At 32.2% G+C, this 72,089-nt stretch overlaps 6 protein-coding genes across 6 annotated transcripts; 3 read left to right on the top strand and 3 right to left on the bottom strand.

Moving 5' to 3' along the window:
* Window positions 1-594: 594 nt before the first annotated feature.
* Window positions 595-3,520, bottom strand: LOC105791735 (uncharacterized). Its single transcript, XM_012619942.2, has 8 exons — window positions 3,220-3,520; window positions 2,771-2,884; window positions 2,570-2,638; window positions 2,426-2,445; window positions 2,289-2,341; window positions 2,089-2,119; window positions 1,898-1,979; window positions 595-1,036 (listed from the first exon to the last, which is right to left on the bottom strand). Exons 1-8 carry the CDS (start codon window positions 3,404-3,406, stop codon window positions 834-836), a joined length of 759 nt encoding a protein of 252 aa, XP_012475396.1. The 5' UTR covers window positions 3,407-3,520; the 3' UTR covers window positions 595-833.
* Window positions 3,521-32,375: 28,855 nt separating this feature from the next.
* On the top strand, window positions 32,376-34,799 carry LOC105791734 (probable prolyl 4-hydroxylase 7). Its single transcript, XM_052635395.1, is given in 13 exon segments — window positions 32,376-32,586; window positions 32,687-32,745; window positions 32,838-32,937; window positions 33,571-33,630; window positions 33,726-33,815; window positions 33,818-33,899; window positions 34,021-34,065; window positions 34,387-34,475; window positions 34,478-34,519; window positions 34,522-34,539; window positions 34,542-34,623; window positions 34,625-34,663; window positions 34,665-34,799. Coding segments are annotated over 13 exon segments (912 nt in total). The 5' UTR covers window positions 32,376-32,429; the 3' UTR covers window positions 34,714-34,799.
* A 4,321-nt stretch (window positions 34,800-39,120) lies between these two features.
* On the top strand, window positions 39,121-48,514 carry LOC105791733 (protein transport protein SEC31 homolog B). Its single transcript, XM_012619938.2, has 22 exons — window positions 39,121-39,689; window positions 40,712-40,766; window positions 40,878-41,000; window positions 41,171-41,267; window positions 41,352-41,388; window positions 41,504-41,609; window positions 41,694-41,751; window positions 42,205-42,302; window positions 42,430-42,549; window positions 42,869-42,911; window positions 43,321-43,439; window positions 43,532-43,659; window positions 43,772-44,327; window positions 44,502-44,594; window positions 44,697-44,882; window positions 44,962-45,175; window positions 45,545-45,627; window positions 45,747-45,914; window positions 46,586-46,714; window positions 46,802-47,081; window positions 47,547-47,785; window positions 47,882-48,514. The coding sequence occupies exons 1-22, from the start codon at window positions 39,373-39,375 to the stop codon at window positions 47,969-47,971; spliced, it is 3,339 nt and encodes a 1,112-aa protein (XP_012475392.2). The 5' UTR covers window positions 39,121-39,372; the 3' UTR covers window positions 47,972-48,514.
* Window positions 48,515-52,324: 3,810 nt separating this feature from the next.
* Window positions 52,325-54,307, bottom strand: LOC105791732 (serine/threonine-protein kinase-like protein At3g51990). The gene has a single exon (XM_012619937.2). It carries the CDS (start codon window positions 53,980-53,982, stop codon window positions 52,603-52,605), a length of 1,380 nt encoding a protein of 459 aa, XP_012475391.2. The 5' UTR covers window positions 53,983-54,307; the 3' UTR covers window positions 52,325-52,602.
* A 554-nt stretch (window positions 54,308-54,861) lies between these two features.
* On the bottom strand, window positions 54,862-57,864 carry LOC105791731 (pheophytinase, chloroplastic). The gene is made up of 6 exons (XM_012619936.2): window positions 57,696-57,864; window positions 56,528-57,293; window positions 55,995-56,221; window positions 55,619-55,810; window positions 55,349-55,505; window positions 54,862-55,199 (listed from the first exon to the last, which is right to left on the bottom strand). The coding sequence occupies exons 2-6, from the start codon at window positions 57,275-57,277 to the stop codon at window positions 54,951-54,953; spliced, it is 1,575 nt and encodes a 524-aa protein (XP_012475390.2). The 5' UTR covers window positions 57,278-57,293; window positions 57,696-57,864; the 3' UTR covers window positions 54,862-54,950.
* A 2,824-nt stretch (window positions 57,865-60,688) lies between these two features.
* Window positions 60,689-63,858, top strand: LOC105791727 (uncharacterized). The gene is made up of 2 exons (XM_012619934.2): window positions 60,689-61,905; window positions 63,406-63,858. The coding sequence occupies exon 1, from the start codon at window positions 60,992-60,994 to the stop codon at window positions 61,898-61,900; it is 909 nt and encodes a 302-aa protein (XP_012475388.1). The 5' UTR covers window positions 60,689-60,991; the 3' UTR covers window positions 61,901-61,905; window positions 63,406-63,858.
* Window positions 63,859-72,089: the final 8,231 nt, after the last annotated feature.

Below are 72,089 nucleotides of genomic sequence, written 5' to 3'. Positions count from 1 at the left end.
AAATGTTTTATATTGTTGGTTACTATCCAAGTCTAATTAAATATTTAGATATTTTAAAATTTCCAATCATTTTTTCAGGCATCCAACCCCAGAAAAGTCCAAATTCAAAGGCAATAAAATTCTTTTTATATGTATAATCAAAATTATAAGCATCAAATCAAAATCTACACCTATTACCTCAATAAACAATGTAAATCCTGATAATTGATATCCGAGTAACTATGGCATTTGAATATGTATACTATCCAAATTTGCAGCATATGAATCTACAAAAATAAATAATAATTTTCATAAATATCATCCCTATTAAAATTCATAAATAAATTGATTTATCCAACTGGATTCAATTAAAACCAATCTTATTCGATTATAATTAAAAATTGATGAATTACTAAATAAAACTAATTAAACCCACCGATTTAACCAATAAATCACTGACCTCATTCTCCACATAAATGAAAATTTATCCCACAGTCGAATTTAAGTGTTTTAACAGCTAATAGGGAAAAAATCTCCCTGGTGGAGAAAAGCAAGTAATAAACCTTCATTTGGACCTTTTGACAAAATGCGAGTATTAATCCACTAAAAACATAATTATAAGCTGAATGTTTTGCATTTTATTTGTGTCCAACAGCAGACTTAATATTTCAAACCACAAAAAAAATAATACAGAATTCCTTTTTCTGGGTTACAAACAATATTTTTTTCCCTACTAAAATGTCCTAAGTGGTAACAATAATTATACAAATGCTTATGAATCCAGATGTGATGTTGAAGCTTGTGAAAACAGTATAAAATGCTACCTCTGCACTTCATTCATTTTACTCTTTTCACTATAAAATCTCAGATGTTAATGGATAGGTGGGTATGTTCCTTAGCTCTGTGTCATCCATCTTTTTGCAAACATATATGAAGTGAGAATCCGGGTCTTCCAAAACAAAGTCCGCAGGAAGTAATCCCTTTTCCGTGATTGGAATTGGCTCCAAGTACGACTTTGTCGATGAACAACCTCCAGGCCTCTTAAAATCCGGTCTGGCTGCAGATGAAACAAAAAGTGCGTTAAGAAAACAGTTTGAAACACGCTAAAACTAAGGTTCCTTCTTCCTTGTGACCAATGGACTTGCTGGTAATGATGCAGAAATTACATATCCTTTTGAATTTTTTATATGCAAACAATTAAATGAATGGAGCCAGTACACCTTTTTTTCTTACACATACAACATAGGATGTTAAGGATGATTCTATGAGACAAAGACTATCTCGGTTCTTTGGGGGGAAATGAACAAAGTTCGGTAATGTCCTAACTGACTTACCCTATCTGAATCTCCCTGATAGACATCGCCATTGTGTTTGACACCCCATTGCATGCAAGGGTAGGACAGCATTGGTTTCTAGAAAGAACATCAGCATGTTTGGATTACAATAAAAAGACCTTTTATTTGGTCATCTTATTTAGATAGCTTCTTGGAAAGATCTCTGGCTTTAGAGTGTCTAGAAGTAATTGTGGGAAGAGTAGCAAAGGAGAAATGCTAGCACCATTTAAGTTCCTAAAGAAGTAACGCCCTCTGATCCGTGTTTCCTCAGATCAAGAAAGCCAGGCAAAGTGGGGATTCAAATTCCAACAAAAGAACAAGGCGGAGGGATAAAGCAAAGAGAGTACAAAATGGGCTTTAGGTGGTTCTCTTAATGATTAGAGAAACATAATCCAATCGGGCAAAGTCGTGCAAGATTAACATAGTCACAAAAGAAGGAAATCCTAACTAGCATTTGAAATTCCCAGTCCCACGACTAAAATATTTGCATAATTCCAGAATTTTTTCAGAAGAAACAACAGTAATCTGAAACCATATGATATGAAAGATAGTCAAACGCATAAATGAAAAGAAATAGAACTTACGTAGGTTGTACAAAAATATATTCCAACCATACACTGGCCGGTTCAAATGAGGCATCCTTGCTGAAGGATCACCGTAAGTTATCTGGTAAAGGCACATTTAATTACAAACATGTCATCCATTTTGAAGTTTCAGAGTAAAAAAAAAAGGGAACAGTGCTAGAATCGAGTTTTCGGATTTGGGAAATGGTTACCAGCATATAGGTCCCTCCGGGTTTGAGAAGTCTACCAAGAAGAAAACAAAAGGGCATTTAGCTAGCAATTCCAAAAATGAGAGCATTAACAATTGAGGCAACTCCTATTTGACAATACTATATGTCTCTAGGGAAATCAAACAACAGGTTCACGTTACAAAATAAGGGATCTATGTAACAAAGACCATTAAGTTTAGAACCTGCTCACTTCGCCTAACATCCGAGAAGCACTTATTGGAGCATCAGTGCCACACTGAAACACATAAAAAGAACAAACCTTTAGAGTTTATAAAGCAAACAAAAGAAACAGTTCAAGCATTTGAAAAACGTATCATACCATCAAAGAATCAAGAGTTCCTAAATCAAATTTCGAGCAGCTCATGAGTAGCGATTCAGAAACAACAAAAAAATTAAGTTTCATTAGCATTTGAAGCAGAAAGTCAGCAACTTTTGACAAACTAATGGAAACATGATGCCATACCTTTATCCATAACACTGTCAAAAGATTCATCTGGGAAAAAACTCATATCCCTGACATCCATTTGCATGTCTATTTAGGGTCCATCAAGGAAACCACAGAAACAGGTATAGCAAATGGAACACAATGCAAGAATCACCAAAAACAAAAGTAAAGTGTTGAGAGGCTTTCCCCGCATTCTCTCATAGTTAAAAAGAAGGATACATTTCAGCTGAGGAACAAACTCATATTTCCTTCTCATCATGTCAATAGCCACTGAGGAAATATCAATGTTCATAATGTCTTCATATCCATCCTTGGCCATATCCTCAGACATAACTACCAAAAAAAAAAAATAGAAGCATTTTTTCTCACAAAAGTAATCCCCTTAACATATATGAAAAATGCTTTCTTTGATTTTCTTTTACGACATTTCCCACACTTAGCATGCAAGCAAAACCCTAGATTTGAAGTTGCAAACCCATAGGCCTAAACAACCAAATCCGTCAAAATTCAATATTTCATCCATTACCCTTTTTCCCACACTTGCTCAGCAAACACAATATCATGCAGTTAGTTAAGTGAATCAGAAAACACCAACCAAGAATGCCATTTAAAAGTAGTTATTTAGAAATAGTAATTAAAAAAAAGAGAGGCGGTGAGGAGAAAATTACGGGCATTTCCACAGCCGACCATGAGAACACGAGAGGAAGTAGGGACATAGCGACGAACAAAAGGGCGAAGAGAAGAGTAACGTTGGTACCAGTCAAAGGCACCACCAGCTTCTTGAATATAACGGGAGTCCCAATACAAGGCATCGCCATAGTTGTAGGTGTTGCAGCTTGAAACATCACGGAACATCTTCTTCTTCTTCCCTCCTTCGTTTTATTTATTTATTTATTTATTTTCCTGAGTTGTTTCCAGAACAGTGTTTTTTTAGAGGGGGAAGTGGGGGGTTTGGTGAGGGAAACGGGATGGAAAGCAAGAAGAGGTAAAGAGTGTGGGAGCGTGTGGGTGGACGTGATTTGGGGGTTTGGCGGTGGGGTCAATGGGGGCACAAGGTGTGGTTTAGTTTTTGCTTTAATGGAGGCTTATGCCTCTAATCCCAAACATCATCTTACTCTCACAAGGAACCTTCTTTTTTTCTTTCTTTCTCCCGTCTTTTTCAAGGTCTTTAGATACGGAGGAATTGGTCAAATCATTAATTCCCGGTATAAAAATAAAAATTGTTTTAATCAATTTTTTTCTATTTGTATAAATTTTCGAGTCAACTATCTTGGTTCAAACAACCATGGTCCTTTTTCTCTGTTCACCAAATTTATTTTTGGATAAAAAAGTTGAAATAGGTGTATTTTTCATAATTTTGGAATTTAATTATTATATTTTTATTTTTAAAATTTAATTTCTCTATTTTTAGATTTTAAATTCAATTTTAACTGTTAATTTTTCTTAAATTTGTTAATGTGACATTTTAAAAAACTCATTTTATATTAATATAAATAGGGTGGCAGAGATCCCAGCACCATAAAATGAAAAATTTACCTTTAATCTTTTTATAATTTTAAAATTTTAAATTAGTATATAATAAAATTACACTTTAACCCTTAAGAATAAGAAAAAATGATTTAATCTTTTAAAATTATAAAGATATAGGCTATTAAAATGGTAAAATTTTACTTTTACTATCATAAAATATACAACTTTATTCCCGCCCCTCACAAAAATTTCGGCTTTGCCCTAAATGTAACTAAAAAATGACGTTGTATTGAACTTGAAGTTAAAAAATAATTTTAACAATGTTAATAGTTGGATTTGAATTTTAAAATTAAAAATAAAAGACTAAATTCCTATAAATAAAAGTACAAAAATTAATTTTCAAATTAACATAAATATAAAGATGTACGACATATTTTAATCTACATCATCAATGCTTGTTTAAAAAATCATAATTTTATTACATATTAAAAGTATTGTACTGAGGTAACCGTTGATAATGACTGATTTAGCCACGCTTAGATGACAATTTCATAAAAATTAAAAATATAATTTCTAAAATAAGAAATATTTAAAATGTTAAATTATTAAAATTTTGTTAAAATTTAGAAGAAATTATAAAAAATTCTAATAATTATTGAAATTAATAAAAATAAAATTTATAAACAACCCGGTTATTTTTCTCTTAGTCATCAAATTGAATTAAGAATTCTATTATCGTGTATTCGCATAGAAATTACAAATTTAGAATACATATTTGTCTTTTAAAAGAACAGACAATAAATAATGAAACTTAAGGTTCAAAACTAATTAATCATAAAAACACATAAAATATGTATAATATTAAAATAAAAATAGATTAAACTGTGAGTAAAACAAAATTTAAACACATAAATACATCATATTAATAATACTAAATGCAGTATAATTATTGATCATAGTGTTGTCATCAATTTTTGAGTTAGTGTCGAATTGACTTGTGACACCAACCCAATTAACAACTTATTAATGTATACAATAGGTGGAGAAAATAAATTAAACATATTAAAATAAAAATGCATAAAACACAATCGAATAGAAGCTTTCATAGTGTGGGTTTAAATTTCATCATATTTATATTTAATTGACTTTTGTTAAGATAAAACACTAAAACACTTTCAATTAATATAACTTAATTTAATTATGAAATAATATTTTCGTAATTTTTCCAAGTGAATGAATAACCCACTTGAGGATAATGCCAACATAAACTAAAATTTGTCTATATCAATATCACAATGCAGTTAAAGAAAAAAATAGAGAGAACGAGAGATGGTTTAGTTAATCTTTAGCCATCATATCCGACTTCCCTTTTTATGCTAGGATAATATCATACATGATCCCTGAAAATGCATCACCTTTTCAATTTAGTCCATTCACTTCGGAATTATATTTAAAATTTTAGTTTCATCTTAATTTTTCAATGTAGTCCTCAAATTTAGAGTTATATTTAAAATTTGTTGTTTTTAATTAAAATTGTTAAACTATACTTTTTAAAAGTTAAAATTGAAGTATTGAAATACAATTACTTATAAAATCTGAAAGTTTAAGAATTACAGATTAAAGAGGTACTATTTTTAAGAAGAATGTAATGATTTACTTTTGAATCTACAAAATGGATGGACTATATTGAAATTTTAATGAGCTTGCAAGGACTATTCATGATATTATTCCATCTTAAAAGTCACGCGAGAGGTGAAGTTGGCCTGTGGTGGTGCGGACTTCCCTATACGGATGCACTTTAAAGTCCAATTTCAACTATAATTAATTCAAACTAATTATATTAAAGAAATAAGCCTAATAGATTTTCTAATAAAAGCAATATTCATTGTTATTATTCTTATTCTTTAATGTGGTTTTCAATTTTTTATTTTCTTATTTTATCCTTTAAATTAAAAGTTTTTTTTTACATCAAACTCGATTAATGCTTATAAATTTAATGAAAAAACAATCTAAACCAATAAAAAATAAACAAGTTAACAATTAATTCATATTTTTAATTATTTTAAACAATGAGATCGGAAATAGATAGTCCAATTCAAGGGGCAAGAAATGAGATGATAATGTTGGGGATAGACTCGTATAAGCAACGAACAAGTAAAATAGAGAAGATTAAACACATAAATATTTACGTGGAAAAATCCTCTGAAGATGATAAAAACTTAAGCAAAGAAGACTTCGACTTTTCACTAAATGAATAAACAAACGATAATACAATATGGAGAAAATAAACCTAAATGTACTAAACATACAAAAACAAACCCCGAAACTAACTCGCTAACGAAATTCTCTCCATAATTAACACGAAAACTCTCATCAAAACTAATCTTCAACTTCAGTTGTAACCTTCAAAGAAAAGCTCTTACTAATTGGCATGTCTAAATCAGGGTTGTAAAGGCTCTTTAAATAGGCTCAATACTAAGGATTAAAATGACTAAAATAACCCTGAAGTAATCAGAGTCCAACTGGAAGAAGAAGTCATGTTAGCCCTTCTTTGGTTGCTCATTAATTCTCGTCTAAGGTGTCTGTAACGTGTCCGATAAATGCGAGGCACACCCCACAAATCTCCACATTGACTTGTATTTTGTAGGATGTCAACCAAATCTAAACCATGCTCGAATTTGGAAACTGAATGACTCTTAGACTTCAAATCAAAGTTGTATATTGCCATAAAAGACAGTAATACCCGAACAGGAGAGAAAACATCAACTCTTTCCACCTGATTGTAACCCTCTAAGACCAACCTTGCCTCAAACACTCTGTGAACCATTTGAGCCTTAAAGACCAAAAGGGGATGAGATTCTTCCCTAAATTAGGCACATGCTTGACATCTAACATGACTCCACCTTCAACTAGATTATATGTGGAGAACAACGAATCATCACCCTTGTACTTGACCACATCAACTACCTCTATACTTATCAGAAATTGCTAGAAACTAAAATTTGTGATCCTGTTAAACTTCTCGATATCCAAATTCGTTGTTGTGTCACTGAATGAGTTAATCTACGAAAGCCGAACCTGGCTCTAATACCAATTTATTGGGGATCGACCCGTATGAACAATGAACACGTAACACCCTATACCCGGTCCAATCGCTTGGCCTGAGCTATAAGGTATTACAACTATAAAACATTAACACTGTTCACTAACCAATCATAAATAACTAAATAAATCATTTCATAAATAAATTACAATAATTTCCATGCTAATCGATCATACCCAGACCTAAATCGAGCATACAAAGCATTTAAAATAAACCGGGAACAATTATGGGTTAAAATGAAACTTTTACAAAAAAAATTGAGTAAAAGTGCAAACAGGGGTCACACGGCCCTGTGACAGAGCTCTGCCCATGTGGCTCAAGAACATGTTTGTTTGGCCAAACCGTGTAACAACTTATACCCGTGTAACTCAGGGCCACACGACCTTGTCGCCAGGCCGTGCAACCCTTTGAGGCCGTGTGAATAAACCTGCACCAAAAATCAAAGAGGCCACATGGCCGTGTCATGCGACCATTTTTTTTGAACATTTTCCTCTATTAACTTTTCCCCCAAAATTTTACTCCCCTAACCCTCAAAACTTTTTATTTTCCCCCTAAACTTTTACTTTTCACCATTTACCCCCAAATAAAAAAATTATCAAAAAAAAACCTAAATAGTAATAATTTTATTTATATATACTATTTATATTATTAAATTAAATTTCACATTTTTTACTATTTATATTATTGATTTGTTTAATCATATTAAATCTAAAATTGAATTATTGATGATGCCATAAAATATTCGTGTTAAAATTTTATGTTGGTATCAATTTCACATTTTATCTTTAAGATAACTTTTATTAAAAAATCACATTTTTATATTTAATATATATTTTAATTTCAGAATACACAATGACAGAAATCAGAAGATAATTGAAGCAACTAAGCAAGCAAAGAAGCTAACCCGTATATAAAATATTAATAAATAAATTATGAGATGAAAGTTAATAACAAATTTGATTACGATGGGCAAATTTAATTACGGTAGGCGATAGTGGTTACAAGGACTCAAAGTTATTTTTTTAAAATTTAACTCAAACAAATATATTCGGTTTGATTCGATTCAAATTCTATCTTACTCAACTCGATTCGAGAAAATTTCAAATCGAGTTAGGATGATAAAATAAGATTTGTCAACTCGATTAACTCAAAATCTTTTCATTCGATTCGATTCGATCGAATGCTCACCCATAATTCAAACAATTCAACTGTGCCCTAACCATATACCATCATAAACACTTAAATACATAACATATAACCATTCAAAACTCAAACCACAATCAAGAACCAAAGTACCAATATTCAAGATTGACCAAAAATGAATCACCTATGGACATGCTACAAAACCAAGTTTTAAGTGATAGAAAGACTATTGAGTCAATACTAGGATAGCGTGAGCTTCTCGACGATCCACCTGACATTACAAGGAAAAAGGAAATAAGGTAACAGGTATTAAAACCAAGTAACTTACCTCAGGTTATAATTATGCACTACATGTTACCTAGCTTGGTAAAGTTTGCCTATCATGACAATTCAAATATAAAAAAGGCAAGTTCAACATTTATCAAACCATATAGTAACTCAGTCATATAATATTTCAATTCACTTATTCAACATTTCATTACCATTCACAAAACAAATAATCATTTAAATCAATTCACTATCTTAACTTATCATACAATCTACTTATTTACAATACATCCCATTTCAAATTAATGTCAAACATTAATTTTCATTTCATAATTTGAATTCTCAATCCAAATCATATTAATTCATCTTTATACCAAATAGATATTGAATGTCAATTAAATATTAATCACTACTTTATTCCATAATACTAATTATGAATCACATTCATCAATTTATCATGTTTTCAAGTTAGGCGTTTGGCCTTGTATAACTAATTCTCAATATGTATATACATCATCCGATCATCATATCATCTCATTTCACAAATAGACATTTCATTTCACATTTTTCTTCCATTTCTTATTCATTTGCCATCTCAATATCAGATACCACATCTCATATTCAATTTTCCAATTTCATGGATTTCAAATGCTTATTCATTATCATACTTTTTTATTTTTATCTCCCTATTAACACGGCTCGGACGGATACACGGATTCAACCAACACACCAGTTTGGCATTCAGTGCCTTATCGGATAAATCCGAAGCAAATAGTTACGCCCAACGCTTGTGAACTAGTTTGACACCCAATGTCTAATCAGTATAACCGAAGCAATTTGGCACCGAGTGCCTCATTAACTCGTAGCCAAAGTAACCCTGAACTCTTTCTAGCCTATGACATGCCAACTATATCCGACTCTACCCGAACAGTTAATAGGGTATTCATTACTCAATTTATTATTAATCAATATCTCAATTCACATATATTTTCATTATTAAATCATTCATCCATACTCATGACAACATCAATAATCTTTATATGCATTCAATTACACATTTATATCTATACACATTTTTCACATATATTCAATTCGGTCATTATCACTATCAATACGTCTAAATTGAATCAATTTAGCTCATTACATCAAATCATCACTTTATCATATAAAAATCCTGTTCCAGTCCAATTTAGGGTCAATTATTTAATTATGTCAATTTGTAATTCATTGTATTCAATTTAATCATTTAACTAACTTTTTTATATCGAATTGTAAACAATCAAAATTTTAATTAAACATAATTACAATTATAATTCTAAGTGCATAAAATTTAACTTAAACATACCACATGAACTTACTTGGTCAAGACAACAAACAAACGACTCTCTAAGGACTAATCTGTAATTTTGTTATTTCCGATTATCTTTAATTTGGTCCAATTTTTGAACTATTTAATAATTCAATTCAATTTATTAATTCAAACCCTCTTATTTCATCCAATTATAAACATGTATAAACTCAATTTAATTATTTGGTTGTCCTTAAAGTTTTACATTTTATTCAATTTAGTCCCTAAAACCGAACTTACTATATCTTCCAAATTTGAACTCCAAATTTTAAATCCGCTTCAATTATGTCCATAGACTTCCTCTTATTATCACAATTTACAAATATTTCATACCAATTTTAATATATTCACAATTTAGTCTATAACTCAAAACTAACAAAATTTACTTAACAAATTAATCTTATTTCATTTTAAGCTTCAAAATTTACCATAAACATTCAAAAACTTCAAATAATATCAATTGAAACTTTTAAAATTTTGTGCTTTTGAAAATGGAGATACGAATTAGCTAGACCTAGTTGCAACGATCTTAAAAACATAAAAATTATGGAAAATCGGCTTTGAAAAGCTCACCATGTAAGAAGAATTGCTTGGCCGAAATGGAAAAGCTCCAAAAATTGCCATTCGGTTGGAAAAAAAATAATGAAGAAGATGACTTCATTTGTTTATGTTTTTAATCTTTTAATTTATTTATTTTAACTTAATTTAACAAATATTTAATTATAAATATTCAACTATCTCATACTTTAACCGGTCACTAAGACAAAAATGGTTTAATTGACATATAAGGTTTTAAATAAATGTTAATTATGCCTTTTAACAAATAATACCTAATATTGATTAACTTTTATGGTTTTTATGATTTAATCCTTTTTCCTTAATTACTTAATTAATCATCAAAATTACCGGGCCAAACCTCAATTCACCTATATAAAAGCTCATGAATATTTAATAAAAATATTCACGGGCTTGATTTAAAGAAATGATGCCCCGATATCTCATTTTTCAAAACCACTTGACTTTCGATACGCACAACTTGTACCTTGACTAACTAGCCAATTAATAAAATCCATTAAATCACTATTCGCTATTATACTATATTTAACTCATAAATATTAATTATATATATATGGACTCTCTCGTCGGAATTGTGATCTCGAAACCATTGTTTCCGACACCACTGAAAAATAAATTGTTACAAAACAAGTAAAATAGAGAAGATCAAATAATATTTACGTGAAAATCTCCTTTGAAGAGGATTAAAAACACGAGTAAATGAGGCTTCGACTTTTCAATAAATGAGTAAACAAACAAGAGTACATTATGGAGAAAATAACTTAAATATACTAAACGTACAAAACTAAACCCCGAAAAACAAAGTCCTAACTCGAGAACAAAATTCTTTCCATAGTTACCACGAAACTCTCACCGAAACTCATATGTGACTACATCTTATTATCCTCAAGAAAAACCCTTGTTGATTGACATGCCTAAAACAGGGTTACAAAGGCCTTCTAAATAGACTTAATACTAAGGGCTAAAATGACTAAATAACCCTGTAGTAATCAGAGTTCAATTGGGATAAGAAGTCTTGTTGAGTTGTAAAAAACGTGGTTGTATAACATCAAGAATCTTCATGACGTCGTGATGTACTGGCTCTCCTCCTCACAACGTCATCGCCACGTCCGTTGCCAAAAAACAGTTGTCGCCCCGACGTCAGGCCTGTTTTGGCCCTTCTTCGATTGCTCGTTGATTCTCATCTAAAGTGCCTGCAACGTATCCGTTAAATGCAATGCGCACCCCACATATAACAATATAGTTAGTTCCACGTTAGTTCTGGTTATACTAGTCACTGTGCATCATTCCAATAGAAATTTAGAACAATGAATTCTCTTTTTTACACCGATGAAAATTTTGATCTATACCAATTGCATTGACTTATTCTGCCCAATTTAGTTGCACCAATAAAAATATTATGCATCAACGAGTACATCAATAATATTGAATATATATAGATTTTTTTACCATTTGTAGCAATAAGTATTAACTGTATTTGTTAAATTTTATTAACCACAAACAATATAAAGTTGCCAAGTTAAAAACTTTGAAGTATAAAAATAGTAAATAATAAAAGAGGTGAATGACTTATAACATACAAATGAAATAAAGGTAAAAAACAAAATCTCTAAAAACTTCACGATCATAGCTTTATGTGTATAAAACTTCCATCTTATAGATTAATATGAGATGATTTTATTGTGGATACACATTGTTCAATATATGGATTTTTATTGTTTATTTTGAATTTGTTTAATGTAAGGAATTTTATTTATGAAATATATTGATGGGTATTTTATATAATTGATAAATATTTATATTTAAATTATTTATTAAATTTCATTCATTTAATATTTATAAACATATTTTTAAAATATCAATAAATCTATAGCTATACATCCAAAAAATCAATACGATTTCAATAAGAAAACACTATGCACTTTGATAAGATAGTGATACACTGGAGAGCAAGCAAGTAAGAGTAGGGATTCAAACCCTTATATGTGTAGGTACTCAATTTTAGCTACTAACATTTTATCTCATCCTTAAAATAAAGAATATTATGCTTCTAGAAATTATACTACCAAGCGTATCTCTTTTAGAGCAACAACTCTTGTTTAAAATAGTTGTTGTTCGGAGCAACTGTTGTTCGAGAATAACTATATTCAGAACAAGACTTTAATTAAAACAATTGTCATCCAGTGTAGTTGATATTTGAGAACAACTAAAGTTCGAAACAACTTTTATTTAGAATAATAGCACTTTAGGAATAGTTACGTTTAGAACAACCATTGTTTGGAACAACTTGGATTTAGAAGAATCGTGTTTTTTCTGGAAGAGTCATTATTCAATACAAACTTTATCAAGAAAATCATTACCATAGAACAACTCTTATTCGGAACAACCTCTACATTGAGAACAACTATGTCGAGAACAACTCACGTTTGGAATACGTCAAAATAATCATTACTCAAGAACATCTCATCTAAGAACAACTATCGTCTTGCGTTTCAAGAGATGTTCCGCGAAAAATGTTTCACGTAGCACCAGTTCACCATAGTAGAAGAAGTGAAAGTAACCCCATAATATGGCAGGGTTCTTGGGTTATCTTCACTTTTGAGATGTTCTAGAGAGCTTAACTTCGTGGATCATATATGGAGGCAGTTAAGAGTTCTCCTCTTAACCTTTTTTTGTAACATTGAGTGTTTTTCTCTCCTTTCAAAAACACAATGAATTCTTTTTCACTATTTATCATCACCAACAAAACCTTTCACTATCCCTTCTTAATCATTAATGTAATGGTAACTGAAAATTAATTATATTATTCATATTAGTTACCATCATTGTTGTAATACCCCCTACCCGTATTCGTCGCTGAAATAGGGTATGAGGCATTACCAGATTTTACCGAACAAATTTTTCATTATTACGAGTTAAATACTATTCATTTATTGAAACATGTCATGACATCTCTTGGATGGGCCTCCGAAGCCCAACACATGCACCGGGACCAAACCGGGATTAAATCGGAACCATAAGAAATTTTTCGTAAAATCCCAAAGTTTTTTTTTTGAACTCAATATAACCCCTTTATAAATATCTAATCTTCCCAGCAATTTTAAACCGAGACCAATCCAACACAACCAATCCATTTCAACATATTTTCAAGATAGATTTAACATATTCATAAGATAACCTCATCACATACCAAAACCAAAATTTGTTAGCCATACCAATGGCTAACCATACATTCATTTCACATTAACATTTACTTTACTAGCTTATACATGCCATTGATTTCCAAAATAAAGTTTCTTTATATACCAAGATCTTGAGGTTGATAGTGTGATGAGTCTCCGACCAAATCCAACCTCCGAGCTCTTAACACTACAACACAGGGGAAAAGGAAACAGGTTAAGCACTTTGTGCTTAGTAAGCTCATGTAACAAGAATTATACTTACCTAATATTTTCAATACAATGCAATAAACATTTATACATCCATTCAATTCATTATTCCCTTAACATGCACAAACTCAACATTCAAGTTAGTTCAATAATTTCCATGTGTCAATAATATATATACCATGATTGATGAGCTCATCAATACCATGATTTCCATTTCCTTGATATTTTCCATATTTATCTCGTTGAATTTCTCGAAATTTCAATGGATTTTCAGAGGTACACTTTAGTGTACAAATCCGGGTCTGTCAATTCATATTCATGTGCGCACATTTCCATTTCAGAGAGCACACTCCTGCGAACCTCATCCTTGCAGCAGGATTACCAGTCCAGGCTAAATCCCCTGCAATGACAATTACTCTAATGAGCTTGGATCAGAATTACCAGTCCAGGCTAAATTCAGACCCTAATTCGGATTACCCGTCCGGGCTAAATCTGTTTTCTACATATTCTTCGGGAGGGCTATATCAGAATAGGATCACCCATCCGGCCTAGATCCTTTTTACCGTCAATTTATTTTCAAAGATCCATCGAATTTTCCTATCACTCAACCGGGATTTATTTTCCCTTTTTATCAAATATATCAATGTTTCATCAATTTTCATACAATGAACATTCAATTCATATTCACATCAATAACAAACATTTCAAGCATTTAAGAATATAATTCAAGTTACACGAACTTACCTCGATACTTGTTCGTAAACAAAAATCTACTAATCCCAAACTTTTATTTTCCTTGATCTAGCTTTCGTATTTGAATTTTCTGGATCTAAATAAATAAATTTAATCATTAATCTAATACATTTCATGTTCATATGTAACATTCTCTATAATTCCATTATTATTTATCGTTCATTTAGAGCTGTCTCCTTGAGTCATAGTCACTAAATTATTTATATCTTGAGCTAAGGAACTCCAAATTAAGATCCGCTAATTTTACCCAAAACTAAACTCACATATCTTCTTACCATAAAATTTTCAGAATTTTTGGTTTAGCCAATAAGTACAGTTTATTCTTTAAAGTTATCCCTATTTTGCTGTCTGACAGTTTTGACCCTTCTTCACTAAAAATTAATTATCTCATTGTAAAAAATTCGGATGATGTTCTCGTTTGTTTCTTTTGAAAATAGACTCATTAAGGATTTTAAAATTTAAATTTAAGCCCCTAATTATTTTTATCCAATTTTTATTATTTTCCAAATTCAGAACAGAGGAACCCGAATTCGTTCTGACATTATCTCATAAAATCTATTATATCTCATGATTTACAACTCCATTGTTTACATTGTTTCTTTTATAAGAAACTAGACTCAATAAGATTTAATTCCATATTTTATTCATCCTCTAATTATATCTCTACAATTTTTGGTGATTTTTCAAAGTTAGACTACTGCTGCTGTCCAAAACTGTTTTAGTGCATGATATTAATTACCATTTTTCCCCTAAGCTTTCAATAAATGATAATTTCATCCCTGCTCAATTAACCTCTCAATTGAGCTTATTTTTCTCAATTAACACTTCATTCTATCACTTTAAAATACTTTATAACCTTTGGAAATCATAATTTTAGAACTAGACTTTGATTCCAAACTGTTTCACAATTAGGTCCTACAAATCAATTTCTATTGAAATTACCTAATAAAATCATCTCATAAACAAATTAAAGCTTCAATTTCATGCTATTTCATCATAAAATTACAGTACTCAACCATAGTTACTTTCAATTTCATCCATTGAATCAAAAACTAATGAATTTAGTAATAGAAACCTAGTTGTAAAAGTCTTAGAAGCACAAAAATTACAAGAAAAAGGCAATGATTAACTCACTTGGTGCAAAAATTATGAAGTACCAGCTTGAATAAACCCTTAGGACGTTTTTTTCTGATGATAATGAAGAGAATATGGAGAGAATTCTAGATATTCCAATTTGGTCTCATTTTTATGTTAGTAAAATTTGTTATTTTCCCATTTTACCCTCATTTCACTAATTCTCCTGATTTTTCTCATCTTATGCCGCCCAAAATATCTCCTTTTGGGCTTATTTACAATTTATGTCCCTCTTCATTTAACAATTGAGATATTTAATCCTTCTAGTAACTTTTACATCTTTTTCAATTTAGTCCTTTTACTTAATTGACTACCCAAACATTAAAATTTTCTAACGAAATTTTAATACTATATTACTAACATTTCATAAATATTTATAAAATATTTTTGACTCGATTTTACGAGATCGAGGTCTTGATAAATTGTTTTTACCCAATTTCTTCAATAATTTTTTTCTAACTAACCACTAAATCGATAAAATTCTTCTATTTATATTTTTATACGATTTCCTATCATATCAATATTCATGCAAAAATATTAAAATAAATTTATCTTTAAATAAGATTTGTGGGTATGAAACCACTGTTCCGATAACCTTGAATTTAGGCCATTACAATTGTAACTCTTATTCTTGAAACACTGTAAATAGAAGTCTTTCACAACGGTGAAAAACTCGACACTGGAAAATGCAAGCACCTTTTATACCTTTGTCAATCTTATAATCATATTCAATAACCTGTGTTTGTGTTATTTTCTTTTTCTCCTTTTTGTTTATAATATAAATTATAATTTAATTTACTTACAACTTAAGCATGAGGTTATAAAGTAGGTAAAAATCTGAGTCATGCCGTACTATTTCTTAGAAACGTTTCACAATTTCATATCATATATAAATATAGTCAGCCATTTAATTTCTATAACTTAAAAAATATTTTATAACTTTCTAATTAAACTATACTTTCAAAATATTTAATTTTAAAAGATTTTTATTTTGTAATTTGATATATATAGATTCCAATTAAAATTAAAATTAAAATTTTTAAAATTACTCCCTACATTCTTGTTTTAGACAAATATTACTTAAAATATTAGTATATTTTAATAGGAACTTTTTATTAAAATATTATTATCTTTTACATGAAATTTATTATTATAATAATTATTTTAAAAATTAAAAGATAATAATAATTTTAAAATTTTAAAACCCTCTTTCCCTACATTGACGTTGACCATGGATTTCAAATCCTTTCAACAAATTCTAATGATAAGACATCAGCAATTTGAAATTAGAAGATTTCATTTAAATGCTGACTTTAAAACATAATTGCGAGTAAAATCCTTAAATCTATTATACTTTGTTTAGTTTCAATAAACTTTTATTATTTATCCAATTTAATTTTTTTTGTAAATTTAATTTTTACACAAGGAATTCACTATGTTAAATAACCCTATTATAATCAATGTCTAATAAAAGAAGTATAGCTCTATACGGATTCAACTTGTGCGGCATCGTCCTTACCACCTATTTTGTCTCCCTATTTTATTTTTTAACAAGTCACAGGGTCATACAACCCTAACAATTTAGTTTTAAAATTGTAAAGCATAGTAATTCTAGAAAATTAAAATTTGGAAAAAATAAAATATTTTTTTGTCTTTATATTTAGATGCAAATGATTAATTTAATTCAAAAGAATATTTGAAAAATAATAATACTCTTTAAATATTTTATGTTATTTATTAACTAATTAAAAGCTGTCAATAGCATTATTTTTCTAATATTAAAAAATAAAACAATTGTATCAAAAAAAAGTTTTGAAACAAATTTTTGAAACAAATTTTTAAAAATAGTTTTTTAACAATTGTTATAACACCCCTAACCCGTATCCGTTGTCGGAATAGAGTTTCGGGACATTACCGAGTAATCTTAATCTAATCATTCATTTAAAACATTTCAAAAATAATAAATTGATTCATCATTAACATGCATAGAGTCTCATATTAAGCCTTTGAGAGTTTGAAAACACTTTAGAAATGCTTTGAGACTAAATCGGGAACATTTGAAAATTTTTGGAAAAAGTTAGAAAATTTTTAACTGCAGGGTTCACACGACTAAGTCACACGCCCGTGTATCTAGCCGCGTGGGCATTCAGAGTAGGGACACACGGTCGTGTTTCAGCCCGTGTCTGTGCCTGTGTAACTCTCTGACTTGGGTCACATGGCCAAATCACACGCCCGTGTGCCAGGTTGTGTACCCTTTAAAATGGCCTCGCACGCTTGTGTGCTAACCGTGTATCTCACACGACCAAGTCGCACGTCCGTGTGTCTGGCCGTGTGGACCTAAAATGTACCTTTACCAGCAAATTTACCAATTCCTACATGTTTGGGCATTAAACAACTCAAAAACCATTCGTTTAACTTGTTCAAAACACTATCAAACACATTCAAAACATGTCAAAACAATCATCCTAGGTGCTTAACCAATGTATCCTCATTGGTACCGCATTTATATCAACATATCATCATTGCATCATTCAAATTAAGATTATAAACATGCCAAAATCCATCAATTTGGCCTAGCTCATATCTACTTAAAACATTAACATGGATTTACATGCACATACCAAGCTTTGGTTCAATTTACCATACCATATTATGGCTTCAAACACAAACACATGTTTATATATATATCAAACCAACATTACACTTATAACCTCATATACATTCCATCCACAAAATAAGTATCATTTAGACATCCTAGGTACATGCCAACACAAAAGATAAATATCACCACATTTGAGTTCGGGATCGTTGTTGGATGCTGAATCGGTGATCAAAAGAGAAGTACCTAATCTACGCATAGAAAAATAAAACCATATGCTGAGTAAAACTCAGTGGTATTTTAATAATCTGAACATTTAAAGACAAGATAATATAATATGCATAATTGAATTATAAGCACATGTTAGTGTCTAGTATCATGACTATCATATGCTATCATATTTCATTTGTTAAACAATGTCCCAATTCACACAATTGCTATATAAATAGTTATTCACATATCAAACCGCATTTATTTGTACAATAGCATTAGTTATTCAATACTCAATTCATGAATACATCATTTCATACCATACTTTATTCTCATAACTTGCTATGTAATAGATTTTCACAATTTGATCCACATATCATTTAAACAATAACATTATCCATTCCATATTCAATTCATGAGTGCATAACTCATGTATCTCATTTTCATGTTTCAAATCACTATCCCATTTTCAATTCACATAAATATAATCCAATATCAATCATAGTACTGTTTTATTTAATTACCCCTATTAACATGACTCGGACTCGGACAGATACATGGATCCAACCAACACACCAGTTTAGCATCCAGTGCCTCATCAGATAAATCCGAAGTAGTAACTGCGTCCAATGCTATATAAATTTGACACCTAGTGTCTCATCGGTTAAACCGAAGTAAATTGGCACCTAGTGCCTCATCGACTCGAAGTTAAAGAAATCCCTGAACTCTTTCTATACTATGGCATGCCATCTATATTCGACTCAGCCCGATACAGTTAATAGGGTTCCAATTCACTTTCCAAATACAACCAATATCCAATTATCATATTTGCACATTGTAGAGCCCAATTCTTGCCCGGGCTTTAAATATACAAAGATATATAAAATACATACAAGCCCAAAACTCCATTGTCCAAATACATGGCCCAATACCCAAAAAATAATACAAAACTAAAACATAAAAATATTCTAGTATCCAAACTACAGAACCCAGATCAGACAAAACCCAAAGACCCAGGGCCCGACAGGCCCAAAACCTTAATTGGTTTCAGTAAGGTAGAAACCCTAGTGCCCTAATGTGCCGTTGTTGCCCATGTGCCTCCGTAGCGCACTCGTCGCCCAAGGTAGCCTCCATTTGCACCAAAACGGCAAGTTGACTTTGCCATAGACCTGCAAACAAAACCAAAAGGGAGACAAACAAAGGAACAACAATAGAAATAATAGCAGAACGAAAGCAAAAGCAAAAAGAACAGTGATATAGCAATGTAATCGTGGCTATAAAAGCCACGAAAATAACTATGTAATTTTTTACAGAGACAACAGAATGCTAAGAGAACAAAATCAATTAAAAAATCCAAAGATTGATATCTATTATCATCTTAGCTTCTGCTTCATTTTTTTAGTCTATTTTTTTATACATATTCTTACATGTCAAAATAAAATAAAAAAGGAAAAGGAAAGAACTTACCCATATTCGGGTTCGCAACGCTGTCGGGACGGCCGAGGGAGCCACCTCTGAGGATAGGTGACCGGAAGCTGAAAGGTTTCTTGAGTCTTTGGGGTATTCTTGTTAACATTTTGGGAACTTTGAACACATATTCGGGCTTAGGAGGCTTGAAAGGACCAGATCTGAAGTTCTCCCCTTCTCTGGCCACCGCGTACGGCAGCCGACGCGACGGTCGATGGCTATACTTGTAGCTGAGTTCTGGGGAGAGAATGGGGTTTGGGAGGTTTTTTTTTAGTTTTTTTTTAGTTTTAAAGAAAGGAGAAATGAAAATTTTGAAGAAACTTTGGCTTTTATAGCATAAATAAAATGACGTCGTTTCACCTAGGGATTTCAGCGCCAAAACGGCGCCGTTTTACCTTGACCCGCGCGCGCGCAACCTGACCCGCCAAGGATCTGCATGTTTTCACGGTGATTGGGCTATTTGCGCCCGGGGTCCTTCCCTTTTGCACCATGATGCAGTCTGGTCCCTTTTTTATTTTTATTTTGGCCCCATAAATTTTACATTTGTTTCATTTTGGCCCGTGTTGAAACGCTGCACTGCGGGACCAGGAAAATTGCCTAGTTGGTCCCTCATCCTTTGAGTGTGTCCCATTTTGGTCCCAAACCACGCCTTTTTCTATTTATTTACAATTTAAACCTTCAAATTTCATTCAGATTTCAGTTTAATCCTTAACCTGTTTAATTTCAATTGTTGTTTTTTATTTTTTAAATAAAAAAGGTTTTATTAAATATCTCATTTAACATTTTATTTATTTACTTGCCTTTAACTTTTAATCTAAGTTATATTAGTTTTTTTCTATTTTTATTTTATTATTATCTGATTGGCTTGTTTATATTATTTTTACCATCATTAGTGCCATGTTATTCCATTATTTATTTATTTATTTATTTGCTATTTTTATATACCTTCAAACTTTGGGCTCGTTATTTTTATGGTTGTCATTGTTATTATTGTTATTAATATATTGCCATTTGTTCATTACTTTTATTCATGTATGTTTGCATTAGGGTTTGTTAGTATTAAGGCTATATAATTATTCTATTATGTATATCATGTTATGGTTGTTTCAAATATATGGTGCATTATTACTATTAGTTATGTATGACCCTTTTCATTTCAAGTAATTTTTTTTAAATAATATAATCAAATTGCATATATATTGTTTTTAAATATTTCATAATTTTTATCCAAATTTCAAAAAGGAAAATTTTTCTAAATAAGACAACATGTTGCGTTAGGAAATTTGAGAAAACGTGCCCTAACATGCTGGGTTTCGATTTCTCGTTTGACCAAATAGCCAAATATCCTTTTAAAATTTCAAAGTATGGGTTTTGGAAACCATAAGGTGATCTTGGTTTCGAGGGTTTAAAGTATCGTATCCTAACGTGCTGGATGTGATATTCTTTCAGAACAAGAGAATCCTAAATTCCAACCCATGTTATTCGAGTTTTTTTAAAGGATCGTATTTTTAAAACTCTTCAAAATTTTCAATCTTCGACACTAAGACACTAATTAATCAACTAGGTACCAATTTTGGGAGTTACGAGGGTGCTAATCCTTCCTCGTATGTAACCAACTCCCGAACATATTTTTCTGAATTTCGTGGACCAAAATCATTGTTTTAATAAAATCAAATCGTTTATTAAAAACAATCAATTTTCGAGGTGATCCGATCACACCTCATTAAAAAGAATTGGTGGCGACTCCCATGTTCGTTTTTTTATTTTCAAAATCTCAGTCGACCCCGTTTTACAAAAAAATAGTTTCGACACACATTATCACATTTACACATATATATTCATTTCAATTCAAATAACCAATACATTCATAATATATATACCAATTCAATATCAAAGTGTCAAATACTCACCTCAACCACTTACCATTTGCATTAAATCAAAATACAACAATTAGTAATTAGGTTCAAATTATAGAAATACAAATAAGGAATTTCGAGCTATTCGACGTCGATTTTATCTTTCCCCTTTTTAGTCGAGGACTCTGGTACGACGTTAGCTACGGAATTAAAACAATTAAAATTCATCTATACAATAAAATTTCAATTTCATATTGAATATTTAAATTTTTACTCAATATTTATCTAAATTCCAATTTAGTCCCTAAACCGAGACTAATTTTTATTCTTCACATTTAATTTTATATTTTCATACAAATCCCACTTTAAACTAAATTTAACTCCTATTTTCACTTAAACCCTAAATTTCAAAATTTTCACAATTTAGTCTCTAATACTCAAATTTTACAATTTTTTCTACAATTTAATCCTTTTCCATTTCTAACTTAAAAATCTATCAATTTAATCCCTAATACTAAAATTATTCAACATTGACAACACTTAAAAACTTAATAATTGCTAAAATTTCAACATGGGTTGGGTTGCCTTAGGTATCGCGATTCCAAAAACAAAAAATTACAAGAAAATGAACTAAATTGACTAACCAATTAAACTTTAAACCCTAGAAGTCCCTAGGTTGCCGTCGGTCTCTTTCTCCCTTTCTTTCTTTTTCTTTCTAATTTGTATGGCTTTATCTTTCTTTATTTCTTTTTTTTTATACTAACTTTGTTTTATTATACTTCAATTTATTATTATATAATATATATACACATTTACTTAATTATTAAGATAACATATTTTAAGATATTTTTATAACATAGGTATAATTACTACATTGGCCCTTTAATTTATTTTTAATCTATAATTCAACTCTCACCCTATACACAATTTATTCCTTATACCTAATTACTTTTAATTCAAGTAAATTCACTTAACCGAAACCTAATTAACTACACAACTAGCTTTGCTTCGTAAATATTTATGAGTCCCGGGAAAGCAGTTTCCGACACTCCTGACTATCGGGTCGTTACAATTGTAATTTTAATTACATATTTTAAGAACATATATTTTATTTAAATTTATAAATTTGATTATCTAAAAAATTAAAAAAAAAACTAAATTTAAAATTTAAGAATATATTAATTTTAAATTTTTAATATTCATAAATTAATAATTAAATTTTTTCAAATATTGAAAAATAAATATTTAAACTTGTTATATTCTACTTTACAATCTTTCTTATTTAAATTTTAAAATCCGTTAATGTTTAATTTTAAAAAATAAAAAATCAAGTTTAAATTAATGTTAAAAGTAAAAATTACTTTAAAATATTTTTCTCAATAAAATTAATGTATAACTTAATATTTTATTTTATTTTAAAAAATGCATTTTAAACTTATATCATTTTATGTATCCTTTAATTTAAATAAAAAAACTTAAACACGGTTTTAATTATAATTATGTATTCAAATTTTCAAAATATATAATATATTTAAATTTAAATATTCAAATTTTATATGAAATTATTTTTCAACTTTTGTATTGAATTGTTAAAAGTTAAATATAATATAACTTATTTAAATTCAAATGTGCAAAGTATCATAAACAAATGCCAATAATCTTATTGTACAAATACAGACGACGTTTTTGGACATTCAAATAAATATCTAACTAGAATAAATAAGTTACCCTTTGGACAAATTTCAAAGAGCTCCACTATCCACTTCTCTATCATAAGCATTTAATTGATGATTTGCATGATTTAATTTACATGTATGAGAACTTTTAATTTTGCTACATTGGTGACTAACGAAGTATATATATCATACAGATATCAAACTTAAAATAAATATGTCGTATACATCATCATCGTGCGCCACTTCTGGTTAAGAAAAACATATTCTTTAGCAAAACAGAGAATATATAAATATCAAATATTCAATTCATGGCAACATAATAATTTTTATCAATTTCAAACAAATAATAATACAATATTAAGGCTAGCTACACACATCATTCAATTTAATCACCACAAAAACTTAAGAATCCTAATTTTTAATTATCATTAATAATAAAATAAAAATAATTAAGTAGTATTACAAATTCACTTGAAAAATCATATGCAACATTTATTATATCTAAATATTATGTAAAACAAATCTCTAACATTGTACACTCAATGATTTAGGGTTTTTAGAATAATATGACTTTCATAAGTTTAAGAAATCCTTGATGTGGAATTGGAGTTGGTCATTAGGCTTGACGAAGAACGCTTAATAAATTGTTTTCTCCATCTTGAACTATATTTAGATCTAAAATATTTTACATGGTTTTCACAAGTTTAAGAAATACCTAATGCAGAATTGGAGTTGGCCATTAGACATGACGAAAATACAAAGAATAACACTTGATAATTTTATTTCTCCCTCTTAATCTCTTCTATTAATTACACAAACCCTAAATAATGGAGGCTATAATCTTTATTTTCTTTTATGTGTGTAAGCTTAACAGGTGAAGGGAGGATCAAATTATAATGATTAACTTTTAATCCGATACGTTCATCAAGTAACCAAATACACGGATAAAATATAACTTTTATTAAAAGTAAAACTCTTATCCCTTTAAATTGGGCACATTATTTTAGATCTAATTGAGCCCACATAATTGGGCTAAAATCTTACGATAAGTACTAAAAGTTAAAAATTAAAAATAATTATAATTATACATATAATTAAATTAAATAAATTATAGGAAATACAAATTATAAAACAAATTAACACAAATATATATTAAATAAAATTTTTAATTTAAAAATATTTTTAAAATTAACTTTTAATGTTGAAAATATTCTTAAAACATTGATCAAAGTAAATTTATATGTTTTAAAATATAATTAATTTTTTCAAATAATTAATTAATTTTAAAAATCAAAATTAAAAATACTATAATATTAATACGCACACACTTAAATAAAATTTTTTAAAATATCATTAAAATTTTCAAATCATTAATTAATTTTAAAAAAACCCAAAATTATAAAAATATTATAAAATTTTTTTTTGGTGAAAAAGCACAAACAAACGATCTTAAACAGACATAATCAAATTTGTTGCTCTAGCTTAACTCAACAATGGCTACTAACTCTTTAAAAATCTTGTCGAATACTTGCAATGCTGAGTTTCTTTCTGAAGCCATCTTGGCTAGACAATCCATAACTTGAGTTTTTTTCTCTAGGAATATACTTAATTTCTCATTGCTCAATTGTTTGCAGAGTCATATGAATCCTTTTGACCAAGGTTGAGTTTGCTTCAGTCGAATGAATGTCTTGAAGGGCTTTGACACTTCTAAGTTATCGGTGTGGATGAGGACCCTCTTATGACCCTCTCTTTGAATGAAAACTAGACCATCTAAAATTCCCCATAATTCAACATCAAAAACTAAACAAAACCCCAAGTACCTATATTAAGCTTAACAGCTCCATCAGTAGATAAAGAAATCTAGTTATCCATTGAATCTGATTTATGAGCGAGTTTGAGTTGTCCAAAGGAATCATTCTTAAGTGTTGCAATATATTGTTTTGCCCAGCTTATTGAAGACTTAATGGTATTAGTAGAGCTCCACAATATCCCTTGGAAAATAAAGAGATTCTTATTTTTCCAAATGCGTCAAGCGATTAAACCAAAGAGATTGGGCCAAAGAACCCCCACATTTGGTAACCATAGTTGAGAACCCAAATTGATTTCCATCCACTTGAAAAGATTGCTAGAAAAGAACTTGTTTCGGATACTGATGGGTACGACATTTAGCCATACCTTCTTAGCAGTTGGGCAATCTCTAAGGACATGTAATAAGTCTCCAATCCCATGCCGACACGACAAAGAAGAACTATTTTGTCTGATCCCCCTCCATGATATTTCCACATTAGTTAGAAGACTTGCTTGTATACTAGCCATAAGAAAACCCTTACACGTTGAAGTCCCTGAAACTTCAAAATAATCTTCCACCATCTATCATACGAATTCCATGTATTTTGACGGAGAGACTTGTAAGCACTTTTATTACAAAAATATGCAGTTACCATGCTTAGGTATTGGGTTGATATGTTCCATGTTTAGAATATGCAGTTACCATGCTTAGGTATTGGGTTGATATGTTAAGTTCCATGTTTAGAATTTTGACTTGTATATAGATAATAGTTTCCTTGTAATATAGCTTGATCATAGGCTTAATTATCTATACTTGTATGTATATATTCATGCCTAATAATCAATGAGAAATCAATCTTTTCTCTCTATTCTTTACATGGTATCAAGAGCAGCTTTCTTGGGCTATTGATTATCATTCTTATTCATCACATTCAAAACAGCCATGCCTGACAAAGAACTCATCAACGCAGTCTTCATCCGATCCCTTTCATCCTTTTTTTGCTCATCACTCCGATCAGCCTGGTCATTTACGTGTTCCCATCAAACTAAATGGTGCTAACTATCAATCATGGAGTAAAGCCATGATCCATGCTCTTACTGCCAAAAACAAAATTGGCTTTATCGATGGATCCATTGAAGCTCCTTCACAAGACAAAAATCCTGCAGCATTCACACTATGGAATCAGTGCAACAGCATGATTTTATCATGGTTAACGCACTCGTTTGAACCAAATCTTGCCGAAGGCATAGTGCACGCAAAAATCGCACATCAAGTTTGGATTGATCTTCGAGATCAATTTTCTCAAAAGAATGCACCAGCAATTTTCCAAGTCCAAAAATCCATTGCTACGATCACGCAGGGGACCATGTCCGTAGCATCTTACTACATCAAACTGAAAACGCTATGGGATGAATTGGATACTTATCGCAATTCGCTCACCTGCAACCAGACCGCGTCACATCTGGAGCAACTTCAGGAAGACAGATTAATGCAATTTTTAATGGGACTTAATGAGTCATATAAAGCTGTTAGATCCAACATTCTCATGATGACGCCTCTTCCTAATGTACGGCAAGCATATTCTCTGATTATACAGGAAGAAACACAAAGACAACTTTCATCCGAACCAGTCGAGAACTTCACCATTGCTGCAGCTGTACAAAACAAGGTGCAATTTTCCAAATCATCCTCTAAATTTTGTGATCATTGTCATAGATCTGGACATACTATCAATGAATGTCGTACCTTGAAATTTCATTGCAAATTCTGTGATAAACGTGGACATACTGAGGATCGTTGTAGCTGAAGAATGAAAGAGTAGATGGCAATTCTTCAAGCCAAATCCGCGGAGGAAATCGAAACAATGGGAAAGCTATCCCTCGAGCTAATCTTTCTGAAACTTCTAATGAAAAGGAGGAAAAGAACTCGAATAATCTTCAGGGATTTTCGGTTGAATATCTTCAACAAATAGCAAAGGCATTAGCCTCGGTGGATCAAGGAACTTCCATTGGTAATGTTGATGTTTATGCAAACGCGACAGGTTTGTTTTCGATATCCAAAGCTTTTGCCAATTCAGCCACGTCAAACTCATGGATCTTAGACAGTGGTGCTACTGACCACATGTCTTCGGATTCATATCGTTTTAGATATACAAAACCACCGATAGTACATTCAGTCAATCTACCAAATGGAGCCACTGCTCCAATCACAAAAACCGGGAACATAGAATTCAGTCCTGATATTACCCTTAAAAATACCTTATGTGTTCCTACTTTTCATCTCAATTTAATCTCTACTAGTAAACTTACTAGAGATTTGAATTGTCGCATTATATTGCTTCCTGACTCATGTTTCTTGCAGAACTTGACGACGGGGAAGATGATTGGCTCGGGTAAACAACATAGAGGTCTCTATCACATGATGCCTACGTATTCACCCGTTCACTCTTTTCAAGCCTCTAGCACACCAGATCTGTGGCATATGCGCCTCGGACATCTATCCCATTCCCGTTTCAAATTAATTTTTCCTTTGTTATCCTTGAATAAGAAATCTGTTGACTTTCATAATTGCAGTGTTTGTCCTTCAGCAAAACAAACAAGAAGACATTTTCCTATCAGTTCAATCACCACTAAAGTTCCTTTGGTCTTAATACACTGCGACGTGTGGGGGCTCATAAAATTGCCACACATACAGGAGCCCGTTTCTTTCTCACCATCGTAGATGATTACACACGTTGCACCTGGATTTTTTTAATGAGACACAAATCTGAAACTCAATATCTTTTATCAAAATTCATCTGTTTTGTCTATACATAGTTTGATACTTCCATTAAAATCCCAAGGACTGATAATGGTACTGAGTTTGAGCCTCTTAAAACCTTTCTTTATGACCACGGTATTGAGCTTCAAACTTCTTGTGTCAACACACCACAACAAAATGGTGTTGTTGAAAGAAAACATCGTCACATCCTTAACGTGGCTCGTTCCCTTAGGTTTCAATCTAATGTTCCTTTAACCTTTTAGGGCGATTGTGTCTTGACTGTTGTTTACCTAATAAATCGGCTCCTCACACCAGTTTTATCAAACCAAACACCATATGAGCGTTTATACAACAAATGTCCAAAACTTGACCATCTCAAAGTTTTTGGCTGTCAATGTTATGCCTCCAATGTTCATCGCAAACTCAAATTTGATCCTCGAGCTCTCTCTTGTGTTTTCGTCGGATATCCTAATGGACAAAAAGGATACAAACTCTATGATCCCACTACTCAGAAATTTTTTGTTAGTCGTGATGTACATTTTTGTGAAAATATTTTTCCTTTTTCTCAACAAGTTTCATCACATTCACCAAACTTGCAGCTACAATTAATTTTGGATGTTGATCAGATTTCTTTCCTAACAAGTCATGCCCCATCTGCTGAAAATCAGCCATCATCTAGTGACCCTTTACCACCGAACAATTCATCATCCTCGACCAGTCCACCATCCTTTACTCAACCACCTAATATCACTTTATCATCACCATCCATTCCACCTATTACTACCGAAGAAATGCAACCACCTTCCGTAGCTCTACCTGATGACCAAACTCTCCGTAGATCAACTCGAACTAAACAAGCACCACGTTGGCATCAAGAGTATATCATGTCATCTGAAGCCAATCACGCTGCCCCGAAAGCAAGTCTAATTCACAATACCAGGTATCCCATTACAAATTACTTGACTCTTTCTCATTTCTCACCTAAACATCGAGCTTTTTTAGCTAACCTTACAACACAAATTGAACCTAAATCTTATGAAGAAGCTGCACTTCACCCTCATTGGCAAAAATCTATGGATATAGAATTACAAGCTTTGGAACGTAACCATACTTGGAGCATTGTTTCTCTTCCTACAGGACAAAAGCCTATCGGTTACCGGTAGGTTTATAAAATAAAGTACAATTCTGATGGATCGGTCGAACGTTATAAAGCTCGTCTTGTTGCCAAAGGTTACATGCAAGTTGAAGGAATTGATTACCATGAAACATTCTCACCAACGGCAAAGTTAACTACACTTTAATGTATTCTGTCTATTGCTTCTGCCCGGGGCTGGTATACTCATCAGTTAGATGTACAAAACGCCTTTTTACATGGTGTAATACAAGAAGTTGTTTACATGACTCTTCCACAGGAACTTCGCCATCAGGGGGAGAATTTGGTATGTCGATTGAATAGATCCCTTTATGGACTTAAACAGGCTTCACGTAATTGGTTCTCCACCTTTTCCATCGCTATAAAGCAAGCTAGTTATAAGCAATCCAAGGCTGATTACAGTTTATTCACAAAGATACAAGGTACATCTTTTACTGCATTACTCATCTATGTTGATGATATTTTATTAACGGGCAACAATTTACAAGAAATCAGCCAACTTAAGCAGACCTTACTTAGGCAATTTCTCATCAAAGACTTGGGCTCATTAAAATATTTTTTGGGTATTGAATTCTCACGATCCAAGCAAGGTATTTTTATGTCCCAACAAAAATATGCACTAGATATACTACAGGATGCAGGTTTAATTGGGCCAAACCAGAAAGTTTTCCTATGGAACAACAAATAAAGCTCAATGCAACCGACGGGGAATTACTTCACGAGCCAACTAAATATAGGAGACTTGTTGGTCGTCTCATTTACTTAACAGTAACACGACCAGATATAGTGTATGTCGTACATATGCTCAGTCAGTTTATGGGAGAACCACGAACAACACACTGGAACACAGCACTTCGATTACTGAGATATATAAAAGGCTCGCCGGGACAAGGTCTTCTATTGCCATCCATGAATTCTTTCGAATTTAAGGCTTATTGCGATTTAGATTGGGCAGGTTGTAGTATGACTCGACGATCTATTTCAGGATATTGTATATTTCTTGGATCTTCTTTAATCTCATGGAAATCAAAGAAGCAGGCGAGCGTTTCGCGATCATCTGCTGAAGCAGAGTATAGAGCAATGACAAATGCTTGTTTAGAGATTGCATGGCTCCATTATATCCTACAGGATTTGGGAGTGACAAGAACAAGACCAGCAAAATTATTTTGTGATAATCAGTCAGCACTACACATAGCAGCGAATCCGGTCTTTCACGAACATACAAAACATATAGAGATCGATTGTCATATTGTACGTGAAAAGCTACAGTCCGGACTTATTAGAGCATATTATATTCCGACTAAAATGCAGTTGGCAGACATTTTTACAAAGGCTTTGGGTCGGGACCAGTTTGAAAATCTGAAAAGCAAGTTGGGAGTTCAAAATATTCACTTACCAACTTGAGGGGGAGTATTACAAAAATATGCAGTTACCATGCTTAGGTATTGGGTTGATATGTTCTATGTTTAGAATATGCAGTTACCATGCTTAGGTATTGGGTTGATATGTTAAGTTCCATGTTTAGAATTTTGACTTGTATATAGATAGGCACCTGCGAGGTACCAATCCAATTAATTCGATCACTCCCTGCTGAAGGATGGGGGGAAGAATGCTAACAATTCTTTTAACAATGTCTTCAAGAAACCATACTCTAAAAAGTCTAAGTTCCACGAACCATAATTAGTAACCATTTCACTTAAAAACAATTTGACACCAGATTATTATGAGAAGGCACATTATGTATCAGAGGACCCAGGTTTGGGATCCATGAATCTTTTCAGCATCTAATAGAATCTCTCACCCCATAGACTAACATAAATTTTCACATAACAAAGGTCAAACCTTAGCAAAGGCTCTCCATACAGCTGAACATTTTCCTCGTGTTATGCTCTCGGGCAACCTTTCCTTCATCCCATACTTGGATCCGAGGACTTGGACCCATAAAGCTTCATCCTTGGTGTCAATGTTAAAACCCAACTTTAATAGGAAAAAGGAGCTTTGATCCTCCAAATGCTGAAATCCTAATACTCCACAGACACGCGGTTGACAAATAGAATCTCAATGAACCAAAGGAATTTTCCTCCCGCCATTAGATAACCCCCAAATATTAGGACACAAACAATTCATGCGGAATCCAAACTAATTAATCAACAAATTGAATTTAAAACTTTTTTAAGTTCTAAACCAATTTTTGATATGACATTTGTCACCATCAATGATTAAAACAACTCAATCTTATAAACATTCAATTAATGGAGTATGCTTTAATTTTGGCTAAAAATACTAAAATACTCGATAAATATGTAAACAAAAGAAGCATCTACAGTTATATAAAATATTAACAACATGCTTTAATTTTGGCCAAATTTATTAAAAGAAGCATCAATATTAACCAAGAATAGGTAACTTCATATAATTTTGGAATGAATTTTCTTGAAAATGATTAAACCAAATTTCAATATATTTGTATTTATTTGGAATAATTTTGGTTAACGAGTTGTTTTAGGTTTCCTATTTTTCAAAAATATAAGTTAGTTGAAAAATATATTCTTTTTCAAGATAAAAATGCAATGAAACTGTTAAAATAAGAAATTATGAGCCTAGGTAATGGGCTTTGCTATGAATATTGGTACGTGTCTGGCTTTGGATGTACTTTGGTTGCAACAAGAATTTAGAAGCTTAAAATTAAATTATAAAATTTTGAGATATTAAAATATAAAATTTATCATTTATTAATTTATGATTTTATTATTTTGAGAGATTAAATATAATTTTTTTATTAAAATTGTAATTTTACATTTTTTTTGACTACCCTTACAGCATGTTTGGTTTGGTGTAATGGATTAGCCATTACACCCCTATTCCGTGGGCCCCACTAATCCCCACTTAATCCCGTGTTTGGTTTGATGTATTGCCTATTACAGGCCTATTACAACACGGATGTATTCCTCATTTTCTCTGCTTCAACAACGATTAGCCATTCCGTTCCAAAAGTAAGGATTAGCTAATCGTTTCTGTTTTACCCTCCCCAGCCAAAATCTGTTGCTCCACCCCACCCTCTCCCTCCCAACATCAACAGCAGTACACAACCCACCAAAATCCAAGGCAAAAGTCTTCGAAAACCTATCATCTCTTTTATTCTATTACCGATTGGATCCAAACAAAGGATTTTTTTTGCCCTTTTAATGGATCATTGGTATTTTATAGGATTTTTGCTTCTTATTTTGCTTCATCTCTGTTTGGTTTTAGCTGAGATCAATGGATCGATGCTTGAAATGAAGAGAGGAACTTCTTCGGTTCCATTTGATCCCACTCGTGTTACTCAACTCTCATGGCACCCTAGGTCACTTTAATTTCTCTTTTCTTCTTTTTCGCATTTTATAACTTTTTTCTATTTAATTTACTCAAAATTGTGAACTTTATGTTTTTATTTTTATTTTCGGGGCTTTCCTTTACAAAGGATTTTTATCAAGTGAGGAATGCGATCACCTTATTACTCTGGTAAGCAACATTTTTTTAAACTAATTTGTTGATTAATTTCGATTTGTGATGTTAACCCCTCCCCTTTTTTTCTTAAAATGTGTGAATTTCAGGCTAAGGATAAATTAGAGAAGTCAATGGCGGCGGATAATGAATCGAGTGATAGCATTGAGAGTGAAGTTCGAACCACTCGCATGTTTCTTCGTAAAGCTCGGTATATAATTAAATTGCCCTTTTTTAGTTTAAATCGTGAAATTAACTGGAATTTCATTAATGGAAGATAGAAATATTACAATGTGAAGGCGGTTCACTTATTCTTCATAAATAACCAAATGTTGGATGGTAGTTTATGATGATGATGTTTTAGGTGTCTTTACTCCTTTCCCTAATGATTCATTCACACTTAATCTAGGGCAAGCTCTTTACCTAAAGAATCTGTTTCCTCACCTGAATGCATTGAAAGTTAAAGATGATAGTTGTGCTATTTGGTATTGGCTTAAGTATTTGGGATAATTACTTTCCTTTATCGTCAGATCGATATCTCGAGTAGGACTCTTGATAACCGATTTACTTCTTATTTCTTCCTCTGCTGCCTTGTTGCTCACTGGGGAATGCGTTACTGCTTTAATCATTCTTCAGTTTGCACCTTTTTCTTCACTGGAGTTCAGGTCCAAATGTGTACTGCTTAGTATTAGTTACTTGTTTCATTAAGTTTAGAGATCGTTTACTCAATACTAATTTTGATGATTCAGATTGTTTATTATTGTGGACCGTGTTTGGAAAGCATTGTATATGCTGATTCTTGAAGTTCAAATGCTTATGTGGTGTCCTTTATTTCTCATGTGAAGGATGAAGTAGTTGCTAATATTGAAGCTAGGATTGCTGCATGGACCTTCCTTCCAGCAGGTATATATCATTTCTTGCTTGTTGTTACCCTATAATTTCTTAATCTACGTTGAATGGTGTTTTCTCATCTTATTTTAATATGGCACACCAACCAGAGAATGGGAAGTCCATGCAAATACTACATTATGAGAATGGTCAAAAGTATGAGCCACATTTCGATTATTTTCATGACAAGGCTAATCAAGAGTGGGCGGTCACCGTATAGCCATTTATCTTGATGTATTTGTCGATGTTGAGAGTGGTGGGGAAGCTGTGTTTCAAATGCAGAGGTAAGCATTTGATGTGAATTTTTATTCCCTATTTATGTTTGCTCTCTTCCTATTCTATCATTGTTAAATGCTTACATTTCCATTTTATTTTGTTCATCACTTACTAGTCCGCTTTCCGTAGGAAAACTTTCTCACCAAAGGATGACAAATTGGTCGATTGTGCAAAAATGGATATGCAGTAATACTATGATTTCCATTAGAGATTTTGTGAAATGCTTCTTGTGTTGTGTTTTTACTTTTCTGGATATTAATATGCTAGATCATACCGATCTGTTGGAAGAATTTTCATTTGATTCTAGTGATAAAATCTCACTTTAATGAACAAGTGAAATTAAGTTTGCCACTTTTGTTTGTATGATTGGCTTGTGATCGTATTCCAATGAATTTCAGTAGATATTACTATGAACTGCTTGTATATGTTCATAGCTTCTTATTTAATTGTTCTCGGATAAAATTGCCACCTTAGAAATCCAACCATATAATCATCACAAAATTTTACTGTTCGTCCTTGCGGTGGAACCCGAAAAGGTGATGCATTACTATTCTTCGATCTTCATCTTGATGCAACAACCGATTCGGCGGTTTGCATAGAAGTTGCCCAGTGATAAAGTGTGAGAAATGGTCGCAACAAAATGGATCCATGTCGGTCATTCGATACGGCAAAGAGACGATCAGTAAATAGAGATTGTGTTGATGAGAACGAGAATTGTGCTACCTGGCTTCGGTGGTGAGTGTGAAAAGAACCCTAGTTACATGATTGGTTCAAGACTATTACGGATATTGTAGGAAGAGTTGTAAGGTATGCTCCTCGTAAAAAGTTTTTTCCCTGCTGTTTCCCAAAGATTAATGGTTGAAGCTTTTAATAGCTGTATATACAGACACATTTTTGAGTTATGCTCGATGCACCATTAAAAATCAATGTTCAAACTTTTTGATGTTGTAAAGCTATATAACATATGGATTATGATGTAGAATTTCATTTTCATCTAACCTTTTCTTAATATAAGTTAGTTATGTTTATGCATAATATAATTCTCAAGTTATATTTTGATTTTAGTAAATTCATATAAGAACACTTTATTATTAAGAATTTTATGAAATTATATATCATTATTAAATTATATTTAATATTAATTATTTTAAATTGTATAAATTCATATAAGAAAATTTATTATCAAGAATTTTATGAAAATATATATTATTATTAAATTATATGTAATAATAATTATTTTAAATTATACAAATTCATATAAGATAATTTATTAGTTATAATTATTTTAAATTTTATTAAATCATATATTTTAATTAAAATATATTTAATATTAATTATTTCAAATTATCTTTTATAGTATCATATATTATGATTTGAGTAAATTCATATAAGAATATTAATTATTAAGAATTTTATTAAATTATATATTTTAATTATAATATATTTAATAATAATTATGTTAATTTATATTTTATAGTATCATATATTATGATTTGAGTAAATTCATATAAGAATATTGATTATTAAGAATTTTATTAAATTATATATTTTAATTATAATATATTTAATAATAATTATGTTTAAATATGATTAAATTATTTATTATTGATATTAATAATCTTATTATAATTTAAATAACAATAACAATAATCATTTACCAAAATAAATTTATGGTAAGGGTATTCTAGTCATTTTAGTTTTTTTCATTATGCTATTACATCTCTATTTCATTCAACCAAACACAAGATTACTCTTACGCCTCTATTCCATTACATTCAACCAAACAATTAATTTGCTATTACGCCTCTATTCCATTACGCCTTTAATCCGTTACGCCTCTATTCCAATACAGCGAACCAAACGTGCTGTTATATTCACCCCTATCTAATAAGGTGATCTTAGAGATGGATAATTCACAGAAAATATTTCTGGTTAAAGAGTGAGAGCCCATATAGGATACTAATGTGTTGGTGAGAATTATGAAGAGGGTTCTAAGAATGAATTGGGAGATTAAAGCTATTCTTGTCTACTAAGAGGGTAGTAAAATAGTTGATGCGTCGGCGGCAGTGGGGTTTTTACAAATTGCGGACGATTTTAATAGTGTTGCTACACTTAGAATCATTACGGTACTAAGTTTAGTGTTTGTTACGTTAAGCATTCCATTGATATATAAACCCTTTTAATTTTATATTTTTTAAGAAATTAATCTCTAAATTATATATGAATTTCGATTCAATGTGTAATTTGATACATAATTTTTTATTTGACGCAACTATACACACGAAACTTTGTTTGTAGTTCAAATATATACATTAAACTTTACTTTTGATTCAATCATACACATTTAAAAATATATATATCAATTTATTTTATATTAGATAAATGTATAAATATTAAATGATGCTATATTAATAACCGTGTTGATAATTATTTTGTGAGAATTTGATCAAATCAAAATTTTACATATAAAGTTACACAAAATCAAATTTAATGTATAAAATTACACGTTAAACCAAAAGTCATATATAGTTTTGAGATTTATCCTTTCTTTTAAAATTTAAAATTTGTTAGAGCATCATATCGCTAATATATTAAGATTAGGGTTTGAAGTTGAGAGATGCTTTTAAATTTTTCTAAAGAGTTTAATAAAATCTCGATGATGATAATTCTTTAATAACGCCCAAAGAGCATAATACTTTTACATTATCGATCCGATATTATAACAATACCTTTGTTTTAATCAGTATTTTTAATTTGCAGCTTGAAATTATTTATTTATTACATAATATTAAATTTAGTTATCAACATTTACATCTTTTATTAATTTAGCTCTTAATTTTTGAGTTAAATTTAGCCTTAAGAATCAAATTTGGCCATCTATGGCAACTTGCATGACAATTATACTCTATGCTATTTTTAAAAATTTTATGAACTTTTTATATTTTTATAATTTTAATTTTATTATTTTTTATAAAATTTAAATTATTTGTTTACGTGATATATAAGACAAATGATGATATGTTAACATGATGTGTACATGGACAATTATGCGAGTTGTCAAGCCAATAACATTTAAAATTAATATTTTAGTATATTTTCTTTAAGAAAAATGATTTGACTCTTTTTGAAAGGCTAATGCCAAATTTAACTTAAAAAAAGAAGAATAAAGGCAAATGTAAACCGTGAGCGTAAATTTATGATTATGCCTTTATTGTTTTTTCCATAATGGTTACTTAACTATTGAATTAATTGCAATAATTGGGTTATTGAGTCGCCTAGTCTTTTGGATTCTAAACAGGATTTGGTTTTGAGCTCAGTCCCAAGCCCAAACAAAAACCAAACCATATTAGGTAAAGGGCCTTTTTGGTCTTTTAAGCTACTTAATGTTAAACGTGGATCCAGGTGTCATGTCCTGATTCGAATGCCAACGAAACGCAGTCATTTTCTTCGGTTAAAGTACTTGAGAGGTCCCTATATTATAGGGTGTGGATCAAATTAGTCCCTCTATTATTAAATGGATCAATTTAGTCCCTATACTATTAAAAAGAATCAAATAAGTCCAAATTGTAACATAGTTAACATTTACTGTATAAAAATATCTTAAAAATTATTTTTATTATAGTTTAATTTCAAACAAAAATTTTATTTATAGAACCATAAAATTTTAAAAATATTGTCTTTGTTAAACAATAAATGATATTTTTAAACAATAAATATTAAATCTATTATAAATTTAGTCTTATTTTATTCCTTTTAATAGTATAAAATTAAATTAATATATTTAATAATAAAGAGACTAATTTAATCATGTCCTTATAATACAGGGACCTCTTAAGTACATCCACCTATTTTTTCCCTCCAGTGCCAAAGGAGATGGCTTAAATATGCCAAAAGTCCTATACTCTTCAAAATTTAAATTTTATTTTTATACTTTAATTTTGAGAAATTAAGTGGATGTACTTTTTTTATCAAAAATCTTTGTCCTCATTTAATTTTGCAATTAAAATTAACAATGTCAAAAGTAAAATAATTTTCTTAGCCCTCAATATTTACTTTTTTAAATTTGGTCATTACCCTTTAAAAGTATATAAAATTTTAAAAATAAAACTTTTCATATGTTTAAATAAAAATAAAAATTATATTTTAAAAATCACAATTTCTCAAAAAGCTAAAAATTATAAAAAAAATCTTTCAAATTTAAAACTAAAATATAAAAATGATTTTAAAAATATAAACATAAATTCCAAAATTCAATGTTATCTAAATTGAATTGCACTGGCAAAGTGGACTAAGAACCATTGGGGTATTGGTCTGGTGTGAGGTAAAACTCGGTTGACATATGAATCAATACAAATTGGTTGAAACAAGCTAAAGAATCAATTAAATTAGTAGTTGAATCGATTTTAACCTAGTTTGACCAGTTGGTTCTCAAAACAACCGATCAAACTATTTTAATGTAAATAAATTAATTAAAAGATATAAAAAAAAATTTGTGTGGCTTAATGAAGCCCCATTATTTGTCTGATAATTCAAAAGCTTGAACTGTATAAGAACTAGAGAAATGAATGAAAATGGAACTCTTTATGGGTTATTTTGAAAAGGGAAGAAGTGGTGGGGGTTGGTTGGCAGTGGTTGGAAGATGAGGAGGAAAAACAAAATGGGTTTAAGAGACGTGATTTCGGTGGTGATTGGATGGTATAATAAGACACCACATGACGACATGCGATTGGCCAGCACTATCACATTAGTAAAAATTTAACGCCGTTAGTCTCGGGTATAAATTTAGTTGACGGAAAAAAATTTGGATACCAATCTAGGACAAAAAATCATAAGTAATAATCTGAGAGAAGTGGACAAATTCGGATACTAATTTTGTATTTAACCCATAGATATCAAAATCAAATTAACGATTTTAATTTTTATTTTGCTATACCTATTACGAGCCTCCTTATCTTAGTTTGTATAATCATGTTGACAAATATATATATATTATTGTATTAAAATGAAAAAGGTATTTAAAAAATTGTATCAACAATTTAGTAAATGGGGAAAATGTAATTAAATAATGACATTATAAAACTTGAGATTATTTCAAATTAAAGTAAAAGAAAAAGAAAAAGGATTAAATTTTAAAATTAAGTATAAAAGAGGACTAAAGGTAAATTTGACCAAATATAAATATCAGAAATTGCCGAATTGAGAAAAATAAAAATAAAAATGAAACCACTCACTGTGTGTTCGCTCATTAAATCTTGTTTTGCCTCGTCGATCCCCCTCCCTCTCTCTCTCCCCTCTTTCTGAATTTCCAAAATCGGATCAAATCCTAATTGTCCAAATTCTCATTGTTTTAATCCAAACCAGATCACATTTCAATTCACATATAATCGTTATTCGATCTTTGTTAATCTTCTCACTGTATCTACAGATAATTTGATAGGCATTTTGGGGGATAAGGAACCGTAAAACTTACATTTAATCCTAATGGCGTGTATAAAAGGGGTGAACAGATCGGCGTCAGTGGCACTGTCGCCGGACGCGCCCTACATGGCGGCTGGGACGATGGCCGGAGCGGTGGATCTATCCTTCAGTTCATCGGCGAATCTCGAGATCTTCAAGTTTGATTTCCAGAGTGACGATCTCGAGCTCCCCGTTATAGGTGAGTGCCCAAGCTCAGAGCGGTTTAACCGCCTAGCTTGGGGCAAGAACGGATCCGGTTCCGATGAGTTTTCTCTCGGACTCATTGCTGGTGGCCTCGTTGATGGTAGCATCGATCTTTGGAATCCTTTAAAATTGATCCGGTAAATTGAATTTGTTTGTGCTTACATTGGATTTAGCTAATTGGCTTTAAATTCGATTGAATTGGAAATGACTTTCAATTTATTGGGCATTTTTTATTCTATTAGTTAACTGGATTATGTTGTTAGTTTTAAGTGTAAAGTGTTGCATGGATGGGAATATGTTGTGGCTTTCTAGCTACTTGGGATTATATTATTCTGTTACCTAATGGGCATTGACACATTTCTGATGTGAGCATTCTCTAATTTTCTGACTACTTCGAGGCTACAATATTTTAGGTTTCATTTAGTAGTACTGTGCCCTTGATTTGTGAGTTCTTGTAACTGCATTTTGATGACTGGTTGGTTGAAATTTGAAATTGACTCTGGATGAATTGTTATTTGAAATTTAATTCCATGTTCAATTTTTATGCTTTGTTTGTTCTTGGAGCTGGAATAAGTCGGATAATATGAATGTTAATTCTTTGTGCCTGACTTCTCATCTTTTTTACAGGCATGATTTGCATTTTCTTTTGCGTGTCAATGGTATTCTTGGGCTGTTAGGAATCATAGTTAATGATAATTGGAGGTTTATTGATTAGATCAAAATATGCTCATATTTGTTGTGTTCTGTTCCCGTGTTTGTACAGCATATGAATCATATTGATTGTTTTGTGTAGGGTTATGACTGGATGATATATAGAATGTGGTTAAAGGGCGGGAAACCTTTTTATTTCCTGATATTGGCTTTCTGGTTACATTTGGACCATGCTGTATTTTATTAGATGCTAAGAGTAGTAAGTAAAAGGTTAGCATTACCTTTTGGGACAATTTTCCCCCTATTTAACTGGTTTTTGATTGGGACCCTTTGTTGCGGAAGTAGCAACTTTTTATCTGTTCATATAGGGTCGTTGTTTTCTAGATGATTGGATCTGATTACTTCCATATTTCTCTTTTCAGAATATCTGTGCTATTTTTATTAGTTTCGTTTTTTTTGGGTGCTATATATGATTAAATGGTAGTAATTTTTTGCTTCGTATACCCAGCTCTGAGGCAAATGATCAAGCTCTTGTTGGACATCTTTCAAGGCACAAAGGGCCTGTGAGTTTCTTTTTTCTGTAATAAATGCTTGACCACAATACATGATTTTTTTTTGTCAAGCATTTGGAGATTGCATGTTATGTTACTTCTATTCTTTTCCCCATCTTTCAGGTTCGTGGTCTCGAGTTCAATGCAATTGCTCCAAACTTGTTAGCATCTGGGGCAGATGATGGTGAAATTTGCATCTGGGATCTGGCAGCACCTGCACAACCCTCTCATTTTCCACCTCTTAAGGTATGTGCATCCTCCTCTGTATTCATGTTGTCTTTACTGTAGCAAGCTTGCCTAATATATACGCTTTGTTCAGCTGGATATCAGTCTGACCCCCCCCCCCCCATTTCAAAAAGATGGAAGAAAATGTATGGAGGCGTCTGATATATATATATTGGTTTTTAATCATGCAGGGCAGCGGTTCTGCTTCTCAAGGTGAAATCTCATATCTGTCTTGGAATAGCAAGGTTCAACACATATTGGCATCAACTTCATATAATGGAACAACTGGTGAGTAAATGAATGGACACTAGACTATTTGTCTTGTCATTTAAGCTTAGGCAGGAAGATAATATTTATGGTTTTATTTTCCAGTTGTTTGGGACTTGAAGAAGCAAAAACCAGTGATAAGGTAAATTTCATATTATCTACCAAGAGAAAATTTTCTGGGTGTTTGCATGTTGCTTCCGTTTTGATGTGGCACATCATTTGGCCTAATCTGCCTCCCCCCCTTCTTTCTATTGCAGTTTTGCAGATTCAATAAGAAGGCGATGTTCTGTTTTGCAGTGGCATCCTGATGTTGCCACTCAACTTGTTGTTGCATCTGATGAAGATGGTTCACCAACGCTTAGGGTAATGATCTTGTAGACTATATGTGCTTCTATTGAGGATTACCATTTGTTGGGAATTTGTTAATTTCTGATATTTTTGCAACAGCTTTGGGACATGCGGAATATAATGTCACCAGTGAAGGAGTTTGCAGGGCACACAAAAGGTAACGGTGCTTGACAAGTTGATGCATTGTTTTAAACTTGCTGATAATGTTATCTTTCTTTACTTTTGGATGTTTGTTTCTGTATTTGATGCAAGAATTATATGCTATTGATTATTTTCAATTTTGCTTTTCTCACTTTCTCTAGAATTGAAAAGCAGTTGCCTGAAATTTTTTCTCAATAAGAATGGCAATGACGATGGAAGGGCTAAATTATTGCTTAACTTTTTCGTTTTGAGCTGATAGTAGACCATAGAATACGAAATGCATGTAATTAGCTTCCCAAGGTTGGACTAATAATTAGATATTAAGATTGCGTAGGTGACCCACAGCCCATGTCAGTAGGGATCCGTGATAAATGTAGGATTTCATCACTTTCTTGTACAGGGCATTTGTTGTTCAATTTTTCTGATACTTATCCATCTCCCTGTTCCGTTTATGCATCTATTGTTCCAGGTGTAATTGCAATGGCATGGTGTCCCTCTGACAGCTCTTATTTACTCACATGTGCCAAAGATAATCGGACTATTTGTTGGGATACAGTAACTGGAGAGGTGGGTGAATGAGTTAATTATTGATATATGCTTTATTTCCTTTTGGCTATCTGTGTGTTATTTTTATCAAACAAGTATATCTTGAATTATGGTTTTTTTTTTCTTCTTTTTTTCTTTTGGGGAATAGGCTGTCTGTGAATTGCCTGCAGGTACCAACTGGAACTTTGATGTGCACTGGTATCCAAAGATACCTGGAATAATATCAGCATCTTCATTTGACGGCAAAATTGGCATTTACAATATTGAGGTGTGACCTTGTTTAAGTTTCTTTCCTTTCATAATCACTTTTTTTTAAACAAAAATTTCTTAGCAGTTGGAAATATGTATGATAGGTCAATTGCAATCTGTTTATCATTATCATACACTTGTTTTGGGATGGCATTTTATGTATCTTGTGGGCACTGTTCTTTTGTAATTTATGTGGCAAATTTTTGAAGCTTATAGTTCTTGCTGGTTTGTTCAAGAAAAAGATACTTGTCCGGTACCAACAATTTTGCCTCAGAACTCTTTCTTCCTTGGACCCTAGATTTAACACTTTTGGGTAATTTTTTTCCTTTATTTTGCAGGGTTGCAGCCGATATGGTGTTGGGGACAGCGATTTTGGTACAGGTAATTCATGTTTTTATCCTGATATTTATATGTTTGACTGCAGCAGTTGGTTTGGTAGCCTTCAATTTGATTCTAGTAGAAATATCCATGTTTCCCATGTATGATTGTAGACTGGGTTGGGTAGGTCTGTATTGAACTTAGTGCCCATAGCATATGTATACATGTATATATTATGTATATATGACATCTTTATCAATGTTTGACCTTAGTGCTCTTAAGCTTTGGTAGTGCAGGAGAAACATACTATGACTGCCAATATAAGTTGGGGAATATAGGTGGACATTGGTCAACTCTGCTTAATAGTCTTTATTCTTGATCTTTGTTAAAAACAAACTTCATGTTTCTAAGATTATATGTTTTCATTGGTACTTCCTTTTTATCTAAATAATTTTAATTTCTTTTTATACAGTGTCTTTGAGAGCTCCTAAATGGTATAAACGTCCTGTTGGGGCATCTTTTGGTTTTGGAGGAAAACTTGTATCTTTTCGCACTCGGTCATCTGGTTCAGGTACTTCTGCATCATCAGAGGTAAATATTGTCAGCCATTGTTTTTGTTCCATTATATTTGAATGCCACTGGTGTTATTTTTGGGATCTTATGCTCCTATATGTTATTTTTAGGTATTTTTGCATAACTTAGTTGCTGAAGAAACTCTGGTCAGTCGTTCATCTGAATTTGAATCCGTCATACAGAGTGGGGAGAGGTCTTCACTAAGGGTTTTATGTGAAAAGAAAGAACAAGAATCTGAGTATGTCATCTGAATTAAGGAATTGTAGTTATTTTCGTTCTTGTCTTTTGTCAAATAATTTGTTGCTTCTACCAGTTAATGCTTTTGATGGTTCATTTGAAATTTTATACAGATCTCAGGATGATCGAGAAACTTGGGGCTTCTTAAAGGTGATGTTTGAAGATGATGGGACAGCAAGGACAAAGTTGCTCATGCATCTTGGTTTTAGCCTGCCCGAAGAAAAAGATACTGTACAAGATAACATCTCTCAGATTGTAAATGATATTACACTTGAGGATAAAGTGACAGAAAAGGTGGGCTATGAGGGTGAGAAAGAAGCTGCTCCATTTGCAGTTGATAATGGGGAAGACTTCTTCAACAATCTTCCGAGTCCCAAAGCTGATACCCCTGTTTCAACATCTGAAAATAATTTCGCTGTTGAGAGCACAGTTAGCAGCACTGATTTAACACCTCAAGAACGAGAAGGAGTGGAGGAAAGCTCAGATCCATCATTTGATGATGCTGTACAACGTGCATTGGTGGTGGGTGATTATAAGGGAGCAGTTGCTCAGTGCATTGCTGCAAATAAAATGGCTGATGCTTTAGTTATTGCTCATGTTGGTGATCCTTCCTTATGGGCTAGCACATGTGATCAGTATCTTAAGATGAGCTGTTCTGCATACCTGAAGGTAAATTAACTTTTATATTTTCTTTGCACTGAATGGTTTAACTATACATATCTTTGTAGAAATAGGAATTTGAGTTTAATTATTTACAGGAGTTATATTTTTCATTGGCTACAAGATTGCTATTTGTTCTCCCTTTTTTTTTTGGAAAATTATGTCTCAACTCTGCTGTTTCAGGTTGTCTCTGCAATGGTGAACAATGATCTCATGAGCCTTGTCAACACCAGGCCTTTGAAGTTCTGGAAAGAAACACTAGCGCTCCTCTGTACTGTAAGTTTCTATTTTGGAAATAGATGTATAGTGGTGTAGCAACAAATTATATAACTTCTTATTGCTACTATTACGGACTTATTTGTCATATTTGACGAGCAGTTTGCCCAGAGAGAGGAGTGGACTGTACTCTGTGATACGCTTGCTTCCAAACTAATGGCCTCTGGGAATACTCTGGCAGCGACTCTCTGTTATATATGTGCAGGGAATATTGATAAAACAGTAGAGATTTGGTCAAGGTGCCTGACAACTGAACTTGATGGCAAATCTTATGTCGATCTTCTCCAGGTAAGTTAGCAATTCATAGAAACAAACAGAACTTAAGTTTGTTTGGACAGAAATCTGACAATAAGTGATTGTCTTCTAGGATTTAATGGAAAAGACCATTGTTCTTGCTTTGGCAACTGGCCAGAAGCGGTTTAGTGCATCCCTATGCAAGCTTGTTGAGAAATATGCTGAAATTTTGGCCAGTCAAGGACTTTTAACGACAGCAATGGAATACTTAAAACTATTGGGTTCTGATGATCTGTCACTCGAACTAGTGATATTAAAAGATCGTATTGCACTTTCTACCGAACCTGGTATGTGTTTTAGAAGATGGCCGATGGTTACTGCTTTAGTGCTGTTACATATGGGTTTTTGATCTACCCTGCTAATTTATGTTTATTCAAATTAATCATGTAAAAAAGGAGGTGCCAGTAACTAAAATGTCAACGTATGTTGACTTGGTAGAGAACCTTTTTGAGTGATTAAGCATTGGTGCTCTAGATTAAGTCAAGAACTATTAGATAATTCTTTTTTCGGTATCCATGTTTCTTTCAATTTATTTTACAGGTTTTCTTGTGACTAGCAATATTTATGAGGACATGAATATAGCTTACCAATGCTTGAGCTTTGTGGCCCCCACTAATATGTAGTTGTTGAGGATATCTATTATTTAATTGTTGCAGTGAAAGAAGGTAAATCTGCTGTTTTTGAGAACTCTCATCCAACTGGTGTACCAGGCTTTGAGCCTTCACAACATATATATCCGGTACTTTATCCTACACATTTCTTTTATATGATCTGTTTTAATTGGATGCTTCTTGATATTCTGTTCTGATATTGTCGATGACCTTTTATGTTTTCTGGTTACTTTCCCTCATTGCTTAGGATCCAGCTGTACCACAAATTCAGCCAAGTGTTCCTGGTAGTGCTTATGATGAAAATTATCAGCGATCCTTTTCACAATATGGAGGATATGCACCTCCTCCCTCATATCTACCTCAAGCACCACCTGCCAACATGTTTGTTCCAACCCAAGCTCCTCATATTTCCCAGGTATGCTGTATTTGGTTTCTTTTTGTGCACGACACTCAATTTTATGGTAGAAGCAATGGCTAAGTTGCAATAATATTAGTAGTTTTCTCCTGGTTTTACTTTTAATCTGGCATGCTGTCTCAGCACCTAGAGACTGGCTGGTTCAATGGATATATTCATTCACTCTATGAATCATGCCATCCATTTGGATGCATTCTCAGGAAAAGTGAGTGCCTGTTTAGAGATTGTTTGAGTGAAAAGTTGGATTTAATTAGGAAAGCAGGGCCAGGCTAAAACTAGCATGGGATCATCTTGCGGCTTTTTAACTTGCAATCTTGATTGACTTGATAGTTTTTCAACCTATAAACTGCTGATGTCTACAGTTTGTGATGACTTTCCTCTGAGATCCACGAGGGGAGGAGAAAACTGGAAAAGGCTGAAAATCTGAACCGTACCAGCATTATCTGTTTGTTTGGATTTGATATTTTCCGTATCTTGGTTTGAAGAAACAACTTGAGTATTTGTAGAAAGAAGATTAGCTATTGAACGGAGAAGGCTCTCTGTTGTCCGAAATTAACACTATATCTCTGGCTAACTAGTTTTTTCTAGCTTTTATTTTATTGTAATGCATGACTTTCTTTGAATTTAGCATATCAGCTAGATGGTTGACTAAAGGTTTCTTGTTCTTCCAGACAAATTTTGCTCCTCCACCTGAAACCACTCAGCCTACTGTCAGACCCTTTGTTCCTTCAAATCCTCCTGTTCTAAGAAATGCAGATCAATACCAGCAGCCAACTTCTTTGGGTTCTCAGTTATATCCGGTGTGTATAGCCACATTTAGTTTATGGTTGATGCCATTGTTATTCTTCCAAGACTGGTATTTTGAATTATTTTTGTGTGACTTTCAGGTTGCTGCTGATCCTACTTATCCTGCTCCCCCTGGGGCTGGTTCATTTGCACCTGTCCCATCCCAAATGGGAGCAGCTTCTGGTCCCAGAATGCCACAAGTTGTAGCTCCCGCGCCAGCACCTAGGGGATTTATGCCAGTTACTAACACATCTGTTCAAAGACCTGGTATGGGCCCAATGCAACCACCCAGCACTACACAGTCAGCACCAGTACAACCAGCTGCAGCACCTGCTGCTCCTCCACCAACAGTGCAGACTGCTGATACTTCAAATGTACCTGGTAATTGCTAGTTTCTTGGTTGGTAATGCTAATGCTAATGTTATAGATGTTTATTAGATTGTGGAGATACTCTGGATGTATGGTATGTCCACTTCTCTTCTAGGATAATTCAAGAATGGGTGTTTTTCTATCCAAATAGTTAAAGAGTTTATCTCTAACATTATTACCTTTACGGAAACTCACAAAAAATAATAAATTGTTGCAAAAATGATAATTGAAATTTTTTTTTTAATATTCTTTACTCTAGTTAGTCCTCCTTTTGAATTTGCATGGTCCACATTAAATAAGATTGAAGGTATAACCTGTGGCTTATGAACTCCCTAAATAATGATCAATCAAATGTGTGCTTGTTTCAACATTAATCTCTGTTCATAGATGTCAGCAAACTAATAGATTTAGAAATGTATGTATATATATACGCTGATATAAATAATTTTGGTGATAACTTTGCTTTGGTTTTTTCAGCCCACCAAAAACCTGTAATCATTACCTTAACTAGACTTTTTAATGAGACATCTCAAGCACTGGGAGGTGCACGTGCAAACCCAGTGAAGAAGCGTGAAATAGAAGACAATTCGAAGAAAATAGGCGCCTTATTCGCCAAACTCAATAGTGGAGACATTTCAAAAAATGCTTCTGATAAACTTATTCAGCTCTGCCAGGCTTTGGAGAATAATGATTTTGGTACAGCTCTGCAAATCCAGGTATGGATGGGAACGGATGTTTATGCTGAGCTATTCACGATGTTGGCAACGAGAAGCACTTCAATTTTAATTTAATTTTGATCTCCTCTCAAACAGGTTCTTCTCACTACTAGTGAGTGGGATGAGTGCAACTTTTGGCTTGCAACTCTCAAGAGGATGATTAAGACAAGGCAGAATGTTAGATAAGTTATGAGAATACACAAAATCTCCCGAGGATGGAATCCAAAGTCTGCTTATCTTTTCCTCACGCGGTCACACACTTGGGGCACCAATTAATCCTTTGATGTGCACAAAGAATGGCTTCTCTTGTTTGCTGCCTGCAGGATTTTGGTTCTTTTGGTTCCATTACTTGCTTCCTGCTAAAACATTGACTTCCCTTTTCACATTAATACTTTTCTTTTCTTTTCTTTTTCCTTTTCCCCCAAAGCAGTTAGTGGAAATAGTTTTCAGGACTATAATGTTGATTGTTTTTCACTAGACATCTTGTAGTATTGAGAAGTAGAGTTGGTTCCATTAGTTCCAGTTTTCACTTTCCCCCACTATTGTGGAACCAAAATTTCCATTAGTGAGCAAATTGGATTTTGACATGATGTTGTTGCATTGGTTGGTTTCTGCATGGTCCATTACTTGTAAAACACATATGCTTTTCCTCTTTTATTATTATTATTATTATTATCAATTAATATGAAAACAGAAGGGTTTTAATAAGATGCTTATAATTTCATTTCATTTCTTTGGTAGCTGTATCTTAGAATTCTCCATTGATACATCTTTTGAAGCATTCATCATCAGGTTTCGGATTCAATTGAAACCCCAGGTAGTAATGGATTGACCGTCAAAAAATCCATTTATTTAGAAAGTATCATAAGTAACGGTGATCTTTTTGGTCAATTTTGGAACTTAAATTTGACGGGGGATTGAAGTCACTTTGTCCAAGCTCTGAGTTGTAGGGTTCATTATTCTCAACATATTGTTGCTATTTCACAGTAAATAAAATGAAAAACAGTTTATTACCCATGGTTTAGTTTTAAAAGAGTTGTCAAGTTGAAGTACAAATTATGTTCCACTTAATGATCTATTTTACTATTTAATTGTTAATAAAATATCAATATCAATATCTATATTTAATTTTTATTATTTAAAATAAAATCTGACAGGATCAAACTGATCTATCTTGGAAGAAGCATCTCAATAAAGAAAATAAAAATAGTCTGTATAAAATAAATCTATATGTTATCCCCACATATATGAATGGTTCCATTTATAAGGAAAAAAATACCCAATTCCATTTTACGGAGTTACAATTATATATTCCAAGGAATTTTATTTTTACAGGTAAATGCTCAATACCCAAGTAGGCATATGAAGTTGATCATGATCAACTGCTTTATGGGTCGTCTTAGGCCTTCGATTCACCTTTATCCCAAAAATATATCGAAATTTTTTACATACAAAGAATTTACTTGTTACTAATATAGTCTGGCCTTTGCTATTTCATATAGAGGTTATTATGTCAGCAATAATGTCCTTACCCATGGTAAACTAAAATTTTTGTTGTTCCCGAAATAACCGTGTTTTTTTTACTTAGTAAAGGTATATATGTGATACACAATCTACTAATTAATCTATGCCATTTAAATACTCTAAATACTATAATGATACTTGGGTCTTGTCTTATAATACCTCGGGAGCTAACGAAACTATTTTAGTGAAATTTAACCGTCTCAATTCCCGAGCGATCGCACCAAAAATTCAAGTTCCATTTGGATTTCCTTCTTGATTAATGACAAAGACAACATTTATAATAATAAATAATTAAATAATAGATTAATAACATTTTTATATTTATACTATAGTGGATCGTGCAGTACATATATATAAGAGCTTTAATTGGGTTGTCGAAACAATCCATTAAGTTTCAATTTTGCAACTTTCATTATTTCCCTGAATTACTATATCTCCTTTCCTTGTTTTCAACCCAATGGAGAAAACCTCTTTTCTAATTTAATGGATATATAAATAATGTATCAATTTGAAGTGATCTAAAGAAATCTTATGCTTGTATAAGAAAATGTAAGAAAATAAATCAAGGCATACTTTTAGAATTTGAAATTCGAAATACTTTTTTGAAGTATGATACGAAATGCTTTTTATAGAACATAACGGGTCCAACCCAATATCTAGTTGATTTGATAAATCTTTAAAACAAGCGCAAAATGCTAACGATTAATACAAAAATTACATAAATCTTTTGAAATTGTTGGATGTGGTGCTGAAATTGTAATATCTAAAAATTATATTTTTTCATTCATTTATTCAGTCAATTAAAAAGTATTTTTTATAGATTCATAAAATCATACAAAAAATAAGAATATATCAGTATCTGTTTCATTAATGGATCAACAGAATGCAGAAAATTAATTACTCTTGCTTCAATAGATATAAAAAAAAATCGAACAAAAATGAAATAAACAATAAAATGGTTGGTCGTCCATCTGGTTCTAATCCGAAAACCAAAAATGGAACTCTTAAATCTAAAGCATCAAATTCGTTGGAAAAAAGGGAGGGGGGAGGGGTCAATCACCTAAAAGACAGTTACTGTAGAAGAAAACTGTCGTGTCTTGAGAAAGTGGTCCTTTTGTTTGACATTTTCCACAATTTGGAAAGAACACTAAGCAGACACGTTAACTATTTGCAATAATCAGGAAGTTTCACTTTTTGTTTTAAGATTTTTAGATTCTTAAAATAATTTCTCTTTCAATAACTTACCTTGGAATTTTGTTGAAATTCAAAAACGAAATTTAGAGATTAGAGGAAGAAGATGTTTTGTTTGGTGGGGGTAAGAAAGTAAATAACATTAACTAAGGTTTATCTTGAAACATCGGACCTCTAATTATTGCAAATAGTTGCAGGTGATGGAAGAAAGCATGAAAGGAAGAATCCAGTTCAGTTTACTTCTTTTATGATGAGTGAAATGGACATTTCATTTTCCATGGACCATGGTGATGGTTGGTTCTTTTTATGTCTTTCTTAATACCCCTGTACAAAAATAAAAAAACCCAAAGAAATTTCCATGGTTAGGGACAGGTGGGCACATTCACCCAGTCATTCAAAGGGAAGGAAAGGAACCATACATTACAACTGTACAACACATAATAAGCTCAAATGATGAGCATATTCGAAAAAGCAAAATAAACCCACATTACCCCCAAACTGCAAGTCCTACCTGAGCTGTAAAAACTAAACAACCTTTTGATATTTGCAAAAGGAATATTAGATTTTCATGCTTCCTGCTAACAACTAAAAGACACATTGCCCCTTACTCTAAAAGTCTTGGCATTTGAAACCAAATTTGTTTGCTTTGTGTCATCATCTTCTTCTTGTCTTAATACTGGGTTTTTTGTTATTTGTCAGCACAATCGAAGGGGCTTTGCCCCCACGCTACTACCATTAAGAGTCAACTTTGGGTGGGTGCTTGTGCCTAATGCCTCTATGCAAACACCAAATGAACCCTCTTATTATATTTACTAGTCCTTTTTAAAGTATATATATTTTTTGTTGTCCAAGTTGTGACTTAAAATTTATGGGTTGGTCTTAGATTCTAGAAGCCTTGCTTCACCTGCTTTCTTTATTGGAATTCTGACTTGCAATAAGGTTTCCCATTTTCTCAGTGGACTAATTTAAAAAACTACAGTCAATTGGGCAGAAAGAGAGAGATTGGTGTTGAATTTTTCAGTTTCCTACAATCTTCCTTGACTGACTATTCCATTTGTACACACCTTTTTTGTTTACACCCCCAAAAAAGAAAAAGAAAAACTGTTTGAATATGATTCATTAACACTTTAACAAGCAACAAGTTGGAGTCTTCTAAAAATTTTATTAAGTGACTTGTATGTATTACTTTTAATCCTCTATGAACCCGATGATACTCAAATCATGAAATCGGACAGCTAGGAAATTTCACAATCCAAACAAAAGAGAGAGAGAGATGGAGAGAGAGCTGTGTAGATTTTGAGAAGATCCCATTCCCATATAAAATTCCCACTTTGAGCAGTCCTTTTCCCAAATTGACCCACCATTAAAATAATATACTAATAGCTCTTGATTTTCCAGAAATGAGATAAGACATACAATAATATCAATAAGGTTAAATATGTAATGGCCCATCAGGATCAATTATTTTTATCACATTAGCTATTAACGTCGTTTTTCTTGCTGCCCTGTATGCTTTGGGTAACATTGCCTATTTCAGGAAGGCACAAAGAACACAAAAGAACCCTCAAAGCAAACTATTTTTGGCTTTTAAAACTAAAAACCCATCATCAAGCATTCATACACTTCCAAGCTTGCATTTGCAGGTAGGAAGCCTTGTATATGAGAGATACTTTGGATGAAAATTCCATAAAAAGTATTAAGTGTCAATTTGGCAACTTCATTTAAATTATAACAAAAATAAGCAAATTGTTGAATATATTATTCAATTATTGTAATAGCATGTTCAAATCACAAAAATATCAAAATCAGTATTTAACTCGTGAGTTTGAAATCAACTCATCTATGGATTTAATAGCATTTTCATCATATCTATGCTTTGCAGCAAAAACAAGGGTATAAAATGACAATATGCAATATCCTAATCAACATATACACACCAAGATGGTAACAATTTAAAGAACCTTGAAAATGTTGATTGGTTGTTGAACAAGTTACCCACAAATATACATGAATTAGAGGTGCAACCAAGAGAACCTAAAAAGCATGAACTTTTACTCTCCATTGCCAATCATTTCAATGTAAAAAAAACAATTCATGATGAACTACATGTCACCTACAGCCCGAGAACTGAAACTAGGTTGAGAAAACCCGTCGCCTTTCCCTGAAAACAGTTCACAGCTTTCACCAGCTGAATGATTCCTCCTCAAACCAAAACCACCCTTCTCATTTCCAACATTCTTTTTTCGGCTCTTTACTTGGTTACCGTAGCTTTTGTTACCAAATCTATGGCTGGCCTCCCCATCAATGCTGGTGATGCCCATAAGTTCCATCAAGTTACTCCTAAAGCCTAAATCAGAATAGACTCTGCGCGAGTCCTTGGCAGCCAAGGTACCATGCACTGCATCCAAGTTCTCCTGGGCATTTCTAAAATCGACCGGACGCCCCACTGTTTCCACCATCATACATGGATTGTTGAAACCATTCCATGAATGAAAAGGAACCAATTTGCTTAACCCAGTTAACCAACCGACCACCTCTTTCATTGCAGGGCGACGCTCCCTACAAGACCTCACACATTTAGCTGCAATGACAGCCAATTGCTTCCTAACTATAGGATCCTTAGGAGGTAAAATCCTTGGATCATAAACAGCAACAATATTCCCTTTCTTTACAAGAGGGATTGCCCAATCAACAATAGAAGGTGGTGAATGTGCTACATCAATAGCTTTCCTACCACTTATAATCTCTAACAACAAGATCCCAAAGCTAAAAACATCAGTTTTTGTACTCAAATTATCAGGGGTCACATAACCTGGATCAAGATACCCAATGGTACCAGCTGGTGGGGTTGATCTAAGCCTGTAATCATCAACACCACACCTAAGTGCCAACCCAAAATCACCCAGTCTTGCATTGAAATTCCTATCAATCAACACATTAGCAGATTTAACATCCCTATGGATAATTGGAGGTTTTTGTGAGTGAAGTGTCTCTAAGGCTTTGGCAACTTGCAAAGCTAATCGAATTCTTCGACCCCAATTCAAAGGCCTTGAAGAATTAGAGTGAAGAACATCATACAATGTGCCATTACTCATAAATTCAACAACCAACAACCGATGTTTAGCGTCGTTAGAAAAGCCAAGAAGATTAACCAATCTGGGACTCCGAATCGTTGACAAGATATCGATCTCGTTATCGGCTTCTTGGTTGGTTTCTTGGTTCCTCGAAGACGGTCTCTTGATGGCAACGTGACGTCCCCTGAGAACAGCCTTGTAGACAGCACCATGGCTACCTTTGCCTAGAAGCCTTTGGTCAGAGAAGCCCTTGGTGGCTGCTTCAAGGTCGCAGTAATCAAACTGTTGGATCTTGATGGATTTTTCCTGCTTGTCGGCGGCGGCAGCTTTCGAAGATGAATTCTGGGTCGTTTTGGCGGCGGAGATTACAGAGACTGCCGATTCTGCTTTGCAAGAAAGGTAACCCATCAAAAAAGATGGTCTTTTTTTCTGGGTCTTGATTGTTGAAGAGAAATTTTGAGACTTCACAAGCAATACAACCCAAAACTCGAAACTTTTATAATTTCATCGGTGAGCTGCGAATGCATGTAAAGTTGGAGACTTTTTCTTTTTCAATATCGAAGAGCAAAGGAAAAAGGGGTTTTGGGATTTGGAAAACAAAACATGAAAAATGTAAATGCTTTGGGGATATGGTGGCGATGAACAAAGAGCCCGCCAAATTGGAATCCCAAAGAAATATTTAACCTCTAATTATGCCATGGATTGTGTGTGCTTTACTTTACATGTTGGCTTGGGTGAGACTATCATCTTATGTTTGATTAGTTTTACCTGTATTTTCATAGGCACCAAATACTACCTTTTTTGGTTCATAATTAACCATCAACTACTATTTCTACACACTATCTTTTGTGTGTTGTTCCACTAATTTACTCTACATACTAATTGTGGTTAATTAATTACATTTATATTTGTAACTCAATTTGGTAGGTCAAAATAATAAAATATTTATTTTTATCATAGTTGTGCTAGTTAATAATGTCATCTGTAATATTAGCAGTTAGATTGTATTTTATTTTTTTTACTTGAAAAATAAGTACATTAGTCTTCATAGTTAAAAGCTGACTTAGCAGATAGAATAATCAGACACATATCATAATTGTAAACTTTAATTTAAATTTAACCATACTTTCTCCAACATGGTAGTTGAAAGCGTTCTGTTAAGTTGGTATAAAAAATAAATAAGGATGAGCTAAACCGATCTTTTGAAGCTTGAAAAACAGGTTTCAGATGTGTTTTTGTTCTCGAAGATGCTATTTATCTGCACTTGCTTTGAAATTTGGAAACAAATTACAAACCATTATCATACATTAAGATTAACTGATCATCCATTCACCTATGTCAGCATAAATACACGCTGAAATTTACATATGATCCGGCTATGGCGATTTTGTTTCTAACTTGCCAAAGCGAGATTTCAAGGAAGATTTTATCAAGTTCCAAAGTGAGAATTTGGATCCTAAAAATCTCACCATCACGGATTTCTTTGATCCTTCCCTCACAAATTCCAAGTCCCTAGTGATGTTATTTTGAATGCTTTCCATTTCCATATCATCAAGCAACGGCAATCCAACTGCACCCTCAGATTCCAGGTTTTTTATCCATCCTCGTAGCAAATAATTCACCACCTGTATGAAATAGCACAACATAAGACAAATAAACTCTGATCCAATGGCTTAGGGACCATAAATTTAAAGGAAAATAGACAATTTACAGTACTCGACCGATTTTACATGCCGATAAGATGTGAAAAGGAAGCCTATCAACAACAATATACCTCAGGAACTTCATCATGAGGGCAGTGACCAGCTGGGCTGATCTCATAGTATGGAGCTTCAGGAACTTGCTTTTTCACCTGACGTCCCCAGACAGGCTTAACCCAGGGGTCTTCTTTTCCATACATGAGACAGATAGGTACGTTGTTCATATGACACCTAAAAGTAACAAATAAACACAAAAGTCCATAACTTGAAGCAGATAGGTAACCTTTCCACATAGAATGGTCCGATTTGGCTATACCAGTAAAAAAATTATTCATACTACATACCTCGATAAAGCCTCCCTGAAAGACAGCTCTCCTTGAGGAGCAAACATAATTGAAGCAAACGATGCTGCAGCAGCAGGGTGTTGTGTTGTCTCAAGGATATGAGAAAAAACTTTGTCAACATTTATAGAATGATCTGCATAAACCTGTCTAAGTACATCTGCCATGCTTTCAGGATCACTTATTTTCTGCCAACTGAAATCAAAAGGTGCGAAAAGAAGTTAAGAACAAGAAGAGATTTTATGTAAAGAAAGTGCAGCAGCTGACCTTAAACTTTTTCGAAACTCTTAAAACAATTGCTAAACATTTAATGGTGATGGAATGGCAATTACATGGTGAGAAGGCCATATCATCTAAATAAAAAGGAGAAATAACTTACACAAATTCCGTCAGCTTCCTAACGTTTGCGGGAAGAGGAAATGTTCCGGACCATGAAAATATCCTAGCTAGCCTCGGAGATTTCATTGGATTAGGAAAAAATCCCCAAAAAGGAGTTGCATTAAGTAGTGTAACACCCTTCACTAATTGAGGATTGCATGCAGCAAAGTATAGAGCAACAAATCCTCCGAGTGAGTTCCCTACAATGTAAACCGGTTCACCAATGACCTGTGAGAGAAAGAGTTTAGGTCAATATTGCAGTCTTTACATTTCATTCAACTCAAACCAAAGAGTTGCACGATAACAAATTCATAATCCTAAAGCCACGTTAGATAGAATACAAGATTTCCTCGCTAAACCATCTTTTTGTCAAAGTCTATAGGGGAGGACTTCCCCTTCAGCAGGTGTAACAAGCAAATTAAAACAACAGCAAGCAAATGTAGCAATTAAGTAATGTATGCGCACCATTAAGATCTTAAATAAAGATGCATAAAGTCTAGATAAATGACATGTATGTAAACATGTAAATTGTACCTCTTCTACGAAATGGCGAACCTGATCCCGCCATAAATCCATGGAGTAAACCAGACCATTTGCCCATGGTTCAGTTTTATCCCCAAATCCCCACAAAAAATCCTTCCCTTCAGTGATACCCTCCTCCCTGGAAGGGGAAGTGGGATCTTCAAAAGGCAATGACATGCCTTGCCCGAGAAAGTCGATCGCCCATACCCTATACTCACGGCCTAAATCCTTCAGTTGATTTTCATAATGGAAAGACCCAACACCAAAACCAGGAAGGAAGAGCAGCGGTGGAGAATTCACGTTTTCAGCACCCGATTTCTCGTAATGAACGTTGAATTTGGGCTTCCACTGCCAGAAACAACTGCTTATTCGAGCACCACATTCACCGTTGGACTCATCAGGCAACCCTGGAATCAACACTTTGGTTACTGATTCCCCAGTTTCTGACATCCTCCCCATCTCATCTTCACTACCAATCACATAACCATTATAATTCCCACTCAAGACCTTTGAATCAACATTGTTAAACCCTTCAAGAGCCTTGAATGGCCTTGAACCTTTCCCATGATAAACATTCTTCAAAAACAGGTGATGTTTATTAGGTAAACCCAGTGACCCACTTCTAAATTGAACTCTAGTACATAAAATTCTGTGTTTTCTACACAAAGGGATCTTTACTTGCTGTCTACTTGAACTTTTCTTTACCACTAATCTCCGATTTAAATTACAGCATCGAGGGGAATTGTATGAGATGACTTCCATGCTTATAAACTTGGCTCTGTGATTATCAGCAAAAAAGCAAATATCTTAGGAAAAAAGTTAACTTTACCCTATGGGTTGACCTTGATTAAGAGAAACAAAAGCAATCAAACCAAGCGTAGAACATAACCATAACCATGTATAAAACTGTCTACTTTTTACTAACTTAGGACCTTAAATTCATGAACGAAATGAAATATTTATACACACAGCACCAAAAGACGAGCTTTCTGGGCAAGATTTATTCTTAAAGAACAAAAAAAAAAAATTGAAATAAACTGAAAAAGAGTAACTTATTAATAAATTATATACGCTTTAGCATAAACAATGGAAGAAAATTGACGAATCAACAATAGCAAAAAAGATTCGTTTAGTCTTAAAATAGTAATAAAAAAAGCGGTGAGATTAAACGATGTTTTACCTCTAATTCTGAAAGACAAGTGACATTGGGCTTTGCTCTTTTGTTTTGGGTTTTGAGAAAAATTACAATATTTTTCCAAGAAAAGAGGAGATTCTAGCACTATCTATAAAGAAATTGAGGAAAGTTGGGTTGCTTCAAAGCTGCTTCTTCTTCTTATAAAAGGCCAAGAAGTATAATGACTTGTCTTAACCTTTTTTCAGAAAAGAATCCAACTACTTATTTCTTATTGGTCTAATACTATTCTCAATCCCTGTAAGTTTCATATATTTCAAATTTATTCACCCAACTGTTTTGATTTACATAATAAAAAATTGATTAAATTGTACATGGTCACTGTTACAGAATAAAAAACTTCGATATTACAATTTGCATTCTTCCATCAGCGATATGTAATCTAAACCTTAAATATGTAAATAATTGAATATAGGTTAGACTCTTTTGTTACATCAACTAGACTCTTTTCTACAGAAAATATTTTCTTTTACTAGTCAATCCTTAGTTCAAATAAATCACTCTTCTTCATTTGTTTCTCTTTTCTTACCTTCTTGATTAGTAAAGGGTTTTTGCCAATCCGGTAGAATTTGACATATGGCGATGTTATTTCCAACCGACATACCAAATGAAATTTGATATGTAATCCTATATGCAATTATGTTATTATAATATATATATATATATATATATAACTAATATACCATAATCATATAATACTAATTGTACATATTATAGTATACCATAAGATTAGTTACATGTTTAAGGTTTAAGTTGCATATCATTAATAGAAGAATGCACACTGTAATATTATAATGTTATAATAATTATTATATAATCACATTGATATATTATGTCCTCAAAAGGGTGTGTCTACTATTTTTATAATATAATATGTACTAAAGATAATTATATCACATTAAAAATGAATTCATATTATAATTATTTTAATTATGTAAATATTAGTTAATTTTTGTTTAAAATAGTTTAACTAATTGAGTTGATCAAGTAATAAAGAGATAATCACAAATCTAGAAAATCTGTTGATTTCATCTCATTGTTCATTTAGGTTTACGAATATAAAGAATAAAATTTAAGAGAACAAGATGTTATATAGGATATATTTTTGATAAAATTGTAAACAAATTTAATTTTATTATTAATTAAAATATTTTAAATTTAAAAATAATTTTATTGATATTTATATGTTATTTATTAGTTTGTGTAAATCTTAATCGAAAGGGAAGGGTTTTGGTAGTTAAAACATGTGAAAGCTCATTAAAATTCAAAGATACATTTCCCACTAATAAATATAAAAGAAAATAAAGCGAATAAAAGATGTTTATTGAGAAAAATCAATGGAAGGAAGAAAGAAAATAAGAGCTTGGGTGGTTGAGAAAATAGGCAATAGGAATTAGGGAATAGATTTGTGAAATTGTTTTCAACCAAAATGAAAGAACTTGCCACCTATTTACTTTCACCATTATCTCCCACCAGAATAAATAGTGAAAGCTACGATAGATTGTTCCAAACAAAACCACATCCATCATGTTTTCAACGTGAACTTGTCCAAACAAATTCAAGTTTTTGCCGTGTTGGATTGGTTTTGGATACTGACACCAACCACTTGCTTTTACATCATTACCTCCTTCTTCCTTTTTTTACATTCACAATATCAACATTCCTTACAATGTATCAAGTTTTGCTATAGGAATTTTGTTTGTAAAAGCTTAACAACATTAAAATAAATATGTAATCGCAAAATCGTAATTTTAGTGAGAATAAGGCAAGCTGTGTCTGAATTCTAGGTAATGTGACGAGCCCAAAAAAGCGTAGATGCTGGGTAACACTTATGTGGGCCAAGCTTACCAGGCCCAGAGGACTAATTGGGTTTGTCTTCTGATTCTATGCGCACACATTTTAGAAGCACCACCCAATTCATGTCCTACAATTGTATCTATTTTTTTTTAATTAATTTAAGAGTCTTTTAGAAGCTATTCACATCACTTTTGGTTTGTTTATATGCCAACAAGCTGCCTAATTACAAAGTGGGATGCTGAATTAGCTCTTGATGCCTGCCCTAATTAGCCCTAGTTGTCCCCAACACTGCTCTTTCACACCTTTTTTTATTCGTCACTCCTAGTACCGATTTGTATTGTATGTGAAATGAAGGCGCCACTTTCATTTCTATCATTGAATATCGCCCAAGATTTAATTGATTCTTTAAGCTAACCCAATTTCTTAATTGAAATCATTTCCACATTGACCTTTCCTTTTTCTTATTGATTGGATCTTTGTTTCCTGAGAATCCACTAGGGTGTTAGCATTACCCTTTTACTAACATCTTTTATGTATTTGGACCATAATGATGAACCCTAAACCCAAAAGCAAAGCACTAAGGCTGCATAAGTTTTGAGGATTCAAAATAAAGCTGAAAAGCCAACAAATCTTGTAATGTAATTATTATCAGCTAATCCTATTACCAGTAGAAATGTACAAAATATATAAGGTTGATAAATCATGGTTTGAGCCCCTTTACTAGGCTGAAATTTAGATTTTAACCTATCTACTTTAATTTGGCATAATTCGGTCCCTTTACTTATGTAATGTCAGCTGTTACCATTAAAGTGATCACACAAATTTACATGTCAACTAGCAACTTAAATTGATTTGAAGAAAAATCATTTCATTACTTTTAACAATAATACGGATATATTCAACGTACTAAAAGAGAATAATCAAATTAAGTCAAATTAAAATATAGAAATTAAATCCTACTTTTGAGCATAACAAAGAATGATATTAGCTAATCATACTATAAAAATAAGTGGATCAAATAGAATTAAATTAAAATACAAAAATTAAAATTTAAATTTGAGAACAATAGATTAAACCATAAATATACCATTTAAGTTGGAGGCAGGCAATTACTAATTTGCAAACTCAAGTGCCCCCCCTCGATACATTTGGTAACAAGAACCAACACTTACCATATTTATTAATGAAGCTGGTTATATAGACAGAGATAGATACCAAATATGAAGAACAACCCAACATTTACTCCTCTTTTCTCTTACGTGAAACCCCAAACACCAAGCTTTCTCTCTCTGTTTTTCGTTAATTATTTCTCCTCTGTTTTACTAACACTGAGAAAAGGACACTGTTTTCCCTTTTTTTTTATTTCTTCATCAGGTACCTTCCTTCGTTTTACAGCAACAACCCACTCATGCAATCAACATTTTCTCTTTATAGATGATATCACAGAAGACAAGTTAATAAGCTAAGGGTTTTTCGTTTTTAAGTAAATGAGGTGTAAGGAACATTTAACTGACCTCAGTAGCAGCGTCGGCGTCTGCGCCACTTGTCTCCGGGAGCGTCTTCTTGCGGTCGTCGCCGCTCAGGCTCAGGCTCAGGCTCAGGCTCAATTAGCACGCGCTGCTGAGAGTCGTCGGAAACCTGACCCGCCGCCGTTGGTTTTCCCTCGGTCCGTTTCTCCTTACGTCAGTCGACGGAAATTTGACGACGACGGTGACAATTGGATCCACCACCAGCGATTCTACAGCACTCCTCAGGTGGGTCCTACCTACGGAGCCACGACCAACGGGGATTTCGAAGCGGCCAGATCATTCAAGAAGAAAAACAGGGTCTCGCTTTTTTCGAATCTGTTCAGGTCGAGATCCGAGAAATTTAATTCGGATCCTAACGTTCGTTATCGTCGGTACTTGTCAGATGAACCGTCCTCGTCCTCGTCATCTCCGTCTTGGTTCTCGGCATTCTTTGCTGTTCGTCGAAAAAAGCAGCAATTTTCGAGGACAACTCATGTAGAAGAATTCGGCCAATTCGGTACCGGGGATAGGAAATCATACAGGATCACAGATCGAGGAATGTCGCCGGTGATTGTAGCAGATACGGGGGATGGGTGTGATCGATTACCATCGGGACTCTCGCCAGAAGCTTCCCCACGGTGGAAGAGGACACCGACGGCGGCGAGGAGCGGGGTAAAGAACGTATCGGGATTAGCTTTTTGCATGAGCCCGCTGGTGAGGGCGAGTCCGAATCGGCACTGGAACCAGAAGGGCGGTTTGCCGCCTGACATATCATTTACCGGCGATGGTAGGCCGACAATGAAACCCCAGCTAGCCACCGCAGCGGGGTTTTCCGCTAATAGGTCGAGGAAGCTTGCTGATATGGGAACAGTCAATTACAACCGTTAAGCGCAGTAAGTCGTTGACATTTCACTGCAGATATTGTGAGAGTTATACAATTATCGCTTTTTACTTTTTATCAAATCTGGTAAAAAAGGGAAAATTACGGTTTTGCAAGCTGCTTTTCTGCAGTTTTATGCTGCGATCCGTAATCGTAAGTATTAAGTGTGATTTTGTTTCCTTAAAATGAGAAAGAAAAGGAAAATATGTCTACCATATCTGTAATACGTCTAATTAAATCTTTATCCTTTTTCCATATCTAAAATATTTAATTTTTCAATTTAGGTGAACATGAGATGATATAATTTGAACTCCTCTGATAACATTTTTAATTACAATCCCATATTATATATATATATAAAATCTCTTGTATAAAGAATCAAACAATCTCAAGTTGGTCCTTTTTGTTACTTTGACTTCAATCTTTTTGACCATTTTAGCTTTTCAACTTTACAAAAAAAAAAAGTCATTTTAATTTTTGTCTTTTTAAATCTTTAAATTTGTATTGTTTGTTAAATCACCCAACGTCCGTTAACTTTACTAACGTGGCATAAATGTGGATTGTGAGATGGATGCCACGTCAACAATGCTAACAAATGTTAATTTTTTCATTCATTTTGAGATGATTTGATAAACAATACAAGTTCAATAGTTGAAAGAGGCGATAAAATAAATAGAGAGTTAAAATGACTTTTTTTTAAGTTGGAAACTAGATAAATTATTATTTCTTAAAAATAAAGCAATTTATCTAAAATATGAAAATTAAGAGCAGTGACCCCAAAAGGAGAACTATAGCCAAATAACAAAATGGATATTTATCCGTATGCCCAAATAAATTTACTTTCAAATAACTTATTTCCTTCATAAGTTAGTCATGTCAACACTTTTATTTGCTTACATGAGTTTCGTATGCTTATAAATTGGTGAAGTGATATTTTTTAATTAAAATCCAAAAAAAAGTGAAAATTGAGGGATTATTTTCAAATGTGAGAAAAACATATAGACGGAGGGCATCGTTAGAACTTATTATTATTTAATTTTGAATTTGCATAGTTATTTAAAAATTAGAATATATAATGAATAAATAGATTTGAATTGAAGCAATGGAACCCATTGAATGCAAAATTAAAATGAATTCATATATTCAAATTATAATACTAAATCGAATAATTATTATTGAAAATTTTTTAAGAGAAAATTTTAAAGTATTGTTCGCTTAAAATTAATAAATTTTAACAGAAAGTACTATTCTTATCTGGAGTTTTGTCTCTTAATTTCATAAAAATTTTGAAGTATTTATAGGATAAAAATATATCGTTTAAAGAGATACGATCTCTAATAACTCATAAAAGAGATATTAACATCCTACAAAATATTACTTATGAAAAAAGTACTTCAACTATTTAATTTCAAATATTATATTATGCTTTTGAGAAAGTTCGTTATTATATATTGGTGTTGTACCCAATATTTACTTCTATTACATATGAATTGAATGAGGTGCTTGGTTATAGCATGGTAGGTTTGGTGTTACCGGGGAGAGGAAATTCATGAAAACAGGATGATGAAGTGGAGGTGGTTGGGCAGCGTGGACAAACATTAAAGAGGTGGAAGAAGGGTGTGTAGGTGATGGTGGACCCTCACCCTACCTATAATGGAGTAAATATTGGGAGTGACCTATCCTCCTCCATATTAATGGCGGCGACTCCAAGACTTTGAAATATGGAGACTCAGCCAGCAGTCTCACGCAGGAGACATTAATATGAGCGATAGTGTTCGACCTATTAATGACGGTGCTACCAAATTATATCATTTTTCCTCCCACTTTCCTTTCATTTATTTGTAACTGTTTCTACGTATTTTCTTTTAGATTTAGTAATAAATTTCACCCATTCCATCGAATGATTATGTACTTTAAGTTTTGTTGATATAATCTAGAAAAAGAATTAAAAAGTAAGTTTTTAAGAGTTTGATTCACTTAAAGAGGTGGAGTATTAGAAATAACAAGAGAATAGGAAAATTGTTGAGGAGGAGAATGAGATTTCTGAGGGTAATTTTGTAGAGGTTATTTATGGTTTCTTCAAGTTCGATCTTTTTTTCATTGTTGGGAGAATATTTATAGGAGATATCGTTTTATCTGCTAACATGATGTGACGTGTTATTATAGAGAAAGTTGCCATCATAAAGTACGTGAAGGACATACATCGCGAGAGCCCATTGTATTACTCATTCAATCAACAAGATCATTATGCCCAAGTAGGGCTCAACGATTTTGAGAGTGTGTTCATATTTGAATACTTGTGCCTAAAAAGCCGAGTGCCTATCAAAAAAACTTGTCAAGCAAGTGGATATGAGAGTGGGTGGCTTACGCCTTTTAGGAGGAAGTGGGTAACTAGATCTTCTACTGGACCAAGCACCGGATGGATGATGAGAATTTGAGGGATTGATTGTCAAGGCTTTCGAGTGAAAGTCAAAGGATATCACAAACGTTTCTCAGGCTGCCTATCATGCTGACACATGTTCAGGTCGGGAGGGGTATAATTAGTTCAAATATTGTCATAGTAATATTTTATAAACTATTTTCATATTAATAAATATTATTTTGTAAAAATAAAGAGTTTTAAAATTTTTTTAATTAAATTGAGATTCGGTTGACTTATGATATCAATCCTAAGAGTGAGTAAAACTCGATTCGATTTGAAAAATTAAAAAATTAAATTTTGAGTTAATCAAATCAAGTTATTCGAGTTCGAGTCAATTTAAATATTAAAATTTGAATAATTTAAATAAAGATCCATGTAAAATGAGTAAAATATGCTATCTACCTTTTAAAAACTGTTCATTTCAAATAAATTTCTCATTTCATAATTAAATGTCAAAATATAAGTGGAAGTAGCGTCTAGGTTATTGTACTATATCTATTTCGATGTTTATATCTTAAAATGTGTAAAATGATCATGCATGTTATAAAAGGAAACAATTTCATTCAATTAGGGATAATATCGGTTCAGTTTGGTTGAATTTTTTAATTTTTTGAATCGTTCATCACAATTCGATTTGGATGATATGGTTCTTGATTTTTATATTAATTTTTGTTTTGAGTTTTAGATTTATTTTGACAATATGAGCTTTGTTTTTATGACTTTTGAATATTATTTGACAAAATTTCAAGATTTTTTCATAAATATTTTTTAAAAATAATTTTTCAATAATGTTTAATTTATTTTTACTATTTTAAATATAAAATATTTATTTTTATATCATAAAAATTAAAATAATTATGTATTAAATAAAAAATAGAATTCGGTTCGATTTTGGGTATCTACAATTTTTAAACTTACATTCCATAAACCATCCAAATGCCTTAGTTTGAGCCGGTTTTCAATTTGGTCTAGTTTTTTTTTGCTCAACCCTAGTTTCAACATTTTCAAAATATTTATAATGCTTGAATAGTTAGGAGTGAAATGTTATTAGTAATCTAAATATTATAATTGATGATTAAAAGTGATCAGTTATGTCTCTTTATTATTAGAAGTCATATCATTTGATTATTAACATTGAGTATAACTATCTAATTATATATTTATTGAATAGTATGTTTATTATTAAGAGATGTGATTATTGAAATATATATATGATAGTTTTGTTTCAATGAAGAGACATCAAAAAAAAAAAAAGGAGATCGAGAACTTTTATAAACAATATTCAAATTTCATTTGTAAGACACACAAAAGAAGGTAAAAGTTTTCTATAGAATTTGATATTCTTGCTATATTTTACTCGATTATCCTAAACTATTTTTAGTAGTGAAAAGTACAAATAATCATTAGGTTTCATTATATTTTTGAGGTTTGTTTGGTTGTAACTTTTTTGCACACCAAAATATAGGTGAGGGTAAAAATAGAACCTCAAAGATAATTGTTTAATACAATCTTGGAGCTCTGTCCCACTGATTGGTTATTTTATTCGAATATTTGTTCATGTGTTCAAGAATTACCAACAATTAAGAGGAACCACTCTGTAACACCCCTATACCCGATCGATCTCCGAGTCAAGTTATAGGGATGTCACATTTGGTGCCAGATTAACCTTGGCAAAAAACTATTAAATTGAACTAATTTTCAGATTGTATTTTAATCTTTTTAGCTTGTTATTATCATATTATAATTATACTGAACAAGAATGAATAAAATTTTCAAACATTCTTGCATCTAAAACATTTTTCTAAAGTGAAATAAGGATTATTGTGAAAAATAGGGCACACAATTGTGTCCTCGGGCAGTGTGAATCTTGGGAACTATGTGGTTCCAAAAACATTTGCTTTTAGTATTCACACGACCGTGTCACTGCTCATGTTTGCCACATGGTCGGGTCACACGGTCGTGTCATAGCCCGTTTTTGCCATACGGTCGTGTGGTTAGCCCATGTAACTTTTGGGAATCGTGTCTCTGTTTGAAAATTTTAAGTTTTCTTTGCAAATTTTATAACTTTTACCTCGAATTCCTTGTATACAACTTTCAAATACAACAAAACCAATTCACATATCATCTAAGCATTTTCAATCCCAAAAATTCATAATTTAACATATTGCTTTTGAACATGAAAACTATTCTATATATTTAAAACATGTAACTACCTTTACATTTAAGTCCCTTAAACACATCATCCTTTAAACATACCTAGGTACATGCCATTTAATGAAATAAAACAGAGAAGAAACTTTACTCTTTTCATCAAATTTGCTGATGTGATGTGTAGAGATGCTTCCAGTATTCAAAAGTCCTTACTTTTACTCTTTAACTACATGTATAAAACACGCGTTAAGCTATTGTTAGCTTAGTAAGCACAATCTAGAGATAAATAACATTTTATTCATACTAAAAAAATACTAATTTTTTATAATCATTTTCATAATATTATTCAGAACTTGTACTCATAATTAACTTTAACTTACCATTCAATTGTTACATATTTTAATCTATTGCTATAATTTATTGTATCACAATTTAATCCCATTTCAATATATTTAATTTTCTTATTCCTTCGTTTTACAGATACTATACTTTATCATATGACAGAGGAAACCTTTTACGTTATTATAGAAGTCCAGTAGACTTAACAGAACACATAGGATATATAGAACTGAATGGGGCATCGACAAAACGGGTAACGGGACACTATTGAAGCAGGTAAATAGAGAGAACACTAATATTCCATTAATGGCATGCCATCTATATCCCAATAGTTCTTATCTTGTCTATTTTGGCAAAACATATCATTCACATGTCACTTTTGCACTATTTACAGTTTAGTCATTGTAACAGTAACACAATATTCTGAAATTTCATTCTCTTTAATACACATAGCATATCTCATAATTTAAATAAATTCCCATAATTCCTTATTGATTCTTATCAAACTTATCAAATGTCACTTTTACATATCTTACAATTTAGTCCTTTACTTTCTTATAATCCATCAAACACATCCACAACCTTATCACATCATTACACACATCACTTTTCACATATTTCATTTCATATACCCATTTAATCATAAATATTGCAATTTCTATAACTTTTATAGCCTTTATAATTTAATCCTTTCTTTCTCACACTTTATCAAATAAACTCACAACATTATCATATAATCTTTCTCATTAATCTTATTCATATATCACTTCATATACTCATTTATTTATAGTAATTGTAATTCTATTAACTTTTGAATCTTTTACTCTTTAGTCCTTTACTCACTTTTCTTTCATTTTCTCTATTACATATTACCTAGTAAATAAAATTAATTCATCATTTACTTATATTTAACCCATACCGTGTCTTACTCTTCATGTAAGTATATAATTAAATATCATAATGAGACTTTTATTCACTTAATAGACCTTAATAATTAACAACATATTTAAAATAAACGAAACTTTAGTTGTCCTTACAACTCAAAGCTTGGAATCAAACATTCTTCTTCTTCTTTTTCCTTTGGCTTCTCTTTTCTTTAATTCTCCACTTATTTCCCACATTTATTCACTTTTCTTCATTTTCCATATCCAAACATACAATATTTACACATTAAAATCATTCTCACATATAATAATCTATGTTATTTAAGTAAAACTAGTATGTATTTCATGAAAAGTTACCATTCTTACCTCAATTACTTGTATTCAACACTAATCCTTATTTTCCCTCTCATCTAAGACTAGTATGATTGCACTTCTGATTGCACTTCTGATTGCACTTCTTATGAAATTGAGATTACTACTACACTTCTCTATGGATTTCACTCATATAATCGTGAAGAAAATTGGAGGATTTTAGCTTAATTGGCTTATAAATGGTGAAAATGACTTATTTGAAAGAAAAGAAAAAGTTGAGGTAATGGCCTATGGAGGGTAACGTGAGAGACATGGAGGTTGATGGATTTTTCTTCGTCTTTTCCCATATTTTTCTACATTTTTCTACACATTTCCATGTAAATATCTATAAAAAATATCTATTAATTAATTATTTACTATTTTCCCCACCAATTATACTTTTACACATATTGATCCTTAATCATTATGTCTCCATAATTATCTTATTTGAATAATTACCATTTTACCCCTAAACTTTTCCTATAATTCCATATATGATTCATGCTTCTTTTTGGTATATTTTCACCTTTAGTCCCTCTTCATTTTCCCCTTAATTCAATTTAATCACTCTAACTTTCAATTTTCTCACTTTGGCCCCAATACTTTTCACTCTCTTACAATCTAGTCAATACCCTAGATTTATTTCTCTCAATACACAGACTTTTCCAAATGCCTTCAATATCTGTCTTCACTGTTTCATAACACTGATAATTTCCAATTTCTGACTTTCTTAGATTATAACTGATTCACCATTTATTTATCACTATTTTGAATTTCTGAAATTTTAGGGATGATGCACATTCTAACAATTTTAAATTTCGATTTCGATTTATGATGACTACTACAACACATGAAAGTGAAACATTATAGTCCTCAACTTTGTTAAGCTTGACTTGTTTGATGGTGGTAACTTCTTACGATGGTAGAAAAAGATACACTTCTTGCCATTAACTTCAAAGATTGATTATGTTCTTGATTGCCTCTACCTCTTAGTCTCGCGAACGAGGTGGAGAAATAAACAAATAAATACAATAATCAAATAAAAATAAGACTTGCGGTGTCTGCAAGTGTGGTAGTTTAGTTGTAATATGATTGTATAATGGGGTACAGAGTACTTTGAGGGTCGAACCCAAGAAAGTTGGTGATTGACCAATCTCCACAAACGAGCATGCAAAATAAAAAGTCTAACTAGCTAATCGCTAAACATTATAGTATGAAAAATCATAAAGTCAATAATAATTATACTATTCTATGAGCTAGCTACTAAGGATTAAATTATAAAATGTGTAAAATTACAAAATTAATAGCTAAATAACAAATAGTGGTTTATTGATTTTGATGTGGTTTACTAATCCTCGAATTAGGGATCTAAATTGTTTAAACTCCTAAAATGGTTCCATTTTACCTCTCGGTCTCAAATTTACCAAATTTACCTTTCGATATGATAAATTTACCTTTCGATCTCATCGGCTAACTTGGGACTAACGGATTGGTGCTCAACAAGATTACCTTTCGGTCTCACTTGCCTAGACCACTACAGTAAAACAAGTTTTTAGCGGCCTTTTTTTGGCCCTATAGCGGCGCTTATAACAATTTGCGGCGTTTTGATAAGTGCCACAAAAATGCCGCTATAGATAACGTGGCTAAATTTTGCGGCTTTTATGTGGAAAAATGCCGTTATAGAACATGACCTTTAGTGGTGCTTTTCCCACAAACACCGCTAAAGAACATGACCTTTAGTGGCATTTTTCCCACAAACGCCACTAACTTTAGCAGATTTTACCAACCCATTTTCATTCATATAGAACCCGAATTGTTAACATAATTTCCTGTAACATCAAATCCAACCAAAAACTTCAAATCTAAATGATACTATCACGAAAGAAATATGTATATGATCTAAATTAATAAATGAAATAAAAAATATATTATATTCAAAAGTTATATTGCTAAAATATTCTCATAATAAGAAAACAAAAGTCTAAAATGGCGGATTCTGCGACTGCTGAAACATCTTCATTATATTCTGAAGCTGTAGCTAGAGTTCGTCATATTTTCTTGTTGCCTCTGCTTCCCCCGCTGTTGCCTCTGCTTTAAGTTGTAGTTGGAGTTCATCATATTTTCTTTGAGCCACTGATTCTCTCGATGTTGCCCCCGCTTTAAGTTGAGCAATTTGCTCAACTGTGCTCGCTTGCATCTGAGCCATCTGGTCTTTTAACCTCTGAACTTCAGCTTGAGCCTAATTCCTTGAAGGCATGTATTGCTGCGAGCTGGATCCAAAATATTGGGTTGGGTTAACAAAAGATCCTTGAAATCAAACCCGACCATACCTTTTAGGACCCAAAACTTCAGTAACAATTCGGTTATCAATGTCGTCAACATTAATAGAACTATCACTTAAAGTGATCGCTTCATACTCTGCCATTTTATCCTTTAGTTTCTCCTAATAAATTAATCAAAGAGTTAGAAACAAAATATATAATCAAAACAAATGCAACATAACTTAGCATTATTTGCATTACAAATGACGAATTAAACCATTATAATTAAACATGATAAATATTTAAAATAATTTAAATTTTATTAAGTAAATATACCATAATTTCTGCAGCTTCAGTAGTTATAGGAGATCCATCTTTCTTTCTATGTGTAATGTCAAAAAGCTGAAGGCGTCTAACTTTTTGACCAGACATCAGTTCCTACAATATAGTAGGAAAATATTATTTAGTAGAAAGTAATTAATATTTAACACAATTAATAAATTCAAAATACCTCGTCATCAGGTACACAAGCAAAACTTTTCGACCCAATTGTGTGCGTGAAGTTTTGTTTTTGCTTACTTGTAGTTCCAACTTGCTCACGATCCTACATTATGAAATTATTATTACGTATATAGCAAATACTATAAATTGAAATAATTATAAGAATTTGGAAGTACGTAATACCTCTCCTTTCTTTGAATTCCAAAATCTATCTGCATTTTCCCATTAGTACCTCAGAATTCCCGGTGGGATATTTCGCAATTTCTCTTCGAGGCTTATATTTTTCTTAAGAAACAAGCACTACAGGCTTATATTGCATATAAATGTCAATATCATTCCCGAGACCTTTCTCTCCATTTCTTTACTAATGCCTTCTTCATATAAATATCTGAGACCTCTAAAGCAAATCTCTTCTACAAATAACACAAGTTTAGAAAGTAAATATAAATGAAGCTTAAACCAAAGTATTATAAATTACATTCACGTTATTACCTTAATATTATCGAGAGCTTGATTTTTGTTACTATTAGGAATATGATGTCATGACTTGTAGTTAATAGAAAACAGATTGGCATTTCATGCTATAATGCCCAAATATCCTGCTAAAAGTTGAGCTTCTGATCCAATAGGCTGACCATGACTATTTCTAGGTACTTTGACACGCTCGACAGAATTTAGCTCGTATAAATCTTTTAATAGCGTATGTCCTCGAGTTTTGCCCTCCCACCACTTTCAACTAAAAAAATGGTATATGATAATATAAGAATTTGAAACAAAAATCAATAATAAAATTCAACATGCATGTAAATTAAAGTTAACGTTACTTTGAATTTCTGCAGGTTCGTCAGTTGTATTCGGAACATTCGAATATCCAATAGCAGTCTGTTGTTCACTATTTGTTTCTTCCGAATTTGGAGGATTTTGATAATACTTAGATCTCACAATCTTCTTCTAGGCATTTTATCTGTAATACATATAAAATAGTTGAAATATTAGTAACTAATTACAACAATAATAGTACATATAAAATAGTTGAAATATTTAACATGATCAAGATTTAAATTATAATATTACACATAATTAAAAAATCGTAAAATCTTACTACATCATAATTCGTAAATATCTTCATCCACATCCTGGCAAACCCATTGAAATTGTGTACTAGTACTAGGGATAGTTTCATTTAAGTTTTGTTCTAGAAAAGGCAAAGTTGCCCCTGTTAAACAAGTCTCTAGGGGTGTTACGGAATACAACGTACCAACCCTCAACAGTTGGATCTTTCGAGTAA

This window comes from Gossypium raimondii, chromosome 8 (assembly GCF_025698545.1).
Source record: "Gossypium raimondii isolate GPD5lz chromosome 8, ASM2569854v1, whole genome shotgun sequence".
Classification (NCBI taxonomy): Eukaryota; Viridiplantae; Streptophyta; class Magnoliopsida; order Malvales; family Malvaceae; genus Gossypium; species Gossypium raimondii.
The sequence above is the reverse complement of the archived record's forward strand: the minus strand, read 5'-3'. Positions and strand labels throughout refer to the sequence as shown.

Coding starts and splice junctions, on each gene's coding strand:
- LOC105791735 (XM_012619942.2), bottom strand. CDS start 3,406: ATGTTCCGTGATGTTTCAAGCTGCAACACCTACAACTATGGCGATGCC. Junction 2,446..2,569: donor TGACAGTGTTATGGATAAAG/GTATGGCATCAT, acceptor AATTTGATTTAG/GAACTCTTGATTCTTTGATG. Junction 2,120..2,288: donor ATGTTAGGCGAAGTGAGCAG/GTTCTAAACTTA, acceptor TCTTCTTGGTAG/ACTTCTCAAACCCGGAGGGA.
- LOC105791733 (XM_012619938.2), top strand. CDS start 39,373: ATGGCGTGTATAAAAGGGGTGAACAGATCGGCGTCAGTGGCACTGTCG. Junction 40,767..40,877: donor TTTCAAGGCACAAAGGGCCT/GTGAGTTTCTTT, acceptor CCCATCTTTCAG/GTTCGTGGTCTCGAGTTCAA. Junction 45,915..46,585: donor AAGCTCCTCATATTTCCCAG/GTATGCTGTATT, acceptor TTGTTCTTCCAG/ACAAATTTTGCTCCTCCACC.
- LOC105791732 (XM_012619937.2), bottom strand. CDS start 53,982: ATGGGTTACCTTTCTTGCAAAGCAGAATCGGCAGTCTCTGTAATCTCC.
- LOC105791731 (XM_012619936.2), bottom strand. CDS start 57,277: ATGGAAGTCATCTCATACAATTCCCCTCGATGCTGTAATTTAAATCGG. Junction 56,222..56,527: donor TTCGCCATTTCGTAGAAGAG/GTACAATTTACA, acceptor TTTCTCTCACAG/GTCATTGGTGAACCGGTTTA. Junction 55,811..55,994: donor AGGAAGCTGACGGAATTTGT/GTAAGTTATTTC, acceptor TTTTGATTTCAG/TTGGCAGAAAATAAGTGATC.
- LOC105791727 (XM_012619934.2), top strand. CDS start 60,992: ATGAGGTGTAAGGAACATTTAACTGACCTCAGTAGCAGCGTCGGCGTC.